Source organism: Prionailurus bengalensis, chromosome B1 (genome assembly GCF_016509475.1).
Source record: "Prionailurus bengalensis isolate Pbe53 chromosome B1, Fcat_Pben_1.1_paternal_pri, whole genome shotgun sequence".
Lineage (NCBI taxonomy): Eukaryota > Metazoa > Chordata > Mammalia > Carnivora > Felidae > Prionailurus > Prionailurus bengalensis.
This window is the reverse complement of record NC_057344.1, coordinates 118,635,469-118,707,557: the sequence shown is the minus strand read 5'-3', so window position 1 is coordinate 118,707,557 and position 72,089 is coordinate 118,635,469. Positions and strand designations below refer to the sequence as shown.

Sequence of the window (72,089 nt, the reverse complement as noted above, 5' to 3'; positions counted from 1 at the left end):
ATAAGCTGTTAAGAAATAGACTGAATGCTCACTAGAAAACCGTAAGAAAGGACTTGATAACAAACTAAATTTAAGAGGCTAAAATTAGGGAAAGATTTTAATCATACTCATCATCAAACACATGCCAATTAAAGTATCTGTAAGATACTGTTTTATCATAAAATTAGTGAAGAATAAAATAATAAAACCCAATATTGAGAAAAAGATGTATTAAACAGAGACATTAACTGTTAGGAGTTTAATTAGTACACACTGAAACCATTTTTGTAAAATTTACCAGAGCCTTCACTTTTTTATAATTTTGACTTAGTAAATTTACCTCTCCAGAAAGCTCATACAATTGGTATTCTTAGAACTCTCCTTTCCTAGGAGAAAATATAAAATAAAACATAGGGCAATCTTGCAAAGAAATTATGATATATGGGATTATATAGCTAAAATAATTTCTTGGCTAGCACCCTTTGAAAATGAGAGCTTTTTAAACAGACACTTAGCATGCCTTAGTCTCACTTTATGTGATAGGTTTACTATGTACAAATCAATTAGAATCTAACTGTGAGATGTTCACGCATTTATATGCATGAAACAAACTCACTTTGTTTAGCAGATAATCAAGAGAATACTGTTCAAATATGTACTTTTAGCTAGGTTACCAGATGTGTAGCAAAAGGAGAAAATGTCCCTTATGTCTACCCTCACACCTTTTTCCTGCAATATTCTCAGACAAACTTTTAACATCTAGAATATTTGCTGTTCTTTTAGTTGTTTTTCTTTCAATTTCTCATTCAGTGATTTAAAATTTTAAGACAATTATCTTTCTAATCTATCTAATTCCCTAGGGTAGTCCCATTCCAACAATTTTTTGAATCCATCACCAGTTCGATCTACTCAATTTTGACTACCCATAATCTATTCATGTTCCCTTTCCCCGCAATGAGCTTAGACTCTGTTACATAATTAAAATCATTCTATCACAGGGGTGCCTGGGTAGCTCAGTTGGTTAAGTGTCTGACTTTTGATTTTGGCTCAGGCCATGATCTCCCAGTTTTCGAGTTTCTTGCTCCATGCTGACAGGCAAAGCCTGCTTGGGATTCTCTCTTTCTACTTCTTTTTCTGCTCCTCCTGTGCTCATGAGCTCTCTCTCTCTCTCAAAATAAATAAATAAACTTAAAAAAATAAAATAAAATCACTATATTACATAAACTCCCTTGCTTCTTCTATCTCTTCACAGCTCTTTCTTGCTAAATCTATTTACATCAGATTACACACCTCTGGTGAACATGGATGGTGGAAAAGTCACAGCCACCTTGACAGGTTTTCCTTCTAACAATAACCACAGACTTCAAGAGAGCCTTCACCTGGCCTGATAAACTTGCCACATTCAGGCAGTCAATTTACATTCCTCTTCCCCTAAACCTCTACTCATCTGCATTTTCCCTTCCTTTCTCTTCCAATCATCAACACCTTCTCACTCCTTGAATTTCAGTTATGACTTTGTTCCCTATACTAAGAAAATAGAAGCAGTTGGAAAAGGGCTTCCTTACCCTCTTCCCTCCAAATCTGCATCCAATTTGATGATGGAAGCATTCTATTGGATTCATTTTTTTTCTCATCTGCAGAGTGAAGCAGGCCCACATGATGGGTCTACTTTTATTCAACCTGTTTTCTTAAAGGTAACTTTGAGTCTTCAGCAAAATACTCAGAGATTAGCATTGGGATATGGCATTAGTGTAAGGGTTTTTCTGATTCAATCTCTTCCTTTAGTAAATCATGAATCTATCCAGTGGTTTCTGTGAAAGTCAGCAATAAATTACTATATCATGGTATCATCTGTCTAATACGAATATTCTAGTTTATGGGTCATGTTGCATAATGCATAGCATTAACATTAACCTAAGGACTCTTATCTTTGCATTTTTCCTTCACAAAGCATTTCCAATTCATTGCCTTAGATTGTGAGTCAGGAAACTACTACAGAAATGTGAAGCAGGAACCTGGCACAAATGCCCTCTCTGTTTCCAAATTAGTTTCAAGATCTGTAATGCTGAAGTATAAGTGGAAGCTGTGGCAGTTCTGAAAGAATATGCCAGTCTTTAGAACCCCGGCTCTTTCAACTCAGCCACAACATGCTGTGTATGTGAGACAATCAAAGGATGGTGAGTCAAGGCTGCAATGGCAGTCAGGGTGAACAGAGAAAATATAAAGTAAGTTGAGGTTAAGAAAATAAAAGCATAAAAAGGTTAAATGAAATTGGAAACAGTTTCAAACATGTAAAATAAATAAGGTTGCATTCTTCAAAATAAAATGTTTTAAGTAAGGGTACCTTATAAAGTCCAGACAGACATTTCTATCACTAGAGCCATTTTTGATGGCTCCCAAGAGCTCTTTGTCTATTTTTTCCTGTTTTTTTTTTAATTCCTTGCCTTATGTTTATAAACATTGCTAAAATAAATCCGTAAGAAGGCCGTATGACATATTCGAAAAGATCTGAATTCTAGCTGCCTGTGCCCTGGTTTATGGTATTGTGACCTTAGCTTAACTCTCTAAAGCAGAGTTTCTTCATTTGTGAAATTAGGAAAATAAGATGTCTATAACCTAGCTATATGGAACACATCTAATAAGTTGTGTAAGAAATTGACTACGGATATGCTTGACATACTCTGAATGCTAACTACCTTTATTTTTCAAATCATTACATAAGCGTTGCTGGTTCTGTTATTAAGTGAAACACCCTTCCTGAACAATCCTAATCAGGTCTATAGCAGCAGCTCCCTTTATTTCGTGTTGACGCTTAAATCTATGGCATTGGTCCAGAGGTCTCCTCTGCACACTGCAGTTGCTACATGTGAGTGTCCCACAAAAAACAACCCCAAAGCTAACTCTTTCCTTAGTATTTTATCCCAAAACATACCCTTCCCTTGCACTGCAAGTCTCATGAAACAGTGATATCAACATCAAGCCAGAAGCCCGGGACCATCCTACGGTTCTCTTTTTCTTTCACCTCCATTTCCAATCCATGGGCCACTTTTAGTAGCTCTACCTCTCTAACATTTCTTTGTGTTACTAGTGCTTGAATTAGTCTCTGTCTTCTTCCCTGTTTCTTTTCCTCTCCATGTCTCCAGTTGTGTTCTCCTTCAGATGAGTTTCACTGTCATCGAAGAGCTCTATCTAAAGACAAAATTCATTTTTCCACTTTTTAGCATACAAACTTCCGTGGCTCCCCGTGACATACAGAATGGGGTCCAGATTCCTTAGTGTGATATATTGGCCCCTCTAAGGCCCTCAGACTCTTCCAGACTCTCATGCTCCTTCTCTCCTGTGAGCTCTGGTGATGAGGAATTTGCAGTTGTCTGCACACGATAATGTTCCAGGCTTTCCTGCTTCACTAGGTCTGTTCCCTCATCCGAGAATGGCCTTTCCGCCCCTGCTGCAGCCCAGCCCTTTCATCAACCCATTGATAACGAGCTCATCTTTCCAGGTACCACTCAAGCATTACTCCAAAAAGCCCTTTCTGATACCCTCTTCCCAGATAGTACCAATCACTTTCTCGTCTGTATCTTATATTGGCTTCTATCTGTCACATGTCCTATAATTCGCAATTCATAGGTTTGCACGGCTGGCTCCATTGCTACAGTTCAAGTTCCTTAAAGGCAACGATTAAATCTAATTCCTTATACTGTACTCGAAGTCCATGTCAGTTCAGAAGACAGATGCTACACTCAAAGTGTGTAATTTGAGGAATGCCCAATAATGAGCCTTATTTTAAGGACTGTGGCAGGAACTTGGGGGGACCAATAATGGATACCTCGGAACTTGGAAGCTAACATAGAGGAAATCCATATCGAAGGATGAGGTGGGGGGGGGGGTACCCAGATTGGGTGGAGAGGTTTTCCTGTGGCCCAAGAGCTGTGGCCTTTTCTGCAGGGATCCCACCAGCCGGAAGTAAACTCCATACGGAGAGAGCTAAGATAATCAATACATCCTCTTCAGTGTCCTTCCTACCTGCTAGTGTCTCCCATATTCTGAGCCTGATTCAGAAGCCAGGGGGAATTGCAGCCCATTGATGTAGTCCATATAGTTAGCTTTTGCAGGGGCTCGGAGCACAATAGAACAATAAAGAATAATATGCAGTGCAGGATTTAAAGAGGTTGACGAATCCTAATTGCTTAAAAAGTGTATGTTGAGGGGCGTCTGGGTGGCGCAGTCGGTTAAGCGTCCGACTTCAGCCAGGTCACGATCTCGCGGTCCGTGAGTTCGAGCCCCGCGTCGGGCTCTGGGCTGATGGCTCAGAGCCTGGAGCCTGTTTCCGATTCTGTGTCTCCCTCTCTCTCTGACCCTCCCCCGTTCATGCTCTGTCTCTCTCTGTCCCAAAAATAAATAAACGTTGAAAAAAAATTAAAAAAAAAAGTGTATGTTGAGTGCAAATTCATGTACCTTTGTACAACTGGTACAAAACGGACAGTAAAGAGTTAAACACGAATGCTCTGAAATAGCATTTCTGCCAGCTTTATACAGGATTATGTTGTGCAGCCACTTAGCTGCTTCAGCAGAGACATGCTTTAAAAGGAAAGAACAGGAAGCACTGGAGAGAAAGGTTTTGTCATATTTCCTGGGGGAGAAATGTATTCCTGGTGGTGTTACCCAGAAGGTGGTCCTTTCTGACAAAATGGTGATGTTTACGGAGGATAGATGCAAAAAATTAGGAAGGCCTGCATATAACCACAAATAAGCGAGCAGACATAACAAGAGTGATGTCTAAATGAGAATGCCAACAGCACAGGGATAAAGAGAAGTGAGTTTTGGTGATAGGTGAAAAAAAGCAGCAGCCGGGTGACTAGAAAGAAAGGAGAAAATGGAGAAATAAAGTGAGATGATAAGGATTTACGGCAAGGAAAGCAGGCAGTGGTATCAGCAGGAAAATGAGGTATCTGCCGAAGGAATCTGTAAATCTCCCACAAAACTCATAACAACTGTGAGAGTCTTGGAATAGCATGTCTGCCAGCTTGGAAAGATTGTCCAAGAAATGACAGCCTGCTCAGCCAGCAGGATCTGCAAGGACAATGTAGGCTCTCAAGAAAGACAAGGAAATAAGACCAAAAGGAGAAAAGACCTGGACCCAGGCCATCCAAATATAAACTGACGCATTTTCAAGAATGAGTTACAGCTAGTTTTCATTGATTGTATGTGTACAAATCAATTCTTTGTTTAACTGGCTATCATTTTGACATTCTGTGTATATGGAACTGGTTTCAAACAAATCAAACAGTTGATTAAGGTTCTAATCACATGATGTCAAAATTTCCTAACCAGGTATTGTCTATGAAAGAAATAAATGACTTGATGCACTCTATGAGGCATGTGACGCAATGCTTACAAATGTGGGCTTCACAGAAGGCAGATCTTGATGTCAGTTCTTCCTCTACCAACAAACAGTTACGTTAACTTGGTTTCTTCAGTCTTAGTTTCTTCTTCTGTACAAGGAGGATAGTAATAGATGCTCCCTCACAGGTTTCTTATGAAGATTAGAATAATTAAGGCATTTTGAACTATACATAGTTGATGCAAGGTAAAGTAATGCCTGGAACATATGATGTTGAAAGGAAACTTGTGAAAATTATTACATTGCGAAGACTGTAAAATATTACACAAGTTTAAGATATCATCATTATTACATTTGATTGTTTATAGTCTAGGGAAACTGCTCTAAAATAGATTTCAAAAGTAGCAATTCGTAGTACATCAAAATGCCACACCTATATTGCATTGTTAGATGCAACCTAGCATTATGGTTATAATGATAGATTAACACAAAATGTTATTTTATGAATTAACTATATGTTAATCATCACAATGTCGTAAAGTGTCCAATTTTTTAAATCATATTTTCCTTGATTCTCAGGGTTTTAACAAATAAAGTAGAGAAGCATACCATATTTGTGTCATCTAAGTCTTAGTTTCAAGAGTTATTCCACTTTACGGGGGTGCCTGGGTGGCTCTGTCGGTTGGGTGTCTGACTTCAGCTCAGGTCATGATCTCACTACTCCTGTGTCCTGGCCCTACATTGGACTTTGCATTGACAGTGCAGAGCCTGCTTCAGAGTCTCTCTGTCTCCGTCTCTCTCTGCCCCGACCCCACTCGCTGTCTCTCTGCCTGTCTCTCTGTCTCTGTCTCTGTCTCTCTCTCAAAAATAAATAAACATAAAAATTTTTTTTAAAGAGTTATTCTACTTTACAAATAAAGCAAATATGTGTGTTAACACATAGTGGGTGTTTCACATTGAAATTTTCTGATTAAATAGGTGAGCCTTGTTTTGATCAAAATTTTGGTATAAGTCAGGAATCAAACACATGAAATAAAATCTTAATGTTTAATCACTTTTAGCTAAGTGAAAGTCTTTATAAATATAATCAATGTATCCAGCTAAAAACTGAACAGGTTTTAATTAATGAGTTTGAGCCAAGGAAAACATTGTAGCACACTCCTTATTCCCACACCACCCTTCCCAGCTACTTCCTCCAGCAAATGAAAATCTCAGGGAAGCCAAAGCCCGTTCTTGCAAGTAATATTTATCATTGTGGAATTTCTTTGCCATAACTGAAAAATTACGATTTGGGGGTTAAAACATTGGATTTTTCCATTCATTTCTATTTTCTCTTGATCCATTGTAAGAAAACGTTAAGAAAATATAGTCTTTTTCATTGTAAAAATCCCAGAGGAATGGATTGATTATGGTGTCTTTACCGGAAGTCATCGAGACCATAGCGTACCCAGAACAAGTGTACCCCCTTGGCCTTTTCTGAGTCCTTGCAACACGACAAACTGGTAAAACAAGAAACCTGAGGTCAGGTATATCAGCTATTTTAATCTAGAACTAAACTACCCATTCTGTATCCAGAACATCTCTAAGGTTAAATTCAAAGTCTTTTTTTTTTCTGTCCCAACATCCCTGAATAAAATGTCACACTACACTTTCCGCCACTGATGGTGATTCACTAAAGCAGTAACAATACTTCTGAAATTGGGGGGAAGGAGGGAAGCCAAATGGACGTGTGATTTTATTTTTTTTAGTGTTTATTTATTGAGAGAGAGAGAGAGAGAGAGAGAGAGAATGAGTGGGGAAGGGGCAAAGAGAGGGGGAGAGAGAATACCAAGCAGGCTCTGTGCTGGCAGCAGAGAGAGGCTCCATCTTGTGAACCACCGTGAGATCATAACCTGAGCCAAAATCAAGAGTTTGACGCTTAACTGAGCCACCTAGGTGCCCCTGGATACGTGATTTTAAAAGATCCCCCAAATGATTGTGCTGAGTGTCCTAGGACAGTGGACCTTCTTCCTATTGTCTCTCTATCAATCTCTGGATGGAAGCAAGGATCTCAGTGATGTTCAGTGAGAACTAGTTCTTATGAAAAGTTGTAAAAAGAGAAAATGGCATTTAATCTTCGTTACCTAAAATTTGCTGAGCACTTACTGTGTTAGATATTTTTGAATGCTTTACATGTATGGCTTTATTTGAAGCTCATAGACATTTCTAACCTTATAGGGTGAAGTGCCTAGGCACAAAAAGGATGAAAACCTTGACCAGGATCATAATGCAAGTTAATAAGTGATACACCCGAGATTTACACCTGAGCTGTCTGGCTCCAGATTTCACACTCTAAATCATAATCCTATGTTGCACAGAAAACGTATTCCAGCTAAAATATAGATATTTTTTTTTATTTTTTATTAAACTGTATTTTCTTGTATTAAATTTTTAAAGTTTTATTTTTTTCAACCTAAAGTACATAATTCTGTTACTTTACATCACCATGTTCTTGCTTATGCTGCAAGTCTGCCCCTCCCTTTTCTTTCTTTGACTGCTGTTCATCCTCTGAGACTCAGCTTGGTCACAGCCTCCTTTAAGACTTCCTTGGGACAAACCAAAGGCCTCTGCTCTGTGCTCTCAAGTAAACCAAGCATAATGTTATCAGAATTCCTTATTCATTGCATCCCTAACAGTTTTCATGACTGCCTTGTGTCAGGCTCTGTTCTGGGTATGCGTTTCATTGAAATTGCTTGTTTTAAGAATATCTTTGAGGGGCGCCTGGGTGGCACAGTCGGTTGAGCGTCCTACATCAGCCAGGTCGCGGTCCGTGAGTTCGAGCCCCGCGTCGGGCTCTGGGCTGATGGCTCAGAGCCTGGAGCCTGTTTCCGATTCTGTGTCTCCCTCTCTCTCTGCCCCTCGCCCGTTCATGCTCTGTCTCTCTCTGTCCCAAAAATAAATAAACGTTGAAAAAAAAAATTAAAAAAAAAAAAAAGAATATCTTTGATGGCAAGCCTCATTCAGTTTTACATCTCACGAGTCTGGTGAAATGGATGGCACATAGAGTGCTTAATATTTTTTTATTATTTATTTGTTATTTAAAAATGTTTTTAAATCTTTATTTGAGAGAGAGAGAGAGAGAATGTGAGCAGGAGAGGGGCAGAGAGAGAGGGAGACACAGAATCTGAAGCAGGCTCTAGGCTCTGAACTGTCAGCACAAAGCCGACACAGGGCTCAAATTCACCAAGTACAAGATCATGACCTGAGCCGAAGTGGGACGCTTAACTGACTGAGCCACCCAGATGCCCCAATATATTTTTTTAACCAAAATCATGATTAATATGCTGTAGTTAGTTACATCAATATCAATGATCCATAACAACAGATAAGGCCTATTGAAGAGCAATAAATTATAAGGAGAGATTCAAACAAAATTGTAAAGCTTTGCCATAACCAGCTTCCTGTAGTTTGTTCAATTAATATGTTCAACATTTTTAAGTACTTCTATGCGTCAAGCCCTATGTTAGGGACCGAAGAGAATACACATACCAAAAATGAGTAAGGTTTCTTGCCAGTTCGTTCACAAGAAGCATGTGGTTAGTGGAAGAGAATAGAGTATGTACTAGGCCATTTGAAATGAATGTGGTAATGACTGCTTTAAAAAACTTAGAAGAAGAAAGCACTTTGGAGTGGAGTGATAGAGTGTTTCCAACAAGAGAAGGCATTCAAAGTGCAACTTGAATATATAGAATTCCAATTAGTAGCAAGAAGAGCCTAACCAGAAACATTGTAGAGAATAATATTGTGAGATATTAACTAAGATTTACCTCTTGTAATGTATTTCCTTTTACTCTTTGATCCCTCTGGCATTAGAGGAGAGATAGGATATCACAATATACAAAGAAATACCTTCTGATTAAAAAAAAAAAAACAAAAACAAAAACAAAACTTTTACGTCTCAAAAGGCAAGGCTTTTTGCAGTGAAAGAAACTAAGCCCTGAACATTTTAAGGCATAAAGTTTATGCCATAAACAAGGAATCAAGAACCAGGCCTCCTGCCTCAGACTACATGAAGATTCCACAGAGTGAGGAAAATGGAAGATAACCCAAGAGGAAAGTAGAGCTCAGATTTTGTTACCTTCCTGGAAAGGGCCCTGTACTCGGCCAGTCCCCACCCCCCACAACTTTGGAAGGTAAAATTAAACACTTAGGACTTAGATACCAAAAACAAGATTGGCCATAATCAAATCCAAGTATAGGAACAGTAACAGCCAGCCTTGATCAAGCACTTAAGAAGGCCAGGCATTACTCTTACCAAATTTTGAATCACAATCAGATTAAAAGAGATATGCCATTATAGTATCACCATTTTATAGATGGCACACCTAGGTCATAAAGAGTTTATGTTTTTTATCCAAGGTCACCTAATTAGAAATGGCAGAGTTAGTATTTGAATCTCAGGAGTATAATTCTAAATAGTGCTTATAATCATCGTGCTGTCTAGGAAGACACAGAATTACCCAAAATTTAGTATCTAACACCAGCTAGGATTAGGGATGGACATGAAAACAACAAGTTCAGTTATAGAAAAAGAAAGAAAGTTGCATTTTTTTTTGGAATGACTGAACTGTTAACATAATCGTCATAATAATGGCAACTTTTATGTGAACGATCTCTTGTAATCCCTCCCGTGGCTCATTGAGTGCAAGCATTATTACCAAGTTAAAGACGAACAAGTGGAAGATTATATATTTTAATTTGGCCACCTTACCATGGTGAGTAGGTGGCCCAGCAGAGTTTGAACTCAGGCTATCTGACTCCCAGATCCATGTTCCCAATCATGATTATGCCATCCATTTATTCAGGACGTGGCTACTGTGATGTCCATGAACATGCACTGCTTATATCTCCTGCTATAGGGTACATAGTTGACTGATGGCCCCTACTATGTCCCTCTAGGTCTACTTAATGTTACATCTGCTACTTGTTCTCACCCAATTACTGAGCATGGCAATGCAACATGTGGGACCCTCCACTGTGGACTTTGGCTCAAGGACTACCATCGGCCTAAGCAAATCTTTATTAGAACTGTGCTATGGGCTGAGATTCTTTCTACTTAATTCCCCTTCCTGCCTCTCTTCTACCACAGCTGTTAAACCTATATCATGATCTGAAGCTCGCCCTCACCTGCTGCTGCTCCTTTCCCCAATAAACCTCTTGCATCTTTAACCCTCTTTTGGCACCTGCTTCTCTGCAGATTCCAACTAATGCAAGTGGTGCTGAGAGTGGTCTGATAAAACAAGTGGTAAGATGAGGGCTTACTTAATGGTTCATCTTAACCCCTCAGTCTGATTGGAGGGTGGGTAACAGACAGTTCCTTGTACAAGGCCCAATTGCTAAAAATTTCAGTGGGTGATGATTTGTCTTTCAGGTATGATGGTTCCGAAATTCGAAAGAGGGTACAGTTGGTTGGTTACTGCTAAACTGTATTGACATTGACACCCTACAAGTGGTGACGCATTAAGGACAATTAATAAGTAGTTGATAAATGTGAAAGCCAGAGGGACTCTTGGTAACCTACAAAAAGCTCTTGTCTCCTGGAATGGAAGAACAGAACAGCTAAGCAGCAGATCAAGATCTGATGGAGTCACAGAGTTCCAGAGACCATAGAATGCTCAGAAAAAGCAGATCTGTTATGCCAAATTCAGGGTCCTAGTTGGGAAAACCAGGGATTTTGAAATACGGGATGAGAGCACACAGATGGATATTGTTGAGAATATTGGCTTTGCACTGACCCCTTGCCGAGTTTGCCTATAGCTTTCTCCCCATGTTAGAAGATGATGCAGAGGCCACTATTCTGCAAGATTAGCAGGTGTCTCCTAAAGACTTGTCATCACCACCTCTCCTGGCTTTTGGGACCATGACTAAAGTTAAATCCCAGAATTGCCCACCGGAGTCCTCCTGGGCTTGATAAGGGAGGGAAAAGACCACATTCAAATGTACTTGTAAGAATTAGCTGGCATGTACCAGGGAGAGCCTGGAAAGCAGCCCTGGGGGTGCATTTAGAAAGTGTTTAATCAAGAAGGTGAGAATGTAAGACTGGATAAGGAAGAATTCATTGACTTGGGGGAAGGGAGGCTTTCTTCATACTTAACTTTCTCCAGATTTAGCATTCCAACAAGGTCCCTTAGGGCATGGGCAAATCTGCTGCTTGTGTGGTTCAGCCTAAGCAGATCTTTCCTGGAACTGTGTTGCAGGCCAACACATTCCACCCAATTTTCAGTCCTATACTGTCTCACACAAACCTCACACCCCTCTGTGTTCTGAAGGTTGTCCCGCCCTCTCCTGCTCCTCCTCTTGATAAATATCTTGTACCTCTCTAATCCTGTTGTATTGTCTGCTCCTGGATAGATCTATGCTAATACAAAAAGGAAACGCACCCATAGATTTTATAGAATCAAACATAGAAAATAAAGTTGAAACTGAAATCTGGATCTGATCATGCACCTCAAAAGCCAGGCTGAGAAATTATGTCTTAATTCCCCAGTGAAGTGTCATAATGAGAAAACTGATGAAGATTTACAGTAAGCATTTAACATAAACAAATGTCAGTATGAGTATAATAATTTGGGAGTTAGGGTGAGAAAAGAAAAATTTGGGGGAAAAATCAAAGAAAATGTTTGATTAGAAATCAAACATTTGAAAATCATGTAATTTTTCTTTTTTTTTTTTAATTTGAGGTAATAATGTTTGTAAGCTTTGTGTGAATGGGTGAGGTAATTACATTAAAATGCTTAATTAAGAAACGGCAAATAATAGATCAATAGTTCCCCTGTTCACAATGCCTTGGAGTCATCCTAGAAACTCAAAGGCCTGGTTAGGAGGCCCTGTGGTATATCATTAGCAGACCTCTGGTAAAATAGAGACTAAGAGATGGACAAGGGTCCATTTAAGAAAGTGTTACCTTATTAAATATGAAAGGTAACTACATTTACAGATTAATGTATTTCATTTGCAAATGAATCACCACACACGTTGACATCTGACAACAAAAATTAAGTTATAATTAATCAGGGTTTGCCACCAGATGAAAGAGTGCTTCCGGGGTTACAGGTGGGGGAGGGGAGGAGACCTCAACAGAGTAGGCTTCTGTCAAAGTTGCTAAAGATTGTTTAGTTTTATTTTGTGTTGAGTACTTTCCACTTTTTGAAACATTTTCTTGCTTCAAAAATAAAAAGTAAGTTATAAGGATATCAACTATTCCTTTTAAAAAAGCAAAATGAACTAAAATAAATGTCGTGCTGATAATGCCAGCATCTAATATACATAAGACTTACTAAAATGTATGTTTGTTTGGAGTCTACTTTAGTTGTATACTTTTTGTCAGCTGGGAGCTTCTGAGAAATGTAACATTTCATGTAATTACATACGTTTGTGAGCTATTGGTGACATTCACGCTAAGGAGTTGCCTTTCTAGGAATGAATTGAGCACAGGATCCACTCAGTTGACTTTCTCACCCTAAAGAAGAGACATGCAAATAAGTGACTGAACATGAACATATGATAAATATTATACGACAATAAAAATAGCAGTAGTTACATTTGAACTATCCACTATCAAATGACATAAGAATCCTTTCTGACAACTAATCAGTTAGACTTTGAAATATGTGAATTTTTTAATTCTATCAATGTTGTAAACATAAGTGTCTTGCTTTTAGGATGAATGCCATCACTTTTTTTTTAAATCAGTGTTTATATATGAGTGTGTATTCTACTAATGACTCAAGAATAATAAATAATTTTTAAAATTCATAACTATGGATATAGACTCATTATTAAGCCTAACCATTTATTTTAAATAAGGTGCTCCAATTCGATTGAAAGCATTCATTGTCATAAATCAAAGAAAGCATAATTAAATTTCCTACAAGCATATTTAAATGTAATATTTCTTAGATTTTACAGCAGTATTCCTGGAGCAAACTTTTCATGTTGGTATCTGTAATAAAGATCTTTTTTTTTTTCAAAATAAATATCAATGTTTCAGTCCAAAAAATTGTCTCTTACTATTCAAATACAGAGAGAACCCTAATTCAGGATTTTACAAATTATTCTTTCTTAACATTACCTATTTTAGATGTTTTATATTCATACATGTATATTTTAACCCCTGTACATGTTTATATCAACATAAAAGTCCAAATTATCTAAAGTTTGCAATCCTTTTCTTCTATTCCAAGTTGGAGTGCAAGAAGAAAAACACATACGTACAAGAACTAAATATAAGCTGTATAAAGCAAATGTATTTACTTAATGGAAGATTTTTGTTCATGTTGGATGTTCATGTTTCCTTCCATGTTAACGAATGAGAACTGACTGACTTGTCTAACTAAAACCCAGCAATAGGCACAGCCGAATCTGTGTGTTTAGGAGGTCTTGTTAGATGTTTTTCTGTCTTACGTCTAGGCTTGAATCTGTTTAGCTTCTTTTCAAGGAGATTCCCACTCCTGGGAATGAGCAAGATGGTAACCAGGAGCTCCGGTCATACCGTATTGAATTTGGCAAGCTTAACAGAAAAAAATGTGTCACCTTTTGCAGTGGTTTCTGAATGGGGTTTGGAGAGAGAGAGAGAGAGGAAGAGGGAGAATATCCTGGTTTCGCTAGACATGTATGTTGTACCTATCGCTGAATCACCGCTCCATATATTTACTAATCAAGATGGGCTCATGTAATCCCTCCCTCACCGTCAAAGCTAGCAGTGTGAAATCAGTCTACCTGAACCACTGGGGCAGAGAGCAGAGGAGCCTCTCTCACATGTTGACAACAAAGAGAGTATGGATTTGAACACTTGGGAATACTGCCTGTTACTCTAACAAGATTACAGGCCCACTTTCTGTGTACTTCTTCCTTCTCTAGCTACGAGATTTAAGTGCAGGAAATGAGAGTTTCTATTTCTCCATGTAGTAGTTATTGCATTTGCCTGTCCTGCATTTACTCCCCCATCTTGTGGTTTTGACTCCACTTTTCCTCTGACACTGATCCTCCTCTTTCAGTAAAGTTTATTTTTTTTTAATTTTTTTTCTCAATATTTATTTTTGGGACAGAGAGAGACAGAGCATGAACGGGGGAGGGGCAGAGAGAGAGGGAGACACAGAATCGGAAACAGGCTCCAGGCTCCGAGCCATCAGCCCAGAGCCCGACGCGGGGCTCGAACTCACGGACCGCGAGATCGTGACCTGGCTGAAGTCGGACGCTTAACCGACTGCGCCACCCAGGCGCCCCGATCTTTCAGTAAAGTTTAAAGTGATACATTTCCTAGATCTCTATTTACCTAAGTGGGAACCAGAAGTCCTTTATGCAGGATTTACACTTTTCAACAAAGAACAAACACATTAAGCTGTCACTGCCACCCATGGTACAGCTTCTCTAAATGTGCCATCTTTGTTTTCATAGCAAAGTTGTTATAATCATTTAAGTGTTTATTATATATAGTTTTGTTATTCAATAAAATAATAGCATACAATGGGAAATATGACTTTGCTTTTCCTAGGAAAAACAAATATGAATTTTCTCATGAGCATAAAGTAATTGAGTCCGAGATGAAAAACATTAAGTGTGCTGAAACTAGTCAACCTTTGTCTTCAATCATACTCATTGGACCAAATCTGGTGAGATATACAGGTTTGCAGAAAATACAATTAAAGAATCTGTGTGAAATGCATGTCAGAGTTGGTGGCTAAAATCTGGTTTGTATTCTGAGATTTTGTGATCTTGTCTTACTTCTCTGAAACAAATCATCGCATATATAAACCTATAGCTAACTTCTACACAATCAATATTTGTACACATTTCTGTAAAGCAATGGGGTAACTCATGTGGACCCACAAACATAACGGTGTTGTGTGTGCCTGTGTGTTGTATGTGTGTGTTTATGCATATACATGACTAATTAATAAAAAAGGATCTTTCAAGTTAACCAAATAGAGTTATCACACAATTATGGAGAAATTAATTATCCTTTTAGGATTCCAGTGAAGATCTCAGTCTCTCTGCTTCCTCCTTCCTGCTGCTTCCTTGCCCATTAACCCTTCAATAAAACATAATGTAGTAGACCCTTATCATCATTTCCTCTTCTTTCCTCTCCTTTCTTCTCGCTTTCCCTTTCTTCTCTTTCCCCTTCTTCAGTCCTTCCTTGCTACTCTTCTTGCAGTTATTTTTTATTTGTATTTATTTATTTAATGTTTGTTTATTTTTGAGAGAGAGAGCATGAGTGGGGGAGGAGCAGAGAGAGAGGGAGACACAGACTCTGAAGCAGGCTCCAGGCTCCAAGCTGTCAGCACAGAGCCCAACGTGGGGCTTGAACTCATGTACCTGAGCCGAAATTGGATATGCAACTGACTGAGCCACCCAGGCATCCTGCATATTTTTTTTTCCCTTGTCCAATGTCAATTTTCCTTTTTGTTTATACAGTCATACTCTGATTTTCCCTGGAGACATACTATTCTTTTGTTCCCTGTAAATGTGGTTGGAATAGGCTTATCTCTTCCTAAGCATAGGTTAAACAAAACTTTCATATTGCGTTTGCATAAGATTAACCAAAACTTCTCTGTTAACAGTGACTGGCTAAGCATGGAGCACATGATCTAACTTAGGCCAACTGGACCTACCAAGAATTATTTCTGGGATTTTTGCTGGATTTGTCTGAAAAGAAAATTTTTCCCTGTACAAGAATTCTTAGCAATGGAAATATATGTTTAGAGGTGCTAGGGGGCAACTTAAACAGATGAGACCTCAGAATACAGCTGACTAGGAATACTATGGAGACAGAGAGAATAAGATAAAATAGTGTGATCCTGGCTTTAGTCTGTTCAGGATCTTTCAATTTTTCTCAGCTAATGTATTCTCTTTTTTCTTATTTAAGCCATTGCAAGTAGTTACACTTTCTACTTTCTTTAAGGAGTAAGTAACTATGAAATAAAAGATTATGAACAGTGCCATTCTCAGAAACTGGGACTTCATTTACTCTTCTAAAAAATGCGAAGACTAATTATATTGACTCTAATCCTCTGACATGGTGGTTCAAACTTGGCATCTCAAGAAAGGATGAGAGAGTTGGGAATAAGGTTATGAAGACATGAATACATTAGTTTTGTTATATTAGCTGTTATTTATTTTTCTATACTTTTCCTATGCTAAATTGTAACTTGACTGTGAGCATAAAGCAAGGACTGACACCATTTACTTCCTCTTAATGCTTTAGGACTTCTGGTGAAATGTCTTTTCAAACTATAACCCATAATTTAAAAACATATTAACTCATTATTACTCACCAGTCTCTGAGTAAACCAGTAAGTAGTTTAGAAATCACTTTTTACCTACATTTCTTTTTAAAAGTAGATAAGACAGTCATCTACTATGTAAGTGTCAAAACGATAAAAAAAAAAGGCTATTCAGTGATACTCCAATGGCACTGAATAGCTTCGCTGCCTTAAAGTTCACAAAGTAAGACATATTAACTTCATGTCATGAATAAAATGCAAATTTATCTTCCAATTACAATTGATATTCTAGAGTTTACTATTGGTGGCAGCTGTAGGGACAATTAAAGAATTCTAATTAAAGTTAGTTGAAGCGGATGAATCCTATACCAGATTCCTCCATCTGATGCAGTTTCTAACTTTTAAAAACAGAAAAGGATCGACAGTCACTTTAAATCTAAATCAGGAGCAGGTTTATTTACCTATTACACGCCACTTCCACTAATAACATAAGGAATGAATACATAGATTATGTAATGGAGGATATAAATGTACAACATTGGCAGCATGTGTGATGATTACCGACAAGAATTAATCAGCATTCCTCATGCCATACACAATGCAGTTAGAATAGAAACAGCAAATCTGTTCAAGTAATGCAAACAAGCTGCATAAAAGGCTAAACAAGTAAAAGTATATCATCAGCCATGACTCAAATTACATCTTTAAATTGTGTGCCAGCTTCCCTCAAATTGGCCATTGAAGAACCCGATCTCTGACAGACTTTACAAACTAGAAAGTACTACATTTTCTCAGGTCCACAGTTTTGTTATAGTGTGGGAATACATTTAATAATTCAGCGTGCAGATTAACCCTTACTTGATACAACAGCTAGGGTGCTGTGGATTTTTATGGGATGTTTTTCTCATTGATGAAATTGGTTGATAAACCTCAGAAGTTCTACATCCATGGTGACAATGTTGCCCAAGTTCCTGAAGCAAGTGTAGATTACAGTTGTATCGCTAAATTATTTTCAACTCACTTTTTTTTTTATTCTTGACACTTCATAAGATCCTCCACATTCTCCACCAAACTGTGAAATCAGGCTCTTCAGATTTTGTTGCAGTTATTGCTGGTTTCCTTTCTTGTTCTGGATATATTGAGGTTCGTCAGGACTTTAATGGACTGAAATAATTAGCATTCGGTTCTTTCGGATTTGGATCTACTCACTGTTTAGTCCTCAGAATGTGGTAAGGATACAGTGGTGAACTTCTCATATGTAGAAATTTCTGTCAAATGGTAGGTTTGAAACGGAAACTCTGGTCTGAGATTCTAGTACAAAATGCTTTCTCTTGCATACAAAATATAAAGAAACACTTCTCTCTTAACCACACTCTCTGTAATTCATTTAGGTTGTTAATGAAAATATGCATGACTAATTCTGTGAAGTATCAATGGTAAATAACAAAAACAATAAGTATTTGAAATTTCAACTCTAATATTGTTATACTAATGAGCTAACTTCTTCCCTTGTGAAGGAAAGTTTAGGCAAATTAAAATCTTATTCCTATCTCTTGACTAGGAGTCAAACAACTTAATTCCAATTCTCGATTTGTAGTTTTAACGTCTGTCCACTTTCTGTTCAAACATTTTGGTCCCTGAGATGTTAAATAAGAGATAATAATTTTATCTCCTTTAATGGAATTGCTAACAAAAATTTAAGAACAGAAAGATAAATTATGTGATATCAAGTACAGTAAAATTACGCTTATTTTTAATGGTACTAATCCTGGTCTTCATCAAACTCTGAACTTGATGTATTTCTATTTGTGGTAAGAGAAAAGTCATGTGCAATCAATGCATTAGAATGTGTGGATAAACATAAATAGTAAGTGCAAGCTTTTGTGTGCAATGGAAACAGGATAAGTTGAGGGGGATGGTCACCTGTGAATGAAGGGTAAGGATTGGGCTAACTAAAGGTTCAAAGAGTGGTGCCTGCGCAGTTCAGTTGGTCGAGCGTCTGACTCTTGATTTCAGCCCAGTTCATGATCCTGTGGTCCTGGGAGTGAGCTCCATGCACAGGATGGAGACTGCTTACGATTCTCTCCCTCTGTCTTCCTCTGCCCCTCCCCTGTGCACTCTCTCTCTCTCAAATACATTTTTTGAAAAATAACCTCTAAAACAAATAAAGGTTAAAAGAGTACAGGTTACTGGGATGGGGGAAATGGGAGAGTACACCTGCAGAATTGTCCTTGGGTTTCTATATCTTCTCTATCATGGTCAGTGTGGAAGACAGGCACTGATCCAATAATGATTACAATGAAAATGGAAGTATAACTGTGGTAGGTGAGTCCAAGATCTCTGTCCTTGTCCTTCCTCTCCCTTGTCTATCCACACTCACTCCTTTGATAAGCTCATCCAGGCTCATTATTTTTAAATACCATTATTTTTGATGTTTCAATGTTATTTTGATGTTATTCACATCAAAACCATGGGCATTGGGGCTCCTGGGTGGATCAGTTGGTTGAGCCTCCGACTTCGGCTCAGGTCATGATCTCACGGTCTGTGAGTTCGAGCCCCGCGTCGGGCTCTGTGCTGACAGTTCACAGCCTGGTGCCTGCTTCAGATTCTGTGTCTCCCTCTCTCTCTCTGCCCCTTCTCCGTTCATGCTCTGTCTCTGTCTCAAAAATAAATAAACATTAAAAAAATTAAAATAAACCCTGGCATTATTAATTTTTGTCTTACATATGTAAAGCCCTGCCTTGTCTACAAATGCTATTTCCTATATTTCAAACTATATGCTGAGTTCAACCTCTTTTTACAACCTCCACTGCTAACATTCTAGTTTCACCATCTTCTTTCACTTAGGTCATGGAAATGTCTGCACCACAAACTGGTCTCCCTTCCTCCGTTTATGGCCTATGGTCTACTCTCAACACAGTAGCCAAAGCTGTCCTTTTATAATATACGTTGGATCATGTATCCCTCCCATCAAACACTCCAAAGATTTCCTTTCTGCTTCTGAGTAAAAGCCAAAGTTCTTAACATGATTCCATACAATCTCGTCACTCTTACTTCTTGAACCATAGTTCCTACTATTCTCTCTCTTACCCATTGCATTCAAGACACAATAGGTTTCTTGCTGGCCCTTGAAAACTCCAGTCCCACTCTTGTTACAAGGTCTTTGTACTTCCCATTCTCTTTGCTGGGTTTGCTGTTTCTAAGATATCCATATGGGGTATTTATTTACTTGCCTCCTTCAAGTCTTACCTCAAGTGTTGCGTTTTCAGTTAGACTTTCTGTGACTATCCATTTAAAAGTCCAACTCTGGGGCGCCTGGGTGGCGCAGTCGGTTAAGCGGCCGACTTCAGCCAGGTCACGATCTCGCGGTCCGTGAGTTCGAGCCCCGCGTCAGGCTCTGGGCTGATGGCTCGGAGCCTGGAGCCTGTTTCCGATTCTGTGTCTCCCTCTCTCTCTGCCCCTCCCCCGTTCATGCTCTGTCTCTCTCTGTCCCAAAAATAAATAAACGTTGAAAAAAAAAATTAAAAAAAAAAATTCCAACTCGTCCTCTCACACATTCCTACTCTCATTCCCACTCCTTATTTGTACCCATGGTACATATTACCTTGTGACATTGATATTTGTTTACTTCTTTGTTTTGACCTCTTTCTTTGTGCTAGAATATAAGTAAGTTCTATAGAGGAGAGGGTTTTTTTGTCTTATTTGCTTATGCATATATTGTAGTTGCTTGAATGAGTGAAGGGCACATAGTAAATGTATAATATCTATTTATTGGATGAATTAATTCATAAATAATTCCTGTGAAGAGATACAGGGTATTTTAAGGGCCTATAACAGGTGAATTTGACAGAGTCACAAAAGTTAGAGAGAACTTCCTTTTAAAAAGTAAAGCTTTCGGGGCACCTGGGTGGCTCAGTCGGTTGAGCTTCTGACTTCGGCTCAGGTCATGATCTCACGGTTCGTGGGTTCAAGCCCCGCGTCGGGCTCTGTACTGACAGCTCAGAGCCTGGAGCCTGCTTCGGATTCTGTGTCTCCCTCTCTCTCTCTGCTCCTGCCCCACTCATGCTGTCTGTCTCTCTCGAAGATGAATAAACATTAAAAAAAATAAATAAAAATTTAAAGAAAAAAAGAGTAAAGCTTTCGTGAAGTTCTGAAGAATGAAGAGCCATTATCCAGAGGAAGAAAGTGGGAAGGAAGATTGAAAACATTAAAAACAATGTTAACAAAATGTCCTGAGGTGGGAAGAAAAGTGTAAGTGTAATCCCCGTAAGTGTAAGGATTAGAAAAAAGTTGAAGCAGCTGGAACAGAAAGAGAAAAAAGGACGACATGATACGTGATGAGATTGCAGAGCCAGATCACAAGATCCTCACAGATGATTTTTAGGTGTTTATTCTACGAGCAATGGGAAACCACTGACAATAAGCATGGAATCACACGAACTCCGTGTGTGTGTGTGTGTGTGTGTGTGCATACTCAGGCTACTGCATAGAAAATGTACTGAAGACAGACAAGAACGAATTGAAGGAGAATGTTGTGGTAGCTACTGAAGTACAGGCGTACCTCATTTTATTGCACTTGATTTACTGCGCTTGACCGATTTTTTTTTTTTTGAGGGGGGTTACTGTTGTTTTACAAATTGAAGTTTTATGGCAACACTGCATCAAAGCGAGACTCTTGGTGCCATTTTTCCAAAAGCATTTGCCCACTTCATGTTTCTGTGTCATATTTTGGTGATTCTCAGGATATTTCAAATTCATTATTATTAATTTGTTATGACGATCAGTGATCTTTGATGTTACTATTGTAATTGTTTTGGGTACCGCAAGCCACACCCATATAAGACAGTGAACTAAACAGATGCATGTTGAGTGTGTTTTGACTGCTCCATTTACCCATCTCTCTACCTCTCCTTGGGCTCCCCTATTCGCTGGGACACAACAATATTAAAATTACACCAATCAATAACCCTACTATGGCCTCTGAGTGTTCAACTGAAAGGAAGAGTCACACATCTCTCACTTTAAATACAAAAACTAAAAATGATTAAGCTTAGTGAGAAAGGCCTGCCCTAAAGCTGAGGTAGGCTGAAAGCTAGGACTCTTGCACCAAAGAGCCAAATAAATTAGTGAAGGAAAAGGAAATGTTCTTGAAGAAAATTAAAGATGCTATTACAGTGAACACATGAATGATAAGAAAGTGAATCAGGCTTATTGTTGATATGGAAAAAAGTTTGAGTGGTCTGGATAGAAGATCAAACTAGCTACAGCATTCTCTTAAGCCAAAACCTAACCCAGAGCAAAGGTCTCGCTCTCTTCAATTCTACAAAGGCTGAGAGAAGTGAGGTAGCTGCAGAAGAGAAGTCAGAAGCTAGCAGAGATTGGTTCATGAGGTCCAAGGAAAGAAGCCATCTCCATAACATCAAAATGCAAGGTGAAGCGGCAAGTGCTGATGTCGAAGCCACAGCAAGTTCTCCAGAAGATGTGGAGAACATTGTGAATGAAGGTGGTTACGCTACACAACAGATTTTCAAGGTAGATGAAACAGTCTTTTACTGGAAGAAGATACCATCTAGGACTTCAGTAGCTAGAGAGAAGTCAATACCTGGCTTCAAAGCTTCAAAGGACAGACTAACTCTCCTATTAGGGGCTAATGCAGCTGGTGACTACCCATTAAAGCCAGTGCTCATTTACCATCTCCCAAATCCTTGGCTCCTTAAAAATTATGCTAAATATACTCCATCTGTGCTCTATAAATGAAACAACAAAGCCTGGATGACAGTATATCTGTTTACAACATAAGGTATTTTTTTTTTTAATTTTTTTTTTCAACGTTTATTTATTTTTGGGACAGAGAGAGACAGAGCATGAACGGGGGAGGGGCAGAGAGAGAGGGAGACACAGAACTGGAAACAGGCTCCAGGCTCCGAGCCATTAGCCCAGAGCCCGACGCGGGGCTCGAACTCACGGACCGCGAGATCGTGACCTGGCTGAAGTCGGACGCTTAACCGACTGCGCCACCCAGGCACCCCATACAACATAAGGTATTTTAAGCCTACGGTTAGTCAGGGGGGAAAAAAAAAGTTTCCTTTCAAAATAGTACTGCTTATTGACAATGCACCTGGTCACCCAAGGACTCTGACAGAGATGTACAATGAGATTCATGTTGTTTTCATGCCTGTTAACACAACATTCACTCCACAGACAAGCTATCAAGGAGTAATTTCAACTTTCAAGTCTTTTTATTGAAGAAATACAGTTTATAAGGGCATAGCTGCCACAGATAGTGATTCCTTTGGTGGAACTGGGCAAAGGAAATTGAAAATCTCTGGAATGCCATTCTGCATGCCATTAAGAAAATCTGGGATTTATGGGAAGAAGTTAGATATTAATATGAATGGGAGTTTGGAAGAAGTTGATTCTAACCCCCATAGAAGACTTTGAGGGGTTCAAAACTTCAGCAGAGGAAATAACTGCAGATATGATAGAAATAGCAAGAGAATTGATATTAGAGGTAGAGTCTGAAGATGGGACTGAACTGCTGCAATCTCACAATACAAATGGATGAAGAGTTGCTTTTTATGGATGAGCAAAGAAAGTGGTTTCTTGAGATAAAATCCATTCCTGGTGAAAATGCTGTGAAGATTGTTGAAATGACAACAAAGGATTTAGAATATTACATAAACTTAGCTGATAAAGCAGCAAGTGGGTTTGAAAGAACTGTTTCCAATTTTGAAAGCGGTCTACTGTAGTTACGATGTTTCAAACATCATTGTTTGCTACGAGAAATCATTCATAAAAGGAGAATCAATCACTTGGCAAACTTCTTTGTTGTCTTAATTTAAGAAATTGCCACAGCCACCCCAACCCTTGGCAATCACCACCCTGATCAGTTAGCAGGCACCAACATCAAGGCAAGACGCTCCAGCCAGCAAAAAGATTACAACTCTCTGAAATCTCAGATGATGATTAACATATTTTAGCAATAAAGTATTTTTTAATTAAGGAATGCACATTTTTTTTTTAAAGAAGGAATGCTGTCACACACTTAATAGACCACAGTACAGTATAAACATCTTTTAAATGCACTGAGACACCAAATTAGTTTGGCTCGCTTTATTGCAATATTTGCTTTATGGTGGTCTGGAACTAAACCCACAATATCTTCAAGGTATTCCTGCAATCCCCATGAGAAATTATTGCAACTTAGACTAGGAAGGTAGTATCTCTCAGGTCTTTTGAACTTTGTCTTTTTCTTTCCTGCAATTCCCATCTCTTTGGCTCACTACTTTACTCTCAGGTTTGATATCCCAGGAGTGCTCAAGCCTTGCCCTCTTCTTTCAACCGTGAAGAATGTGAAATTCAAGAGCTTCACTCTATCTCTTCTTGCCACTCCTTCACATGATGCCTGCTCCATTCACAACACTTTCCACTGTTTTTATTTATTTGTGTATTTATTTCAACCATTTGATTGAGTTCCATGGTGATGGTAAATGTGTCAGGAATCATGTTTTATTCATCTTGATATTCCCAGTAGCTGGCACATTGAAGATACACAATAAAACTTGTTGAATAATGAGGAATTAAATCAATTGCTGGTTTGCCAACACACACACACACACACACACACACACACATACACACAATATTCACAACATTCTTCTTACTGCTGCTCTGTAGATATCATGAATTTGGGGGGGAATACAGGCTTTTTCCATATGGTCAAAATACATAAGCTATGGATTAAGTCATCTATTAGTGGTTGGATGTGCACTTGACACTCAAATATACATACAGATAAATAACCAAATAGTATATGAATATACCTAAAATGTAAAAATTATATAAAGGGAAGTAATGTATTTGGGGAACAAATTGTATACATAATTTTGAGTACAGTCCCTTAAATAACTGAAAGTAGGACATAGTGAACTGAAGTAAAAGCACTTAAGAAGACCAAAAGATTCCATGTAGGTCCCCCCAATTTCCTGATTCCCAGAGAACAGATTAAGTATTGTAAGATGCCGAGTCATCAAATTCGATTGCAATGGCACAACACTGACACTCTTAGCCATAAAACATGTTTAATGAGACCTACACTGATCCTTAACTACTTCAATTCTGCTGCCTGAAAAAACCACACACACATATGCACACACAGATTGATCTTTCTATATCCAGCCACACACACATATTAATTCAACATTAATAAATAAAATTACATATTATAAACATTTACCAATAAAAGTTATAAATAAAATCATAAGGCCATTCATGCAAACATGAGAAAAGTTCATGAGAAAAGGATACAATGAATATGAATTTTCAGCTACCTGTCTTATGATGGTACCAAAAGTAAAAACCGTATCATTTAACTGTGTTTTTTCTAACTTCCCTTCCAAATTGTGCAGGTTTCCTGAAGCCATATAATTTAGATAGAAGATCACTTTTCAGAAAAGTCATAAGCAGAAGGTCATAATTCAAACCAGGCAGTCAGATTCTCCTATACCATCTAAATACTGGACAAGTCATGTAATTCAGTCCCGTATTAAAAATGCTTTACATGCAGGATTTATACAGGATAAGAGTAGCTTTTAAAAGTACTGTTCTTGGAAAGAGATCTCTACACTGCTTCCAACTTGTGAAATGATAACACCTGGTACCAGAATGATTTTTGTCTTAAGTAACATATGATAAACAAAGCATCGACTTAGACTAAAGATAATTTGGTTGACATTTAATTTTATATAAGTACATTAAAAATATGAAATATTGCTTTAAAAATTGGCCAAAATATGTGAATTGCAAAGGACACAGAGACAGATCTTAAGCCAAGATACTAGAAGATTAGAAATAAAATTGCCAAATAAGAATAAATTTTTTTCATAACTACTCTACTTATGTAGGGCATGCAGATAAAACAAATTTGTGTTCAGCCCGTTTACCTCAAATAACAATTTTCACCATTAAAAAGAGACAGAATAAAGACAAGAGTAGAAATAAAATGGAGAATAGCTTCTGCATAAAACATGCAAATAAAGATAACTTTTACCAATAAACACTCTTAAAAAAAATACATGATTTTGCAGAAACCATATAAAACTGTTATCTGGCTCAACGTCTAAATAAGGTATAGAACTCCTCCCCTCTCCCTTCATGGTTAATTCAAACTATTTTGAAGCATTATTCTCTTATCACTACAAATAAACCTTACTTGAAGATTTCAAGTAAGGAAAGTATTCTCTATGAAAACCCAGTTTTATATTTTTGCCCTATTGTTGCTTACTCCAAAATGTAATAAACAAGCACAACAACTCACCTGAAAATATTGCTGAGTATCCAGAAACTCTCGTAATTCAAGTTACCTAATTCTTCCTTCGCACACTATGCGATCTAATTCTGTTGCCAGGGCCAAGGTATTTTACATTTGCGGTATTATACTAAAAGAACACACCCTGAAATTTATAAAATCGACAAACATCTTCTAATGTGGTATTATTTTCTGTGGACATGGACTCTTTCAATTGTTTGAAGTTCGGTGTTTGCCATCATATTAAGGATTTCCAAGATATAAAATTGTGTTCTACATTTCTTGTAGTTTATGAGGCATCGAAAAAATTAGAGCTTTGTTCTGAGAAACAGTGAGGTAAGTAGGGGTTAAGCACATTCACCACCAAAACAATAAGCAGCGTGGGCAGACCATCATATTCCATAAAAAATTTTTTAAAAAGTACGACAATAAAAATTTAATCTCAGAGTATTGCTGGGAATGGCTGAAGATAGAATTCCAGTGTTGCACATTTCTTCATGAACTTTAATGCTTTCAAGTATTATCACCAGGACTTTCCATTCATGGCACAAGGGATTCATGGGATGCTTTCTCCTGGCACACTTAGGATGGAGAAGGAAGGAGAAAAGTTTGGATACATTCATTTCTTCCTCTATTTAGGTGACCTTTTAAAGCTTTCAACAATAACAAAAAATATCCTCTAGAAATGTGAAAAGAACCATGTTCTTCTTTTTCCTTTTCTTTAACTCTCTGAGAAAGACAAAAATCTATGAGGAAAAACAAAATGAACAAAACTGCCGTATTTTATGAAAGATTTATATACAGTATTCATTCTGTTGACATAAGGGCAAGTGTAGAATTATACACTTTTGTTTTATCATAAACAAAATCAGATTATCAGGATCACATGTCCATTACTTAAATTCCCACAAATAAAAATTTGTTCATGGAAAAATAGAGATATTTTGAATACTAAAGTCCTTTATTCAACAACACAGAAATTTCACAAAAACAACTTTACTGGGCAAATCGAATGTGGTTTTTTTTTTGTAGCTTTTTTTTTTTTTTTTTACAGTTTTGTACATGCCCCATAAGTAATTTTCTTTAATAAATACACTGTTTTCCAAAACTGCTTTTTTTTATAATTGCACAAGCATACATACACCTTACACAAATATCTATTAGAAAATTTAATAGATGACTGCACAGTTCAGAAGAGGGGAACACTGAAAGGAGTACATTTTGTGGCCCACGTTCCTGAAATCTCAGACTTCCTTGCCATTGTGAAAATGGAATCCCTCCGAACATAGTAGCTGTCTTTTATTCACTAGGAATACAGATCTCAGTGTGAAACTGCCAAATTTAATAAAAACAAAATGTGAAACATTTAGCTGTTACATGAGAACCAACTGTTTGATATCACTGTGAATCTAACCATGATCAAAGACCCACCACGGCTTTTTGCTGAACATATTTGACCCTGAATAGTGTGTTCATTTAACTGCTTTCCCTTGTTCATTATTTGATTACAGATACTATCGGCCTAAAGACTTTGTAAGCTTTAGTATTAATTGTACAACTTACATGCCAGGGGTTCTAAATGAAAGGAAGGGGATATTCCTTTCTGTAGTGACTGCTTAATAGGAATTCATAGGAAGCCCACCATGTCTTGTTCCCTGTGAATGTGTATAGAAGGAAGTTGGCTACTGGGGATTAAGCAACCACGAGATGCTCTTAAATACTCTTACACTGGAGGAAGACTATCACTGTTTTCTCTCCTAAAGATGGGACACATTTCTGATTTGTAAATATGCCTCCACTTGGGAACAGACAGGCAAAATCCATCAGAAAGCCACTTTGGTCTGAAGGCCTGGAAAGAGGGAAGTTTGCATGATGATGCTCTTGGGATGTTTAGGGTGCCGAGTGACAGCTGACAAGGAAAACACTTCACTGTACTATGTACCAACATCCTACGTATTTTCCAGCTCTCCCCAAATGCTTACGGTATGTGCGTCTTCTTATCTCCTTACTTCGTAGGGAAGGTAAGACATCTGTGTATGTAGATCTCTCTTACAAACTTTTTAATTGGACTTATCCGATATGTAATTTTTAAGTTGTATAGTCCGCCATGATCTATATTCTGATTGCCATGTTCTGAATTTTCTTGGTACTGAATATGAAACATACAGCAAGGAATTTTCAAAAGTTACATGTCATTGGGTATTTTAGAATCATGAAAAATGTAAACCTTTAAATAATTCCCTTAGGGTTATAATGACATCCTTTACAAGTTCTCAGTATATGGACTTACAGGGAAGAGAACCAGAGGGAGGCTGGAAGAGTAACATCTTTCTTCGACATCACCAACGAGAACTTTATATGCACCCTACATTATATAAATAGAGTTTTACCAAAATCATTTAAAAAATGGGTGACGTAAAAGAACAATATCGAGAACAAAAACATGTAAGAGAATTAAAGAAAAGCTGCACTTTTCCATTTCCATAATCAACATTTTTTCATTAAAAAATTGAATTGACATGTAAAACACCACATTTTACAATATACAGATTCATTAGTTCTTTAAGAAAACAAACAAAAACACATCGAGACATGCAATACTAGCATGTATTTTAGACTCTCAGTACATTGCTGTGCGATCTTTATCCGTTATTGTATGCCTGATACAGCCCGAACGGACGTTTGCTTCAATCCTATAGTAATAATCGTCGTTTTCCAAATAGCAAGGCAAACTTACCATTCAAGTGTGGAAGTAAGTTTTCACTTACTTGTAATTAATTAGCAAACTGGTTTAAAAGTAAGTAAAATCAAATAAAAGTGGACAAGAAAGAACTCCTATAGTTCTCATTGGTCCCACAGCAGAAACAGAAATTCTAACTAGAAACCCTCAAAAGAATATACATCAAGCAGAAAGCTATCTCAAAATTAACATACATTTTAAGCACATTTTAGCTTGTGATTATTTAGTTTTCTTCTTTAAACATGGATAGGTGTAATATATAATAAAATTTCCTTAAAAAGGCCATTCAACCATAAGTGGAGACCTTGCGTTCATATTCTAGGCAGGTTTAGTCACTTGTTTTTCACATTGGCATTTGCAGGTGCCTTCTCCACCCCTCCCACCCATGCTCTGATGAGGAAGTGCTCCTTCTGCGTTTTTTAAAATCTCCTGTGATATTATTTCCCATTCACAACTACAACTAGCCTCTTAAAATTATTAATCTGCTAGTCTTTCTAAAACTTTACAGTCCTTTTCATCACCCTTTCTCTTCTCAGGTTATTTTCCTCTGTGTGATCCACCTGGCTAACATTTTTCAGCAGGCTAGTGGATGTTATAGGCTGAAGTAGCTGGCTAGTGGATAAAGAACAAAAGTTACAGTGACGGCAACTTCGATCCTCCATGTATTTTCACTAAATTCTATTTTATTCCTAAAGATGAGAATAGACTTTATAATCTGGCAAGAAACAGAAATGAAATAAACTCCCTAGGTATCATGTCATCACAAGTAACGTATCTGTCCTCCTGGAACAGACTTAGGAACCTTGACTGCCTTAAGAAAACCAAATCCTACGTGAAAAGGTAGCACAGATCCTATGAAACATTAGCTTCTTTGTGTTTGGGGCTGTTTGCATTTATGGAACTCCACAGAATGTAGCCCTGCCTTCTCAGGAATGAAAGCATCAAGTGACAAAAATGGGAATAGGAGCAATGGAACATTCCACTGAGGGCCTAGGGGAAGGCCAGTGGTCCAACTGGGAGGCTATGAGAAAAGGAGATAAAAAGAGATTTAAAAGCCTCACTTCTATAAATGTGTTTAATTTTTTTAACTTAATAATATACCTAGCCATGTCTCAATGCAGGAGGTCTTTACGTAGTCAAGTTTTAAAACAAACTACCCATTTCATTTCATACATGGAATTAAAACATTTGGATACATTTTATCAAAAGTTTCTTTTTCCTACCAAAAGAGAGAGAGAGAGAGAGAGAGAGAGAGAGAGCGCAAAATTTAAACAAAGAAAAAATACATATACCCCATGCTGGGCTGAGAAAAAAAAATCAATCATGAATTTCTCCCCTAAGATATGATACTTTTCTCTGTATCCTAGAAAACACTGATTTAAAAAAAAAGTTATACAACTGATGCTGCATGTTCCAACTACTGTGAGTACTCCGCCTTACAGTGCAACCCAAGACAAGTCAACTACACTAAGTATTTGGGAGGTATACCCTTCTGTACAGCTCGTTTGTAAGCAATGCAAGTGCATAACCACTACTCTAATATAGTGCTCAAAAGATTAATTGAAACTTTCATAACATCTTCCCCCTCTTATAACAATACAACTGAAGGTAATTGCTGGATGCATCATCATCTTTTAGTCTTGTAAAACTTGGCATCAAGTCTCTACGGAAAGATGCATGGCAAAACATGCCACTGCTGTTGCTGCTTCTAGAAACAACTGGCAAAAAATAGTTAAAGCTAAAATTTATTGCTCCAGATTTAACTCGCAGAACCATACTGTTGTGTACAAACTGTTAATCTCCATAGATGCTCAGACATGATTGTCTCCTTGTGTCTAAACACACAAAATACAAGCTGCTATCTGTACAGTTTACAGTACTGAAACACATATATTTGAAAATGAAGTATAGATATGTACTTTGCAAAGATACATGATTTTACAGCAGGGGTTTACCCAAACTTATTTTTTTACAGCCACTTCCAAAATAGACAACAACTTCACTAGTATAGCTAAATTACATCAAAGAAAGAATCAGTGTATTGAAAGTAAATAGACTGGCCAATTCCCCAAACTCCCAGATTATTTTTATATGTCTTTTTTTCTTTTCCTTTGTTTTGTTTTGTTTTGTTTTGAAGAAACCCCTATACATAAAATGAAAATAATATCTGGATATTTTCTTCAGTGGTGGACTAAGCAGTTTCTTAAAACAAGACATTAGTTTGCCCTTCACTTCCAAATGCCTTGAAAATAAGATATACTACTGCTTTAAAAGAACCATCGGAATGCTTCAGCGCTGGGAACAGGTGTTCTCTATAAAAAAAGAGCAAGAAAACAAGTTAAGCTTTTTTTCTATGCCAATATAAAATTAGATTTTTCTCCTTTACACTTCAGCAATATTTTTAGTCAGCAATACACAACATAATGACTTGTATATTTCAACATTTAATAAAAAAGAAATGCTCAATCTTAGAACATTACAAAAATTAGAATGTTGAAATTAATGATAATTTACTGAATATAATGATTAAAACACATTAGTCTAAAAAATACCAGAAACACAGCCTAGAACATGGATAACCATCAGAATAAATGGGAAGGTTGAAGCTATTAATCAGTAGTAGGAAGTCCAGCCAGAAAGTCTGTATCTGCTGTGTACCTATGCACCTCTATGTAAGGTTGCTGCTTAGAGAATTCAGTGAAGTAGTTTCTTTATTCTGGGGAATTTCTTTTATAACAGGACAACAAATATTACATCGATGTTACTTCTATCATTTAACAACTATGTACCACTATTTTAAAGTCTGCATTTTCAACAAATTAAGGTCATATGTATGAAACAAACTTACACTAGCCAATGATACTCAATGGAGCATAACTTTTATACCATAAAAATACTATCGTTTTTCAAAGGAGTAATAAGTTAGCAACAAAAGTATGAGCAATTCTTTTAACAAAAATGTTAAAGTCACTGTGGGACTTTTTTTTTGTCAGAAAAACGGTATAGGATTGAATTTTCTTCTGTATATTAACATTACAGTAATTCATTATACTATACTCTTCTTTAAAAAACAGAATCACATGAGAACATATTGAAAGTACATAAGAAACAATAAGCTAAGAGTAAATTTTCCTATAGGGGCTAATGAAAGAGAGCTGGTACTATTCCTTAGACCACTCCAACAAGCCTGTGTAGAATATAAGATGGCTGCTAGGATAATTAAGTATATAAATTGACATGTTGAATGTTACCAAATTATTGGGTAGGTACAGAACGCAAACACACACACACACACACACACACACACACACACGCACTTCTTGTAAACACATCTTAAGACAGTGCTAATAGCACTTGAACTTTATATTTCAGAATATACATGAAAAATTCTACTGTAAGTACTCCTTAATAATTGAAACTAGCTTTGATTTACTGTCTCACATTTGACTTATTTGGTTGACACAGTCCTATTGTGTTAATGTCATCTAAAAATAAGAGTGTATTAATTAAGATGTCCACTGAAATGTAAATGAAAAGAATAACCATTTTGGAAAGCAAAGCCACTGTTCACTATTTGTACTAGAAAGTTTTTAAAAACTTGTCCCTGCAGTCAACACAATAAATTTGAAGATGAATATGTAAGAACAAACTAACGATTCTTTAGTTATTATTTTTATTTTTTAAATGTTTATTTATTTTGAAAGAGAAAGAGAGAGAGAGTGAGCAGGGGAGGAGCAGAGAGAGAGGGAGACAGAAAATCCCGTGCAGGCTACGCGTTGTCAACACAGAGTCCAAAGTGGGGCTCGATCTCACCAACCAAGAGATCATGCCCTAAGTCAAAATCAAGAGTTAGAGGCTTAACCAACTAAGCCATCCAGGAGCCCTGATTATTTTTTAAAATAAACTCTACTCTCAATGTGAGGCTCAAACTCAGGACCCTGAGATTAAGAGTCCCATGCTCTACCAGACAGGTGCCCCAAACTGATTCTAATGCAAATTTGTACCCATGTATATACAAAAGTATTTAACTTGTGAAGTATTGTTTAAAAATGCAAATAAGGAAGTCTATTATTCCCACATAACTAGTACTTATTAATATTTTAATCCTTACTCCTCATGGTGTAATGTTTTCTTCTCTCCAGCTCACTATGCATACCGGAATCTCCATCATTTGATTTGGTTGATAAGAAAAACTCCTTTCCTACTTTCCAAAATTAACTTTTAAATGGTAAATATAATTATATATGCTCATTATATTTATTTAATCACTATTAAAGGAACTATATGAACTCATAAAAAACAACATATTCATTCTAATATTCATGCTTTACACACACACACACACACACACACACACACACACACAAGCAGTAAATGAAAACTTAGACGTTTATACCAGATGCTAAGCTTGCTGCCTGATGCCAACTAAGAATAAATTTTATATAAGTATGCATACTTATATAAATGTAGTCATTTTTAACAAGATAAGTTAGATCCAAACATATCCATGCAATTACAGATTCACATATGAAAAATAAACATGTGCATATATATTCATATATATTCACATTTACATGTATAGAATATGACATAGAGATGCCAATTTACTCTCAGATGCCAACTGGAAACAAGACTGTAAGTATATACTTAGATAATCTTGTATCTTGATAAACATATATGTTTATGAAGATAAACAGAAAAATGTATGGAGTACATTTTTTAAATGAGGTGAACTCCTTATGTCTTAGATATATTTTGAAATCTCTTTTCCAGCTCTTTGCTCTTCCTGTGCCCTTTTCCATTACTCAGTTTTATTTGCAATATTTAGAAAAAGCAAGCTTTATAAAATGCCACCTGAGATCAAAGGTCATTATTGTGAGGAGAAAGATAATCATTTCTCAATGCTTTTTACCACTAAAAATTAATTAGATAATGCAAATATGAGAAAAACAGAGAGCTGGTTTTCTTTACTAATGCATCTTGTCACAAAATAATAGCACTGGGATGTGTGTGTATTATTATGCATACATTGAGACCAGTACATATCTCCACACCCAAGGTACAGACCATCCACCGCTGTAGGTTAAAGGTGAAGATTAGCAGGGAGGCATCTTTTAAAAACGATTTCTCCCTTATATGAAGATTTATGAGGTCATGAAGCCTAAAAATGATTTGTTGGGAAATCACCTAAAATGTGTGAGAAAACAGGAAAACCAATGGTGCGTTAATTAGAACAAATTATCAAGGCATTCACCAGAAGCTTGAAGTGAGGTTCCTCTAAATGTTATTTCAGGATTAAAAAAGTAATAAAACTCCTTAGTGTCCCCCATAGGTCACACAAAGCAGAAAATGCATGCCCAATCTCCTGTCTGATTTGCATTGGTTCAGTGGAAATTTACTTTATATCTGGACTGAGTTCTTTTCTGCCAAGATGGGTAAGGCAACACTGTTTGTTTTCATACATAAAATATTGTTTAAATTATATATTTTTGATTAAGTCTGTACTAATTTGGGGACATGTCTTCTCTAATCCTGTCAATGAATGAGGTCATCTTTGTAAGAGGACTTTTATTTCAAATGTTGTGTGGATTCAACACACCAATGAGGGACTAAGCACCCAGCCTAGCTACCTTCGGGGTTATATAAATTCAAGAGTCCCAGCTGGGGAATCACACTCTTGATGAGATTACAGTGACTTTCTGGATCTCAGTGATGCTTGCAGGAAATCATTATCCTGAGTGACAGGAAAGCCAGATTCCCCAGGAAGAGAAGGGGGTGGAGAGGTAAAGAATAGAATTGAGTTGATCAGCATTGTTTAAGACAGCCTTCGCTGCTCCTGCAGGTGCAAACACTGACAAAAAACAGCCTGCTCCCAGGAGGACTGTGGAGAAACCTGCAGCCCTCAGTTCTCCTTCCGGTATTGCTGTAAAGCATGGTGTTCCAGAGAATTCATCCCTATGAAAGCCAGAGCCACATACTGAAGAACTTAAACTAATGAGCTTAAAGGGCTGGCTTCTGTTTCCCTCCTAAATAACTTTAAAAAGCAATGATACTTTCTTGAATAAAAGAATGATATAACCCAAACCCAAGTACAGTTTACACTGACATTAAAAAATGAATACAAAAAATTATCAATCTGTCTCCGGCAATGGTATTATTTAAGTTCTGTTAAATCAGCAATGAAGACATAAATTAAACAACCTAAAATACACAAAACTACCAAAAGCTGCCACCTTAGAATTTGAGTATTTTTTTCTTTTTTTGTGCCTGTTGAGCAGTCACAGATGTGAACTGTGACATCTTCAGGTTGAGCCTGCATCTACACACTTTTGTTTAAAATATGGCAAGTCCAGAGGTGGCTGGGTGGCTCAGTCGGTTGAGCATATGACTTGATTTCAGCTCAAGTTATGATCCAAGGGCTGTGATTCCAGGGTCATGGGATTGAGCCCCACTGCAGGACCCCCTCTGAGCACAGAGCCTGCTTAAGATTCTCTCTCTCTTTCTCTCTCTCTCTCTCTCTCTCTCTCCCTCCCTCCCCCTCTCTGCCCCTCTCCATTTGCTCTCCCTCTCTCTCTCTCTAAAAGTTTAAAATGAAAAAAATAAAATAAAATATGGCAAGTCTAAAAAAATTCACCTCCTGAAAGCTGAAAATGGGATATCTATACCTTTTTTACAATATATAAAGTACAGCACTAAACAATACTCATCATTTTAATAAAGCTAGACATGAACTTTCAAAGGGCAAATTAAAGGCAACTTGATGTTGAAATTTACTTCAGAATGCATAAGGCTATAAATTGAGATAATAATTATGACATTTGAAAATTCTGTAACTAAAGTTAAATATATCTTTCTAATATTTATTCATATACTTTTGAATCCAAAAATCTCAGTGATTCACCTGGGTCTTCGGAATTCTGTGAAGCAACAGGATGGTTCTAATACAATGATTTCCAACCTGGAGTGTTTTGGGCGACTGTTATTCTTCTACTAATCAGAAAATTATTTCTAGTTTTCCCATTTATTATTAATTAAAGAAATGGAAATCATCCGATCATTTTTCGATTCTCATATAATGATGTGAAGTATACTTTTTCCAACCAAAAGCAAAGCAATTTAGAACTGCAGTTAGCCAATACAGCCTCTTTTCAACTCTGCTGAAATAGTTTTCCTGTGAGGAATACCCTATGTTTCTTAGACTCCAAGCATCTAAGACCTTGGAACTGGGAACACCTCACAGCATTTGGCTCACCTTGTCACATAAGAACTTGACACCTTAATGAATCACTGAAATTTTGCAATAGAAAGTATGCAAGTATGACAAAAGATAATAGTAGGTACCAATGTTTGCCTTTAGATATTTGATTATATTTTGTTTCGGCTTCATATGAAACTTCAAAACTTTAGAGTATTTTGCGTTAAGAAAAGGAAAAGGATTCCTGATGGTGAAGAAAACTACATTTTTTTTTTTCTGATTTGGTTCACAAAGAATGCTAAAACATCAAGTTACATAGGTTCTCAATTTCTTTGACTGACAAAATTTCAAAACCTACTTGGAGAAGGAAAAATTTTATTCTATATACAATATTGTGGATGGGAATACACACAGTACATCGATAAAATTAATAATTATGATCTAAAATGATACTTAGAAAATGTTAGAGACATACCAAAAATTTTTTAGCAGAAATATTTTTCTATATCCTATTTATAATTAATATATTGTAGAAATCATAGACCAGTAACCCACTACTTTGCTAGAACTTTTAGCAAGCACAAGTATAGCATAGGTCAGTAAATCTGAGAGAACAATTATTTTGTGATATATGATAATCTCACAGTCTAACAACTTACTGTTATTACAATCATAAACAACTTTATTTGTTAACAATACCTCAATTAAAATATATAAATTAATATAAGTATAGCTTCTACTTTTTAGATTACACCTTTCTTTTTCTGTTCTATTGTAATATATATGCCTTATATACTATGTGATATATATCATATGTGTGATATGATATATGTACGATATCTATTTGTGATATATGCATGATATATATATATATCACATATGTGATATGCATCAGACTAACTTTCCTCATAATTCAGATTCATTTATCATATAACTGTATAATATATATATTATACTCACATTTTTGTATACTCACATTTTGTTTTGGCCATTATCCAGATGTCAACTAAAAATACTTATCAGTATTACCACTAACTGGAATATTAGGCCCCTTTCTAAATGAAAGAAAGAACCAAATGAGTAACTGGATATGTTTTATGACCCACTTTTTTGGAGGCCTTAAATATGATTATAAGGAGAACTCAACTTTTTTGGTTTTCAAATTGACGTTTATGGCCAGGATTTCTCTGATTAATGGTGGAGAACTCGCAATGGTTTTTTCATTAGCATCCATTCTCTGCAGGCCATTGCTCCTACCACTCCTTCTGCTTTGCCAATATTGACAGTTCTTCCTCTTCCGCCTCCTCCTACACGAACACCACCACCCTCACCATCACCACTGTGATGGTTTTAGACTACGACAGCATGACGTTTCACAAGACAAACCTAGCTAACCTTTGTAGATGGAAAGCTGAGTTGTTGTAGTATGTAATACAGATGCTAAAGTCACATCAATGTGGTGGTAGAGCCCGTTAGGAAAATAACTGCCTAAAGGAGAATGTGTGTCTAAAGAATAGGAGTGGGTTGGTAGGAAGGAAAGTAACAGCTGGATGCCATGACTTGGACATGGGTCCCAAAGTGACAAAAAAGGCGCCCACTTTTGGTCCTAGTATTTAATGCAACTACTGTATTTAAGCAAGTCTCTTGATAATGCTATGTAGGATTATATTTCAACTGATTTTGGTAAAAACACTTCAAGTCACATCTTTCTAATAAATAAGTAAGTTTATTGTGTTATAGATGAGTTGTTTAGTGATGAAAATGTTCTTGGACATATAAAAATAAACTGTAAGGGGATGGTACGCAGAAAGAAGAAAAAATTTCAACAGTCCACAAATTAAAAAGGTGTTTCTGAAAAACAATTATATACAGTATTTTTAACCCTATGTTAAAAGTTCTTAGAGGGAGTGTGAAAGGAAATTAAATGTAAAACAGATTAAAAAGCAAAAATTAGATTAATAACATCAATACTATAAAAATGATTAGAATTAATTCTACTTATATGTTCCATATGCTTAGATTTCACTTATGAATATATATACAAATACATGTGGTTATATGATAAATGAATCTTAATCTATCTACCTACCTACCTACCTACCTACCTATCTGACAGAGACAAAAGTTAGATAATTCTATGTCCCCTCAGAGTCACTCTACTAATCCTGTTTCATGCAATGATACCTTTAGGTAAGATCATTGCTGATCAGCTATTGAAAAACGACCATCATTCTTTTCTTGATCAAGTTGTTGGACCATTTTGAAGATGTTGATTGATTTTAAAGTAGACAGTGAACTGTGGAAATATTCTTGTAAAATGGGAGAAAATGGGAAGCCACATTAAAAATATGAAGAGGTGACTTTTTAAAACTATCAAAGCTATGATTTGGATAGTCTCTAACATGTATTCAAATGAAACACAATAGTTACACCAAACCTCTATAATTACAGTGCTTATCTTTGAATTATTATAGATCTGAGAATTTGAGAAATATTTTTTTTCTGTATTATATAAAAAGTGAAAATAACTTTAATAAAATTTTTTCTCACTAGGCTAAGTTCCTTAGCATCTTGGATGTGGTCACTGGACTGCATCTGGTTTGGAATCCTCTATGACAAAATTCCAACCACTTCTATAGACCCAGCCCAAAAACAGAGAATGTTTTAGGTCCATGAATTACTTAGAGGAATTTAGAGTCAGTTCCAAATGTTTTGGTCATAAAGATGTTATCATCAAAATAATGTACTTGGTTAAAACCATATTTCTGAGAATAACATGCAGTTTTTGGTCTCTCTCCTTTTTTCTTTTTAAATAACAAAATTAAACGCCATATAGTCAGTAACTATTATAATTTAACTTTATCAAGTTATTACGTGTTTATCTAGCTCTTTAGAAATATATTTTGGTTAATGTCCCTCATTAAGAGGATATATACTCTTAAGCATTCTACACTACCATAATATCAGCAAATCTTGTGCTAGAGCAAGTCCTCAAATGTTTAGATTGAAATTTCTCCTCAGAGAGTTTCCATATATTACTTCTTTTTCTATGAATATCTTTTGCCCCATCTTTGTGCAAACATAGCCACCTTCACAAAGCTAACTAACCAGCAGAGTATATTAATAAGCGAACTTTTTTTTCAAGCATAGAATTTATAAGATGTGGTGATTAATATTCTTTCTGCCACTTTTCTGGAGTCTTTTTTGCATGTACATTCTGTATTTTCCAGGAAGTCCTCTGTATAGCCACAAAAAACTACAGTTATTTTTGAAAAATGAGTTGTTTATAGATAGAGGATGGCCTCTGTCTCCCGAAACACTATTTTTCATTTTGAGCATTAGTTTTCTCACCTTGGCTTTGCTACATTTCTAACTGTAGACCTGAGTTAATTAATCTTAAAGAGAAATTAAAAGGAAAAAAAAACCACAACACTAAACAAAACCTAGTTTCTGTGAAACTATTTTTTTCATTATGGTAAATGAAAAGAAACAATGCTGAGGGGTTCTAGAGGGTCTAAGCTCAGACTTACAGCATCTTTCCAGAAATTTTGAGACATTAACTATTTCTACCAATCTCTTCTTTAAACCAGACTCAAGAAGATGACCTTGAGCATGACAATCCTTTCTACCAATATGCTTCTTTCTGATTTCCCTTTAATCTGTAACACTACACTCTCCCTGCCCTTCCCTCCCTCCCTCCTTTTCTTCCTTTACTTCTTTTTTATTCAGGTCAAACAAGAGTTTCCAGTACTCTGTAAAATACACTTGAAATAACAAGTCATACTGTAGATTCTCAGTATGTTCAAATGTTCAAGGCAAGTATTCTTTTTGTTTTCTTATTCCTTGACAAATTCTAGAACACTAAAGAAAACTTAATACTTCATCACATAATCACGTGAGGTAACCAAGCAGAGATCATAAACAGCAATTTGCATTTCTTATTTAAATCTGGGGAAGAACTAAGCCAAGGATGAATCAAGGAATCCCAAGGCTTATACATAGGTACGAGATTGCTTCCAGAGCGATTATATCATTTTAATTCAATTATATCATTTTAAATGTGTCCATTTCTTGGATTGAGAGTTGAGACTGAAGTAGGAAATTAAGTATATTAGATGGAGGGCTGACTAAGATGTAGAGTTAGGGATTTCGATGGGTATGTAAAAGGTAGAAATAAAGAAAATTCAAGGTCCTTAAGCAACTGTGTGTGTGTGTGTGTGTGTATGGACATATATGTATGTATACATCCACAGCACTTACCACAAACCTTAGAAAATAAGAGTTCCTACCTGAAGATTTGTTAAATTGAATTGAATTTATCAGGCGTTTTCTATGTGCTCAGTAACATACCATGTATTCAGGATTATACAGCATAGGTACAGACCTGCCTAGGAGAAGTAAAGACACACTATTTAAGAAGGACATTTAAATTTTACTCTTTATCTTGTTAACATTGTTCCATTTACAAATATAATTTCTTTCCTCACTACAGACTTGTTCAATAGTGTTGTTGCTGCCACTAAACTAGTGTTTTTCAAATTTTTTTGACTGCAACCAACACTTAGAGATACATTTTACATAGCAGCCTAGTACATGCATACACATACATTTATGTATACATACAAACTGAAACAGAAGTTTAACAATATGTACTCTTACTATATGTGCTGCACTCATATATTTTATGTTCCACTCTGTTCTGTTCTACTTTCTAAAAATCCTTGTGGTAAGCCAACACATGGACCACTAATGTTCTGTCACCTGCAGTTTGAAAAACACAGCTCTACGCCACACAAATAACATATTCATGTGAAGAGAATCACATGAGGAAAATCCAAAAACCACTCCACTTCATAAAGAATTTAATTCTCTACAGCAGACTTACACAAAAGATCTATATTTCTTTGGGCACAGAAAAGGCCAGTGTTCTCTACTTTGTTTTTCATGGATGAAAATTAGAGCACACGAAATATTTAATGCTTACTAGAAGATTCCACATCTTTTCAATTTTCATCCATCTATATACAACTGAGAATTTTAGCTCTTTCCCTTTTTTTTGACTCCACCAAAACCATCACTGGTCTCATCTTACCTACACACAAGAACATTTCCCATAGACAAATCTTTCACCAGCACAGTTATTTTTCTACCACCAATTCACCAACACTCGCAATCATCCTTTCTGCACAATTAAATGTATTAAATGTACATAGTCTATCTTTCTTTTAAAATGTATTCCGCTTTTTTTCACTCCGTAAGGTTTTGAAGAAAATACACCTTCTCTGGAATCTGCCAGAATTGCTGAAATATACAGAAATGCCATAAGTCTTGGTGATGTATAAACATATACCCTTTTCCCCTCTCATCCTCTTAGATCATTATCCTTTTGATTCTATCAGTCATCCAGGTGTGTGTGTGTGTGTGTATGTGTGTGTGTGTGTGTGTGTGTGTGCGTGTGTGTTTAATTTCTGACCAGGAAACTGCATTTTCAGCAGAGTTTTCACCAATTTGACACTTCTTCACGTTCTCAAGAATGTCCTCTAAAGTATGAATTTAGATGCAGAGGAGATCCAAATGGGACACCATTTTCCACCCATCTTGGAAGCATTCTCTTTTAGCTACACTTTGGAATTATTCTACCAAATGTTTCAAAGACATAAGTAAAAATAATAACATCAGCTATAACACAATCTGTTTTCCTTGTCTCTGATTCAGCTGCCACTCCACTGAACTTGAGCTTTAGCTCTGACTCCCAAACCAAATGTATTGAGTGAAGTCATAAAAATATTATATTCCCTCATTTTATAGTTTCCATTCTTTGCAAAACTTCTGTAACTGCTGAAGCAAAGCAGACATCCATATCCTGCCTTGACAAAGTTCCTTCTAGATACTGCATTGCATCCTGACTTGAATATTCCTTTCTACTTGGTTTTTAGCGCTTTCTGGGTTAGTATCTCACCTGTCTTAGGGTTTATCACTATTTTCTCCCAGAAAACCATCAGCCTTCTCTATTATCGCTCACTAACTTTCTTTACCTCACAAATATTCTCTCCTTATTAAGAAAAAGGAAAGTTCTTCATAGTTACTTTACTTTTTATCTCAGAATGTATATCTACCTGTTTTACGCTCCCCCCCCACACTTATCTTTCAAAACAAAAGTAAACCTTTCCAATATTTATTAAATATGTTCTCCAACTAGAATTCACAAGCATTTAACCATTTCTTTTCACAATGATTTTCTTAAACTAATTCACATTTAGAATAACTCCCCATGTCTGTCAAATAAAGAGTAACCAAACGAAGGTATTGAGTTAAAGGGAAACACACATACACTCTCCCCCACCCTCCGCCCCCATTAAAAGTTAGAGAAATTAATGGCAATGGTGTGCCTTTGGTGAGGAAGGAGGAAGCACACTAATGTGTTTAATTTGGCTCATCACATTGACTGACTTGACTGGGTGAGTTGTGCAGTTTTCCTGGGCATTTGACAATACAAGAACAAGGAAAACTTGTTTATCAGGTTTATCTCTTTCCAAGTGAAATCAAGCCACTTATTTGGAGAACTGGATGATTAAAGCAAAAATCCAGAAAACACAAGCTACAACAGAGTTTATCTGGGCTTTAATTTCTGAAAACTATAAGCAGCCTGCCTGTGTACTGAATTATCTGTAAACATAACTGTCTTATTCTCTACTTTTCATTGACGACTTTAAAATAGGAATGAGAAATTGCATAGCATCTTTCAGTATGCAGAGTATACAGACCTACATATAATATCAAAAAGTTGTAAGCTAGTGGGTATTATTATCCCCATTCTATAGATGAGGAAATAAAGTTCAGATAAGTTATGCTGATGTACCTGACATTTCAACTGTAAGGTACCCAATACTATGGGCTCTTCCCATAACACATCATCTAAATGTGGCCACATGGCCCGAATATAATTTTTAATTATAAAAGAAATGAAAAGCCAAGAAACTAGTAGTATACTTTCCTAATATAATCTGTATTTGGTTTTATATCAAAGAAATACATCTTGAATATTACTTCCTTAAAAAAGTAATTTTTGCTTTGCCATTTGCTTTAGAGTCAGTAATGTAATGTGAAATAAATGCATTAAATATTAAGAAAAGGAAAAACAGGACAAATTTAACAGGCTCGCTCTCATACCTGGCTTCAGATTCTTAGGCTGTTAAAACAAATTAAGGGAAAGCTCCGAAGTTTCACAGAGGAAAAAAAAAATTCTCATAATGTTTTAGAGTAGAAGTTAACAAGCCTGCTGGGATCCTTTTAGCCCCTGCAGAGCTAAGTCTTCAACATTATTAAATGGCTGTCGCATCTGAAGTATGGTGCAACATAACTCAATAAACAACAGAAAACATATGATGCTGAATGGAGGGAGGCTTGTCGATTAACGTGCAGAATAATTCAATTTTAGGACAGGTGTTTGTATGTGATGGAACGAGATACGACTGAAAGATAGACCACCCTTGTGCCGCTCCCCCAAATATTTTGAAACTCATAAGGACAAGAGCATAATGCCAGATGAAAAACTATGTCAAGAATGAACAGAAGCACCACAAAGCAAGTGAAGGAATAAAATTACACATGTGCAAAATCTTCAAAATTTACACTGATTACAATAAAAAGTATTCTTGAAAACAAATGTTTGTAAAAGATGGTATTTTCTCAAGTGTTCCACGTTCCCAACCAAGATCATCTACATTCTAATCAGTGACTGAAAATCCCACATAAAAATGGAAGAGTTTACCATTATTTTGGGTGCATTTTTGCCTTTTAATGACTAATCTAAAAATAAAGGAAAACTAAAAGAGATGTGAGTCCTTTATCCAATGTAGATATATACTTGGGCCATTCACTAACTCTTGAATTTAAGCTACTAATTTGATTAGATATTTTTACATAATGAATGTATTAGTTTAATGTTTTGCATAATATAAGAAAACATGTAAAAATGGAAGCATTTACACTCTTGTGAAATTTATTGGACAGTAGGACATTTTGTTATGCTTTCTCAAAGCAAGATTAAAAGGTGAATTGTTTTCGGGTAAAAACGAACTATGCATTCAGACAATCTAACCAACTGAGTCTGAACAGTTTGAACAGTTCTAAGTACCAACTATTTCAAAAGAGTTTTTAAAAACACATTTCGACCTACGCAAGTAGTTTATATTACTTGTGAATCCAGAAGGGATATCCTACAGGGTTTCCAGGGTCACTCCCATATAGATCATCAGTCTCCAACCTGGCAAACTAGAGCAAATATGGATGAAATGCCCACCTGTTTGCACTCCTTTCCATTTTTAGTGGACAGACGATTTTTTTTTTAATTTACTCTGTTAATATCATTCTGTAAGTCTGACTATACAAAACTCCTAACTATTCACCCAGGAAAACAGCTGACTAAGGCTAACCAAAATATACAGCACTGTTTCTGTAATCAGCTCATCAAAAAGTTTAGGAATCAAGTAACTTTTGTTTATTTTCCTAATCAATAGATACACTCTTCATTCTTATTTAAAATGTCCAATATTTTTATCTGGTTAGCCTAAAATTTGTTGTCGTTTTTACGGATTTGTTCTGATTGGCTTTCTGGTTGCTTATTGGTTTGTATTTTGTTTGAGGACAGTCGGATTTCACCCAAACATTCCTACAGGATACCTTAAATATGAATTTTAATTATTTTTATTTTACTATTCCTAATTGCCATGCCAAAGATTGCTTAGAAGTTTCATGATATTTGGATGGGTGGGGGTATTATTTGCATTTAGGAATTATTGAAAATGTATGGTCCTTTTAAAAACAACTTTGGACCACCTTGCACTAAATCTAGTGATAGAAGGAAAATCGCACAGGGCTTGTATGACAGTACGATGCCTTGACCACAAATCTAGTTGACTTTAGTCAAAGTTAAACTTTTCTGAACTTTTTTCTTATCACTTATGAAATTCAGGATCGTTTTCGTACATTATTTCTATATTACCCACCTGTTAATATCCTATCATTTTGTTTAAGTTGATTGAAAACTTTCCTCTTTCCCTTGATAGTTATATATTCGCATTTTGAGAGTAAAACAAAAATTTACGCTTTTATAAACTGGCATGTTTTTGATTTTTGAAACTAAAAATTGAGAACTCATTTTTAAATTATGATATAAAATGACAAACTGGTGGATGTTTCACTTTAAGATAGGAAACATCCGTATTTACCTATAAATTTTTTATGTAAAAGTCACCAAACTTCAAAAACTTATTAACATGGTCAATTATTTAACTAGACAGATGCTGAGTGTGAAGGACACCCTATTTTATACATGGTCTACAAATGAACTTCTTTGGGAAACAGGAACCATCTCCCTTGCAGACAATGCTTTGTCCAGAATTCTACAATTGTCATTTGGGTGGCTGGGGCTCTCAGAACTTAATAGCATATATAAAGAAACGCGTCCCTCCTCCCCTAAAACACTCCTCAAAAAAATCAAGTTATCAAGTTTGGGGCAATATTTGGATGTTTTCCACCAAACTCCTGAGAAGCACAACCAAAACTGTTGGCCTGTATATTCAGCAGATAAATTTTTTAATGAGAGAAAAGAGAGGAAATTGATTGAAATTGTTCTTTTTCTTGAGTTTCTAGTTTCTCAGTCTCTTCCCTCTAAGGTACCCTTTTCAAGTCCCTTCTCCAGCTTGTGATGCCAGTGTGTAACTTAGAGCTGAGAGCCAAGGGTGGGGGCAGGGAAATCTCCTGAGGTGCTGCTTACTAATGTAATTCCATAAATCAGCTAATGGGAGAGAAACCAGATCTGTGTGGTCTCTAATGCTGTCCCACAGAGATCAATCATGTCACCTGAACAATGTTCAGGGACTAAGAGGCTGGGGTTGCCCAAGGGATGATTCTATCCCTTGAGTCATATGAGGCTGAGATATTTTAAAAAGTTAGATCTTCATATCAGAAATGTAACTACTGTGAATCTGAAAACTGAAGGATTGATTACCTTTCCATGAGACAAAGTGCTATTATGTAACTTATTATCATAATGCATAATCACATGTTTATTAAAACCTCTCAATTTAATATTGATCACTTAGGATGCAAGTTTTTAAGGTAAGTTTTGTTGCAAAAAGGGCACATAGTATTTGTAATAACTGCTTTGAATAATTAGTGACAAGTTTTTAATACAGTAATTGACTAAATGAACAGTGTTCTATGCAAATACACAGTATCACAGAAAAACTAAATTTGTTTTATGTGCATTGTTATCTTATGGAATATTATCAAGAGGGTGATTTTATAAACATATTTCCAAGGCATTAAGATGCTCTTAACATGAGATGAAGCAGGAAAATGTGAAAATAAGTTAGGTTGTTCTAAAAGGAATGCCAGAGAGGAGGCTTTAAAAAATGTGGGCAAGAATCCCAAAACATCCATGTGAATCTGTCTTAATTTCAGTTTACTCACCCTGAAAATCTGATTAAGCCTCCAGTCTTTGGGAGGAGAATAAGTCAATGGAAAGAAGGACTCATGAGGTTTGAAATGATAAGTAAGAATAAAACTAATGATTATGATGCAATTATTAATTGGTGTCCATAACTTAAAGCCAACCAATATTAGCTACTGAACTTAAACCTGAAGTCCACAGGTAATACCCATAATGAAACCCCAAATCATTATCCTCAGCCAGGGAGTCTATCCAATCTCTAAAACATCTCCACAGATGATGATAACTTACAGGAACCAAATTAGAGAGGGAAGCAGGTCAGCAGGGGACTTTTCACCCACCAGCAAACACTGCTCCAGCTTTGGTTCAGTCATGTAAACCCTGTCACTCTGACATGCATCCAGCTGGTTTCCTACAACCATAACTGTGTGGTTACACATGTGCTTAAGGCTGCCATTGCCTTTTTAAAATAAGCTAGATAGAGTCTTAGCCAATTAAAAAACAAAACAAAACCCCTCCCCCAAACTTTTTCTTTCTGCCAAATAGCATTCCACTAACAATCTTAGCCTTGAACCATGACCTTCTTGTAGGAAGGAGTATGTAGTTAGGAAAACATCTTCAGAGAGCTCTATGAAGACTGAAATTTGTTTCCCTTCTCACCCACACCCCATTTTCTGAAGATCAACAGAACTTTTGTGCACGTGGATTTAAAAGAAAAGGTAGTACTATGGGATCATCTGTGATCAAACTGTCTAAGGAATTTAAACATCACAACAAGTCTGTGGGAAAACTACCCAAATGAGAAAAAAATGGACATTTATGAAATTTGTCTAGACTGATAAATCAGCATAGAAACTTGTGCAGAAAACCTATTGATAGCCACATTAAGCTCCTTCAGAGCGGTTATTTACTAAGTAAATCAGAATTATTCAGTGGTCCTACCCACTGCATACTCTAAATCGGGATGCAGGCTGGGCCATGGGTCTAGCTGAAGGTGTAGCCTACTTGCAACAGGAAATCTATTATGCTACATACTATATAGTTAAAGAGGAAAAATAAAGCCATCTAGTCCTTATCAACTGGGCATTAACAGGAAATTTTACCATGAACTGAATTTTAATTCCCATAGGCCTTAGAGACCTAGAGGTAATTTGCAATAAATTAATCCAGAAACACACAATTCAAAAACTAAAAACTAGTTTTTGCCACCTAAGAAAATAGATAGACCTGCATTTTGATAATTGCTATTATCTTTGTTTAAGCAGCGTTGCCAAAGGAAATGTAGTAAACCACTCTGAAGTAAAGTCAAACTCTTGACAAAGAGATGGATTCTCTTATTAAGGAGGAGTAAGTGCAATGTTTTGATGGACCTGATCACAATCAATAATGATAGCAATACATCACTGTGGTTTTTTTTGGAATCCCAAAGTGCCATTTGCTTTGTATATTAATAAAACTTAAAAAAAAATCTGTATCTTATTTGTGTTCAAACCTGCAACAGAATTCTTTAACTTTCCTCTTTTAACCTTTTAAAGAGGTTCTCCTTCATGGAGAAAACTCCTTGAAACAGTGCTCGCAATTTTTAAAAAGAATGTGCAAGTGCCCTCTGATAACAACTTGTGAGAGCCAGTCTCACTGTATAACCTGACCCATAGAACATTCCCAAATGCTAAATCCACTATCTACATTCTCAAGGATATATGAACATCCTGCCATCTACTCTGCAAATTTTATCAAGGGACTAAATACGATTACTTTTCCATATTTCTTTGTTAAACATTCCACTAAAACCATTTACCTATGATTGTACATTTTTTCCCTTTTTGTTTTGATCAAGTTACCATATGAAATTTCCACCAGACACATCACTCCTTGTATTTAACATAATTAAAAGCCTAATTTAACAATTACTTTAGTGGTAATCAGTACATGCCTGTTGTAAGGTCATATAGGAAAAAGAAACTATTATTGACCATCTTGGGTATCAGTCGAAACTGTGCTTGGTGTATAGAACAATTTTGTGACCACAAAAATGGTTACTTTGTCAGATGCAGAGCCCAAAGGAAATATACTTTGGTAACCAAATTTTTTTGGAATCATTTGTTTCTGAAACTACCTGAAACAATTCTTAAATAGAATTACCATCACCTGCCCGAACTGAACTAATTTCGTCCCTTTATTCTTAGACACATCCTTCTTAAAAATTGCAGGTGGTGTTCAGCTTTCCATATTATTTCTGCTTTCTCAAAAAAAAACACCAGATATGCAGAAAATGGAAAATAGAAACGTTTTTTATCACGGTAGAGAGAAAAAAAAAAACTATTCTAGAAGGGGGTAGAACACCCTTTTGAAAGCATGTATTTCAGCTTCAATGATCACTCCGATTGTGTTTTAATGGAACTATAGGCTTTTGTGCCACAAACTGTGCCCTCACTGTTATAACTGGGCCACTAAGAAGTCTCCCTTAGCCTATAAAAGTATATAAAACGCGAAGTGTCCAATCCTTTGGGCAGAGGTGCTTTTAAAACTAATACTAAGAGGGAGGGGGGCATTTTTGACCATACTGAATGTGAAACTTCTGATTTTTTTAAACCAATTACATTAGTTTACCACCACAGATAAAAAGGAGGGGCGCACCCCCCCCCCCCATCTGGAGGCCAGTTCCACGCGAAGTGCAGCTGGGGAGGGTGGTGGAGAGGCCGTGCCCTCGCAACCACCTGCGACTGTATCTTACAACCTGAAGGAAGCTTCAGGAAAGGGGTACTGCATCTTCAAGCCAGACAAGAAGCCCTGAAGGGGAGAAGAGAGGGGAGTGAGGAGGGAAGGGGGGAGACTGGGAAACAAGAAATCATCTCCTCTGACCTCTAGTGAAGTGCCAGGTTTTTTCTTTAGCTCTTCACATTTTCTAAATTTGCAGATCTGGTGTCCCGTTTTGCGGTTCCTGCAACTGCTGCAGACGCCACAGTTGATGAGCCTCTTGCAGGGCACGCAGACCCCACACCTTTTCCTCTTCTTCTTGGCCGGGTTGGCTCCGCTAGCTCCCCCTGAGGAGGACGAGGAGGAGGAGGAATGATTCTGCGGGCAGTCTGCCAGATTGGCAATTTGAAACGCACTGTCTGTGACGGCTGCTGAGGCTGCTGCGGGGGAGTGAAGGGCTGTCATGACGATGACCCCTGGAGGTAATGAGATGCCCCCTAAAGCCGGGATAGCGGAAAAAGTCCCCACGCGCTCGGGGAGATTCATTATCTCTGCTTCAGCAGCGCCGCATTTGAGCTTGTTCATGCATTCCCCCGCCAAAGGTCTGCAGTGTTCAGGGGATAAGGTGGAGAGGAAATTAGTATTTGCCATTTGCAACGACGGCTCTGGCGGGCAGCCAGCTTTCCCCAGCCTCTGGGAGTCGTTTCGGTGGTGCATGCTGGTCCTGCTGCCGCCGCCGCCGCCGCCGCCACCGCCGCCGCCGCCGCCGCCGCCACCGCCGGCGGGGAGGATTGCCGAGGAGGAGGCGGAGGAGGAGGCGGCGGCGGAGGAGGATTTCCTGCCGCCCCCGCCGCCCCCGCCACCGCCCCCGCCGCCCCCGCCGCCGCCGCCGCCCCCGCCGCCGCCCCCGCCCCCGCCGCTGCCCCAGAGCATGGCGGTGGCGGCGGCGGCGGTGGCCGCGTTGTCGCAGTTCCAGGGGGACATGCCGATGCGCGCGGCGGCCGCGGCGGCGGCGGCGCTGCTGGGGAAGATGGGGGTGGTGATGCGCGCGATCTTGGCCGCCTGCGGGAAGGCGCCCCCGTTGGTCTTGTAGAAGGAGGTGGCAAAGGAGCGGTAGCGCTCCATCTCCGAGTTGTAATCCACAAGGCTGTTCAGGGCCCCCTCGGGCAGGTGGCTTTCCTTGGGCAAGCCCGGGGCCTCCGGGCTCGGCCCGGGCTCCACGCAGACATTGGTGTTCATGGTGCAGGGGGGGAAGAAGGGGTGCAGGGTGGAAGTGGGGACCGCCTGGTCCGACACCTGGGTGGGAAAGGGGGGGAGGTGGGGGGGAGGGAAGGGGGTGATGGTGGTGTCGGGGTGGGGGCCGAGGCGGGAGGGGAAAGTGGGTCCGGATGGGGAGAGCAAGGTGAGGACTGCTTTATTCCTCTCTGGGGCGCATTTCCACAGACGGTGAATTCCCAGGCAGCGTCTTCCTTAGCATTATCCTCCAACTGTTACAACTAAAATAAAGAAAGTCATTCCAACGAGCTGCACGAGGAAAAAGATTAAAAATAAATAAACAGCCTCCCTCACCACCCCACCGCAGACACTGAGAGCTCCCGCATTCTTCGTCAGGTCGTTTGCATGACAATCATCAAGACGTGACCCCCCGATTCCCGCCCACCCCCCCACACACGCTCCCAACCCACTCCCTCCCACCCCACAGCACACCGCAGCTCCTCCCCCCTATTCTCATAACCCTCCAGAGAAAATGTATTAATAGCCAGGATACCCAGGGAAAGAGGAAAGACGGGGGTGACAAATGCCGAGGGAAAAGGGCAATTGGAGTGCTAAAGACATGCAAATCAGGGGTGGGAGGGCGATACTACCTATAAGCAGAGGGCATTTAAACATTATGAAATGTGTGAACAAGTGCTGCCTGGGCATGCAAATGCTGTAAAGTAGAAAACAGCAATGGCCCTATGAGGAAAATGAACAGGAAATTAGCAAATGAAGTACTGAGAAAGTCTACAATACATCCGAGTATAAACTGTAAGCAAACACAATACAACTGAGAGCTGAGAGACTGCCCACATACAATCCGAACTAAAGAGGCAGGGAAAAAAGAACTACCAGCTGCCACAGTGTCCTTCTGTGTCTGCGGTCATTAGTTTGAATCCCAGCACAGCTGGCTCTGTTAGGGTCTTAATTCAATGGACCAAGGACAGGTCTCAATTGTACAAGCCATTTGGTGGTGGGGCTTGGTGGGGGTAAGAGGGTGGTGTTCTACTTGTTTAAAAGAAAGAAAGAACGAAAGAAAGAAAAGAAAGATGGACTAGATACAAATTTTTAAAAATAATACAAACAATGTCACAGGTTTTAAACCAAGTGCCTGCAGCCTCTGTAAGAATATTCCCAATAATTCCAAATGGAGACTCCTGTCTCTTCCCAAGACAAGAGGAAAGCATGGGACTTTTTTTTTTTTTTTTTTTTTTTTAAGAATCTCTCATACTCACTGCTTTTTACATTGAGTAAAAGATGGGGGGGGGGGAGGAAGGGAGATCTCTTAAGGTGGTGTTTACCTGAAGAAATAACCTTTAAAAAGATTTTTTTCTTTTGCTCTTTTTAAAAGGAAAGTTTAATGTTAACTGGGTATTTGCATTCATCTCTTTGCTTATAGGCCATTATTATGCTTTAGGAAGAGATATTTTAGTTGTTTATCACAGAGGAAGAGGTACATCTCAGCCCTTTAAGAAGTAATGCAAAGACATAAAGTGTATATTAACCTAAAAAACCCAGTTTCTTTGTTTCCAGATTTTGGGGGGGGGGAGCAGAATATCTTTTGGTGACATCTTCTGAAGCCCACATATTGGCCTGGAATGTGGAGTTCAGGGCATTCTAAATGGGGGCCCAGTAGTCTCAAATATTCAGTTCAAAATGGATATCAATTATAGTAATTATGGTTATAATTAGATTAATGAACCATTTATGCCCAAACTCCAAGTGCAAAAACTTCAAGACCTGCTGATGAGGTGCCCTAAAAAGAGGGGTTTACGTAAACAAATCCCTATTAGGCAAAGTAAATCAAGATAAGGAACCTCACCCCAGGCTGGATTAGAAGCTAGCAGGCATCTTTCAATCACAGCAAAAGCCCCTAATCACTCAGGAACCACCTCTGTGGTTTCGCATTAGGGAAAACTGCTCCCTTCAGAGGTCTGATGGCAATACAAAGGGTGCCCCCCAAATGCTCCTGGCTAAATATTCTTGATGCTTGGAAGGGGGTAGGGGAAGACACAGCAAGATGATGCATATAGCTTCAGTTTCTGCGAATCACATTGTAACTGCAAGACCATAATAACTGCTACTCAGTAAAAACTAGTTATGCCAACCATGCATTAGCTATCACATTGAGTGGAGGGAAAAAATTCAGTATTTTAGTCTTTTGACCTTGTTCCAAATAAAGAAATAATTTAATGTCCCTTTTCCAGAGTATTAGAGGGCTGTTTCCAAACACAAGCTTTCCTTGCTTTTCCTATTGCCATCACCTCCCCCTCCCTCCCTCAAGGTTTAATGCCACCAGAAACTGTAGAAAATGATTGTGCCCAGTATCCAGGTCATTATTGTTTAATCAATGCATCTCTGGAGCATGAAAAAGGTACCTAAGCCACAGCTATTGTTTGGATTTTCTTTAAAAAACAAAATAAAACACACACAAATAACTATAGTCCTATTCCAAAGCTAAATTAGACAACCGTACTTCATGATCCTGTTTTGCCTTTAAACAATGTGACTGTCCATGCCTAATATTGTATGTCTGGTCTACCAGAGACATAGAGATCAAAGGTCATATTTAACATTCAGGAGGAGGGGCGGGTGCAGATTAATTAATAAATTAATACAGCGACGCCTTTTATTGCTGGACTCCAGCATTAATAATCTACTTTTACAATCCCAACGGACAGCAAACATTTAAGAGAAAAAAAGCCAGAGAAAGAGAAAGAACAATCACTTACCAGTCTCTTTTTATTTGGGGAGCCTTAGAATTTGCAGACGCTGCTAGTCTGCCTTTAATTAGTTGCACATCACCCCCTAACACAAAGAAACACAAATCCAGATGTGTCTTGGCAGCTCCCAATTACAACTTTAATACTTGTAAACAAACTGTTGGGGGGGGGGGGGGATAAATAAATATGCGGATCAAAAAAAAATACCTGTAAATGGCTTTTTTTTTTTCTTGTTGCAGAGAGAAGGAGGAGGAGATGGTGTTAGTGGTGGGGGTGGAAGGAGGAGGAGGTGGGGGGAGAGGAAAGAGCCGAGTGTGAGTGTATGTGTGAGAGCGCGGGGCTGTTCTCGGTGGTCTCTCCTCTCCCAGCGCGTTGCTCTCCGTCCGTCTCCAGTCGCTGTGTGCGAGGGAGGGAGGGAGCCGGGGAGCCTCTCTCTCTCCCCTCTCTCTCTCTCCCCTCTCTCTCACCCTCCCCCCTTCCCTCTCTGTTTGTGTGTGTGCGTGTGTGTGGTTGCTGGGGGAGGGGAGCGCGAGAGAAAGGCGAGGGAGGAGGTGTGGAGGCTGGGGGCGGGGGCGGGGGCGGGGGGGTGATTGGCGCCGAGGTGAGGAGGACGCAGGGACGTGGACACCTACTGATGATTGGCTGCAAATTACACGGGGAACAAGAGGCGCACGCGGGCCGGCGCTCCCCTTCACAAATCCTCTCCTCGGCGGAGGAGCCACGTTTCCCTGCTCGCCTGCCGTTCGCCCTCCCTCCCGGCGCCCGGCTCTCCGGCTCAGACGCCCAGCACCGAGGGCCGTTGATTATTTTCTTTTGCTCTCGGAGATAATTGCTTGGAAGGGATGGAAAGAGGGCGTTTCCGCCGCTCTCTCTCGGCGTGTGCGTGTGTGTGTGTGTGTGTGTGTGTGCGCGGGGGGGGGGCGGGGAGCGTGTGCGGGTGTGTGTGTGTAAATAAACTTGTCTGGGTTTTCTGGATGGGTTGAGGAGAGGAGTACAAGAAACAGAAAAGGTCGCGTTTGTTTGAAGAATGCTCTTAGTTCGCACCCTGCCGCATGGCTTTTAAATAATTCTCCTGCTGTACCTAGAAAGACTTTTTCAAAGATCTTATCACTTGGGGCTTTAAAGTAAGGGAAAACGGATCAGGTTTCTTGTTGTCCACATCTTTTAAATATTTGTATACCAGAATGTAAAAAATTGGTGATGTGACGCCTGACCGATCTCCAAATCAATCTCAGTCCTTCTCTCCCTCTCTTCTTTCTCCCCTCCCCTCCTCGCCTCTCCTCTCCCCTTTCCTCCTCTCACTCTCCCTCTCTCCTCCAATCCCCTTCTTTTCTGTTCCATCTGGTGGTTCCAAGTATTAACTCAGATTTTTAACTTACTGCCCTATTTTTAATTTCAAACTTTACTCAAACAAAACTACTTTTATATCTGCATTAATTGATTTTATACTACTATGACTTCTTGACACTCAGAGAAAGAGCTTAATAATGGACAGATAAATCTTTTACCACAGGTCATGTATAAATAAAACTCACTCATAAATGCAGCTATGAAGTAACTTTTTCACTGCTGCCTTCAACAAAATGAGATATTCCTGGATTCATGCTATCCTACTATTGAAGTATGCTCTAGTGGAAATGGTTATGAAATAATATATAAAAGCATGGATCTTTTTTGATAATAATTTCCTAAGACCGGCTAACATTAAGCTACAAAAGTAAAAAAAAAAAATAGACTTGTTTAACGTGGTGTTCTAAAGTTTTGTATTAAAATTCAAACAATATTCTGAAATAAGGCCATAGTGTATCTTCAGCAAAGGAAGGAAAGTATCATAATGAGTTGTTTCTTTTATAATAACAAAATACTGAAAAGATATTTTAAACCATTTTATATTGGAATTTTCAAAAGATTGACCTTGACCATATCAAGATTCTGCCAACTATACAGGATTGATTATTGATAAGATGTTAAGAACTGTGGTGTGTATAAATGAAGTTGATGTCCCAAGAGTGGGTAACTACTGAAATGAGGCGAAGATTCTTTCATGACTCATTGACTAATATGAATGTTTTGCTGTTTTTTAAACATAAAATAAGTTGGTTATAAAATTAAACAAACTGGCTATCTGGCATTTACAGACAAAATAACTGGATGGATAATAATTACTTAAATTCACTGATAAGATTTTTTATACTTTTGTTAATTCCTTGTAAAAGCAAGGAAGGCCATTTTCTTTCTTTCTTTCTTTCTTTCTTTCTTTCTTTCTTTTTTTTTTTTTTTTTTTTTTTTTTTTTTTTACTTTTTTGAGCCTAGCATCGTAGAAAATTGATCAGCAATATAGGCACTTTTTAATGAATGAAAACATAATGCAAAGCTGATAGATTCTTAACCATCTTTTCAAGATATTTATAATATCAGTCCAATAATAAAAGTTTTGAAGTTCGTAAATAAACAGTTTTTGAAAATCAAAACACTATGCTTTCTCATGCCATATTTGCTTTCATTTTCAGAATACACCAAGCTCACTTCCAAAATGAAACTCTAAACAAATGAGAGAAAATAGGCTCCAGATTCCAAAGAATTTTATTTTCTAGCTTATAAAGTAAAAACTCCAGACCATTTAGTCTTAATTGGTAAGAGAGATGCTATTAATGACCCATCCGTATCAGATCTGTGCTAAGTGGTTTGCAGATACTTTCTTTTAATATATATTTATGCACTAACCATATGAGGTAATTATTTCCATTCTTACAAATAAGTAAATTGAGGCCCATAAAAATTAGATAACCAAGATTGAGTCTTAAATTTTAATGTGTAACAAGGCAAAATCTGCACCCAATCCTGTCTCCAAAGCCTTACACTTCTAATCTTTATCCTAGTCTATCAATAATGAATTAATTAATCAATAAACCCTCTCTGCATACTAGAACCTTAGTTTTAATTATGATCATAGGCCTCTAATTAATATGACATTAATTGAATATATAGAACAGATGATAAAATATACCTCATGGCTCTGATATTACATCATCGTCTTTCGATTAGGGAATTGATTACATCCTTGGCCAAATGGGATAAAGAGAAATATCTCTTTTCTGGCCTACCTCTTATCCTTTATTATTATTTGTTATACTAGTTTTGCCACTTGCATATCTGTCATGGTTCACACCAGTCCTTGTCCTATGTTGTGATGTGTCAGTGTTTTGTAACAATTGCTGAGAACACTTAGTCCTCTGTTAACTCTTCTTAGGAATCCACAGTTCTACAAGTACGAAAAGTTAAGGTTTGTTCCCTCTGCAAAACGCCTGCTACAGCTTCTGATTACCTGAAAGTGGGCCTTTCCTCTGCTTTATGTGTTTTGTGATCTGAAGCAGGAATACAGGGGCTTCATTGATATCTTCATGGGAAAATGCAAAATTACAACTTGAGTATCACCTGAAAAAGTATCTTCTCTGAAAACATTTTGTAATGTGCTATGAAATATCATTAAAGCATTGCTGCCTTTCATCATGATCAGTATCACCATTATCCCGGAATCTCTAAAAAGGTAGCATATCTGTCCTAACAAAAAGACTCCGAAATGTATCAGCACAAAAACCATAGGAGTATATTTTTTGCTTCTGAAACAGCCCAGGGTGGGAATTTCAGATCAGAGAACCATTCTCCTCTATGAGTGATTCATGGTTCCAGTTTCCTTCTATCTCAGCACTTTGCTGTCCCCAAAGGACTGCTCACCAACTACAAGGAGCAAGCAGAAGGGCATGGAGAAGGCATCATCCCTTCTTAAAGACCTTGGTCTTGAAGTGATCCACAGTGCTGCAGCTCACATGCAATTGTCAAGAATTGTGACGTGCCACGACTAGCTGCAAAGTTTGCTGCACAGTCACTTCCTAGATGTAACTCTATTACTGTGGAGTAGAGAAACGATTTTGGTGGACAGCTGGCAGTTTCCCACACAGAATAACACTAAAAGGCTGGAGGGGTTAAACAGTCCACACAGCCCAGAAGTGACCTTAAGATTCCTCCTTCCCTACGAGCATTTTTGCTGATTATCACCCTGAGAGACTACCATTAAGAGCAATCTCAATGACTTTGGGGGAAAGTTTGGCAACCAGGAACAAATTACGTTTCTTAAATACGTGTAGGACATCCAAACTATGGTTAGAATATTCAAACAAGAATTTACTAAAGAACAAAGAAAGCATAAGTAACCAAAGCGGAGGAAATACCACAAACATAAAATAAACTTAAAGATAAATTGTAGTCATTAGCAGCTTACTCACTGGTGTTCTCAAAACCCAGAGGTACCATTTAACCCTCCAACCAGTAAGGTGCTCCCTATTAATCGCTAAAACTAGCCACCATCCAGGTTAGGAAAGGTGAGCAGAGCTCTCTCACCTAACATTGTAGAAGCCACCTTCCCAATTTGTGTTTACAGTCTCTGAGAACTGCCTCTTTCCATCGTAATCCACACTGTGAATAATAATAACTGTATCCTTCACAGAAGGAATACACCTATAAAATGGATAGGGAATAATTTTTTTAACTCTTCTTTGGAGCTACCTGGGATTTTTATTTCTCTGTCTTCTTTACCAAATTTGAGATCCTTGGTATCAGGAATTGTGTCTTACTCAGTTTTGTGTCCCAGCTCATAGAAGCTTGGCACATGGTAAGATCCTAACCTTCTGTGCCATGCACGTTGAAGGAAAGTAGCACACACAAAACATGGAAATAAGCTCTCCGTTGCCTGTAGGATAAAAATGCAAAATTCATAAGATGGCATTCAAAGCTCTTCTCTGATTGGCCCTATCTTTTGAATCTCATCTCTTATTATACCTTACAAGAACTCTCTACCCCAGCACATCCGTTTCTTCCAGACAACATTCCTCACTTTACCATGACCTTATAAAAAAACAAAGACGAAAACAACAACAACAACAACAACAAAACCCTTTACTTACAGAATCATAAACTAAGAGGAAGTACTGCTATTTATATAAAAGAGACTTTTTTGCTTGTGGCAAATTATTCTATTATAATGAAATAATATTTTTAAATCCCTTAAGTGAACATATTTTAGAAAATTTTTAGAGATTTTCTTGGTGACTCAAGAAGTGGAATTTGATCAAATTAGTTCTTAAAAATCAATATTCTGCACACCTGTTATTTTCTTTCGCTTTTAATTAAATATCGATACATCATTATCACAATGCTGACCTTCATATTCAAAGCTGGTACTCTTAACCTGCCAACAGTAGGTCATGTGCTTTGAGCTGTTTTCCAGCAATAATAAATTTGTCTTAAGCTATCTACACTCTCTGGCCTTGTCTTTCTAATGACTAACAGGAAGAATTTATGAAATGGCTGGCCACCGTTAAGGATAAAATCTGTGACTATTGAGGGTAATGAAAATAATGGGTTCACAGGGTTAAACCCATTACCTTGGCCTCATTAGCACCATATTCAAATCAACCATCCTCATAAAGTACACACATTCACCTATTTTTACATACAGTCTGGGCACTAGACAGAAATGTACCAAATGCTCTTCTGGGCATTGATTTTTAGTATCGTTCTTCACAAGGTCTAATTTGGTCTAGGCCCACTCTTATTTCTTTGTGGCACTCCTTGTTATATAAATTCTCATTTCTATAAAATTACATCTTTGAGACTCCACTTTGAGACTCAGCTGTGTAACAGTTGTCCACAAACACAGAATCCCATACAAATGAAATAAAAACAGGCCAGAAAGGGAAGTCTCCAGAAGAACACTTCTTCCATAGGCTTCCTAACCGGCTTGATTTTGACGAGATACGGGCTTCCTTGTACTTTACCATAACTACTTGGTATGTTTTGGTTTTGGAGTATTAGAAAGCACAAGCAATAACCTTACAGATTTTTTCAAAGTATTCACTCATAAAGGAAATAATGGTCAATTTTGGTACAAAACACCAAGTCATGGTAAGTATCTCCCAGACACCAGCAAATCTAAGCATAGTTTTGCAGTTTGAACCCCAAGTTTCTCTTTAGGGTCTCTCTTTTTCTCTGCTTGGCAGTATCCAGGCACCCTTCACTGGCCCTTCTCCCAGGAAAATTTGCTTCAGGCATGGAGCTGGGTGCTTTCCTGAAAGTGTATTTCTTAAGATAGATAAGTAATGATAAAATCATATAAAGTTTGGAAATCTTGTGAAGTTTGCAAGTGTGAGCTGACCAGAAAACACTTCATGCACCTCTGTCAGCAAGCACTCAGTGTCACAGTGGCCCGTGCTTCCTGACGACAGTCCAGAATGTGGCAGCCTCTGTTCCTTCTGTTTTCAGCCATTCTCTTCTGCACACAAGTCTTACCTGACAGGATTTACAGAACACTGGCACACAAGTAACAGAGTCCCCTCTCTCACTCCCTCTCTTTATTCTCACTCAAAGCCTCAAACCCAAATGTTCTCCTTTGCTCAAAGACAAGAGGCAGGCTTTTGTTTAAAATGAATTTATATGCAGAAACTGGACATTTTGTAAATAGGCTTGTGATCCTTCAAATCACCAGACAGGACTTGCCCAGTTAGTCAAAGCAAACAAAAAAACCTCCAAGAATTTTAATAATGAGGTTATTTCTAAAATTTGCTTTTGTAAAGACATAAAATTAGGTTTACGGCCATCATACTTTTTAAGCTCTATAAAATTTTGAAATTAAATTTATTTTAAACCGTTTTCTATTAAGCAATGTTCACTGAAATCACCATTTTTGAATTTGACATTTTTAAAATACAATAAAGACATTTTTTATAATATGTTTGTGATTTTTTTTTCTACTAAGCTTGAGATTTTGACGTCCAGTGTAACCTGGATATCCCCATTTGCAATTACATTTCGAATCAAAACCTTTTTTTTATGCTTGCTTTTTAAAAATGTATGTTTCCACCATTTAGTTTATCTTTAATTAACCCTTTTCAGAATAAAAGATTATTATCTTTCTTTGTTAAGATGAAGAATTCAGGATAATATCCCTGAGTTGTTAATGTTCAGTCCAGGAAGGGTTTTTTTGTTTTGTTTTTTTGTTTTTTCCAGTGCTGACCTTTGTTATGCCGTAGTTATAGCAACAAGAAGAGTTCCTTCTGTCTGTCTGTTGTGTTCTCTTTCCAAACTAATGACAGTCTTTTCTATGCTGCTGTGTAATATGGCGAATGCTTTATGTGCATCAGTTTCTTGATTTATTGATGTATTTAGTGAAACCAGCAATTTAAATGGAAATATTTTAAATAAATGAAATTAATTGAAATGGAATTTGCATATTATGTGTGTTTGTGGAATATGGCTCATTCATTTAGGTATTTTTCCATATTGTCTTTAAGCTTCCCTAATCAACTTGCAGTTTAACTTCTCAAAGATCTAATTTATTTATCCTATCATTATATCCTTAATCTAAACACGAAGAGAGAGAGAGAAAGAGAGATTGAAAGAGAGAGCTAGGGAAGCCCTCCTTGGGGGAGTGATGTGTTGTGAGAACATATAGGTTGTCTGCCAAACTGGGCCACACAATCTTCCTATGACCTTGGGCATTCTAAGCCTCATTTTACTGATCTGGAATATCAGTTTAATTATAGTAATTACCTATCTCACAGGGTTTGTGAGGTTTAATTAATGTTAGCAAAGTGCTGGAGCTATTTAGTAGAACAGTACTATAAAAGGCAAACTACCTGAAAATCACAACTGCTTCCTCCCCGCATAGTACTTAATTTTCTACACTACTTTTCAGCCTTAATATCACATTTATTGCTTTTTCCCTCCCCTTCAGATCACTATCCGTGGTCCTTCCTACTTGAGACTTGCCGTGGATGAAGCACATGGCCTCTGCCCCACTTCTCTCAGGTGTACCATTTCCCCCGGGAGTTGAAACATTCTGGAACCCAATAGGAACAGGAGAAATGTAGTATCTGAGTGGCGGTGCCCTTCTCTTAAGTCAGAGTCTACAGTCTGAATTTGGGTCTCAAACACCTTCTGCTTGGGTGTTATTGGAGTTAGATTTCCAGTCTTTTTCAAAGATTGAGAGATCTGAAAGCCCTGTGTCTACATTCCCTTCTGGAAACAGTAGCTGGAGCTGTGATTAGAGATGGGGTCTCTAGTTTGCCGGCGTCCTTAGCACTCCCTATTATCTAACACTTGTCCACCTAAACATTGGAATTTGCAACTCAGGGCCTCTGAGAACATTAGTGCTAGCTGTTCACTGCACAACAATGCCTGGCCAAATGGACAAGTAAGGGCTGGAATCCAGCCCATTGCTCTGCTTGCCAAGCCATGTTCTGGTGGGTCTAATTTGCACAAAGGCATTCTAGGGACCAGAAGTGGCCTTGTCAGTATCCCAGCTATAAGTCAATTAAATAGAACAGTGACTGCCACAGTGACCTTAATTAGTATTAAAAAAATTAGCATCCCGTCTTTGAAATTATACACCACAAGACTATATCAAACTTAAAATCGTATTCCATTTTGTATTTACCCTCTCATCTTATGGACCCATTTGTACCTAAAACGCATTCCAACATGAGCTACTTTTCAAATACGATGTAAATAGCATGAAAATTTTAGTTGTGTTAACTCACTGCGGCTGAAACAGAATTATATTTAATTAAAAATTAATAAAATGACCAAAAGCATAATGTGTATTGGATCGTTGTAATAATGTTATATTTCTTTCTTTGGGGACAACTACCTTTTGAAATAGGGGACACTATTTATACCCTATTCTCTGTTAACTGCTAACATTTTACAAGGGTAGCACTGCTTGAAAGACCAGTTGTTCTTACCTATTAGGAACTTGGCTTTTTTTTTTTTAAGTTTATTTATTTATTTTGAGAGAGACAGCCTGAATAGGGGAGGGGCAGAGAGACTATATCAAGCAGTCTCCGTGCCCAACGTACAGCCTGACGACTACGTGGGGCTCAAACTCACAAACCACGAGCTCATGACCTGAGCCTAAACCAAGAGTCAGATGCTTAACCGACTGACCCACCCAGGCTCCCCAGGAACTTGGTGCTTTTAAAATGATGATGATTTGATGGCTTTTCCTTTTGAATGTCTCTATTTTTAGAACTATTCTTTTCCTGTCATTTTGGCTATGCTATATAAGCAAAAAAAGAAAGTGAAAAGTGAAAAAGAAAGTTACCCAACGGCAACATTCATTGATTTACACTTCTTTCCCAAATTTCACGAGTCCAAAATTTGAACAAGGTCCAATGAAAGCTAACCTCTAGATATTTTACTGATCACTAATCTATTTGCAAGAGAACCCAGATACTATATCTTTCCCTTATACAAAACATAATGTAACTTTTACTCTTCCACTATAGTGGGAAGGAAAGTTGTCAGATTTCTACTCACTACATGTAAGAGAAAATTACTCAAACTGGCTTAAATGATGAGGTCCCAGATAGGCAGGCTTCAGGCATAGAACAATGTGTAGTTTCAGTGTGTCATGTATGGTACACGTTCTCCCCATCTCTTTCCTCAATCATCCCCATCACCTTGGTCTTCCCTCAGGCAGATTTCCCTCACAGTTACTGCTGCAGCGATTCCAATCATCATTTCCAGGCATCTCAAGGAAAGAAAAGGGCTGCCTTGTTTCGTGTCTATGTCTTTAGAGCAATAAAATCTAGAAGCACTAAGGCTGATTTCCGCTAAGATCTCATTAGCCAAAATGAGGTCACATGTCCACACCCACACCAACCACTCTCAAAGAGAATGAGGTTGACTTAGTCTTCTTTTTTTTATTTATTTTTTTTACATTTATGTATTTTTTGAGAGACATAGAGAGACAGAGCACAAGTTGGGGAGGGGCAGAGAGAGAAGGAGACACAGAATCCGAGGCAGGCTCCAGGCTCTGAGCTGTCAGCACAGAGCCCGACACAGGGCTCGAACTCACAAACCGCGAGATCATGACCTGAGCCAAAGTCAGATGCTTCACCGACTGAGCCACCCAGGCGCCCCTGAGATTGACTTAGTCTTATGAGTATCTACTATCCCAGGAGCTAGCAATGAGATCATCCTGAAGCATATGACGGTCTGGAGGATAAGAAATATCTAAACATAGAGCACCTGGCTGCTTCAGTCAGTTAAGTGTCTGACTCTTGTTTTTGGCTCGGGTCATGATCTCCCAGTTTCATGGGTTCAAGCCCTGTGTCAGGCTCCGGGATGGCAGTGTGAAGCCTGCCTGGGATCCTCTCTCTTCTCTCTCTGCCCCTCCCCCACTTGCATTATCTCTCTCTCTCTTTTTCAAAATAAATAAATAAACTTAAAAAAAAAAAAGAAATATCTGGGGTGCCTCAGTGGCTCAGTTGGTTAAGTGTCCTACTTTGGCCTAGGTTGTGATCTCACTGTTCCCTGAGTTGGAGCCCCATGACAGGCTCTATGCTGACAGCTCAGAGCCTGGAGCCTGCTTCAGATTCTGTGTGCGTGTGTGTGTGTCTCTCTCTGACCCTTCCCCACTCATGCATGTCTCTCTCTCTCTCTCAAAAATAAACATTTAAAAAAAAAAAGAAAGAAAGAAATATCTGAACATTAATCATCATTCAATTGAGAAAGAGGAAGAAGGAGGTGGGGGACTGGATGGCTGTTAGTGAGACAAGTATCAGTGTCTGTTGTTGCCTTGCATAATTCCATTACTTTGTTTTTTCCCTCTTGAAAAGGTAAGCAGTCCTAAATCTCATGAATCATGCCAGATTATATATAAGGAGAAGTCAGTTTATGGATACTAACATTGTATCGTGAGTAAAAATTAAAATTCCAGTTTTGACTCTCTGTAAGTAAGAGCTCATTTTTAGCCACATGGCTTTCTGAGCAAAGCTTTACCAACTTATTACTACTGAATCCTCTTATATTTGTCTCAGAACTTGTATGCTCTTCTACACAAGTCAAAGAGTATCTGAGCTCCAGAATAAGGGATAGGGTTAAAAACTCTGGATGTTAGGAGAAAGCAGAGAGAATGAGGAAATTAAATTAAGAGAAGTGGTGAAATTTTCATGGTATAGCACATCTATTTCCATAATTAAGTCTATCATAAATAATTTCCTCTTATACCTTCTGCTGGCCCTTACAACCATTACTTTAACATATTTGCAAGGTATGAGAAGCAAAATAAATAGCCAGTCTTTAAAATTTCAAGTTGATCCCCAAACTGACTCAAATTTGCAAAAATCTGGCATAATTTAAAAGTAAATAAATAGAAGCAACACTTAGCAGAAGGTTCCTAACATAAACAAAGCTGTGCACGTTTTGTTTATTTATGGGATCCATGCAAAGTGTCATATTCATTTAAAAATATTCAGCACAAGAGTGATTGATTTAAAAAATTGAATAGAATTAAGGACTATAAGCATTCTTTAAACCTGAAAGTTTGGAAAAGGGAGATTGACTAGTTTTTGTAATATTATACTTGGGAAAACATTTTTCTCCTTTATGTCTGTTCAGATTTTTTTTAAAGGATGATTGTGAGAAAGATAGTCACCATTTCTCAAAAGGGCATATAAATTGGGATGTGACAAACTCCACCCTTCATACAACACCTGAATGTTGCTCAAGGTTAAGTACTGAAACATAAGTATGAAGTCTCCTATATTAGTCTTTTTCATTCAAGGAATTTTTATGATGCTCCTAAAAGACAAAACAGTTTGAAATCCTTATCCCTGTGGGACTCACCTCTACTGCCATTTCTTTATTCAGCTGATGGCTATTCACTCTTCCTTTCCAGCCTGAATTATTCCCTATCATATTTTAATTGAATAAACATTCCTTAAACACCAGATATGTGCACAGCATAGTGTGTGAAGTACTGAGGGAAGGAAAAACTGCCCTGGAGAAACTAATAATCTGACAGAAAGTACTCAGATGAGGAGAAAATACATACACATGTACACACGCAGAGATCTAATGACAATTATCCCATTAAAAAAATTATCCCATAAAAAAAATTTTTAATGTTTATTTCCGAGAGACAGAGACAGAGAGCAAGCAGGGGAGGGGCGATAAAGACAGGGAGACACAGAATCTGAAGCAGGCTCCAGGTTCTGAGCTGTCACCACAGAGCCCTACGTGGGGCTTGAACTCACAAACTGCGAGACTGTGACCTGAGCCGAAGTTGGCGCTTAACCGACTGAGCACCCCCAGGCACCACTATCCCAGTTATTTTTTAACAAGAAGAATTTAAGTGAACAAGTAAAGGGTAACATGAAGTGGACTCTGAAAACTTATATATATCAGAAGGGTAAATAGAGGGTAAAGATAGCAAACAGGAATGATTGGATAATTTGAGGGTTAGGATGCTCTTCAGAAAGACCTCACAAAAGAAATCTTCTTTGAATTGGAATGACTAACAAATGGAGAAGAGGAGAAAGAATATTTGGTGTAAAGGAAATAGTGTAAGCAAAAGCTGAGGGAACACAGAGTACATTAGAGCCCACAAATGGTGTGTTGTTGAACGTGACTATTGTAACGGGTCTCCCAAGAAGAGAAAAAGTGATGGGTAATGAAACCCTGGAAGAAGAACAGAGTCAAATTGCATAAAACCTTTAATGTTATCCTGAGGAAAAAAGCCTTGTTTGGTAGTAAAAAGGAGCCATTGAATGTTTTGAGTACAGGGCATTTACTATCAGCACTTTTGTTTGTTTTTAAGGTCCCTCTGACTTCCATTGGAGAAGATGATTTGGAGGGAGGAGAGACATCATGTTCCTGGAGGGCATTTTAGATTCAGATTCCTGCTACAGAATAGAACAGGCAGGAGACCAAGCTGGAAATTTTTGGAATGCCTACATTTTAATTAAGGGACCAATAAGTTTCAGAAGACAAGGAAGGTGACTCAGAAAGAGTCATCAGGAAAGGAGATAGTGACAGAAAATCCCAAAAGGAAGGGTATTCCTAAATTGCTAAGTGGTCCACAGAAATAATGATGCTGAGAAATCCAAAAAAGGCTTGAAAGAAGCTGCCAGGGGCAATCCTAGGGTCGTATTCAGAGCAGTTTTATTTTTACCACTAATTGGTTTGGGAAGAGATGGCAGATTCCCATTACTATTACTGGTCTTAGTGCAACCCCACAATTGGTATCTGCTCACTCATGTGCCAAAATCATGGTTATTTTATAATTAATTTTATGGGAAACTATTATTTATTTTATATGGTAAAACAGAAACTAGACGTTCCTGCTGTACATTTGAGCTTCCCCATAAAGAAGCCAACACATTTGGCCATAAGAACTTTTTGCAATTGAGAGAGGGTTTCAAAGGTTTTGTGGTTACGTGATAACTATGTAGTAAAGACCATCTTTTTCCAGTCTCTATACCTCTATCAAGACGATGAAGAGAGGTTCACAGATTCCAACTTTTGTGTATTTCCCAATACTCACCTCATCAGAACTCATCAGGAATGTCAAGACTCATCTCTCTCTCTAACTCTTTGGGTTTTTTTTTCTAATGTTTATTTATTTTTGAGAGAGAGAGAGAGAGAAAGGGGGGGGGCGTAGGGGGAAAGAGAGAAGGAGAGAGAGGATCTAAAGCAGGCTCTAAGATATCAGCACAGACCCCAACACAGGGTTTGAATCCATGAACCACAAGATCATGACCTGCCGAAGTCAGTCCCTTAATTGACTGAGCCACCCAGGCGCCCAGGACTCACTCATCTCCTGATGCACTTTGTCACTATTTTGTTCAGTCACCATGAGAAACCCTGATTCCCAAGACAGAGTTCATTTTCCACATTCTCATTTCCATATAGCTCTGCACATCCACCTTTCAGTACCCATCTCCCTGTCTCCTGAGACTGATGGTCTATTAGTAAAATCCTTCATGTCCTCAGCAACCTCTCTGGAGGCTCCTTTCATCTGGCTCTTGCTCAAATGTGGTTCCTTTAGCAGCACTGCCTGCCCTTTAGCTCTCACAATTGGCAAACTGGGAAGGGTTCATCCCTGCTCTTCGATGCCACTTACAGACTTCCCCATGCTCTCCAACCACCTCCCCTTCCCTGCTTTAAAATTAATGTCATCACACTGTACCATCTACTTCTGGTTCTTTTGAAAAATCATCTAAAGGACTTGGAGGTTTGTCTGAATCTTCCACGAATTTCTCTTTAGCTCCTGGCTCACTCTGCCACAAGTCTTTCCTTGATTTTGAGAGATTGCAGTATTATTTGGGTATGTAACTCTCCCAGGACCCTTTCCTCCTTGACATCCCCCTTCCATGATGATTTCTTCCACCTTACCTCAATTACTGACCTCTGTGGTCACACACTCACTCTAGACCCACTGTCTACTTGTCACGTCCTAACTTTCTAGATCCTCAGATCCTTGATTCTCAAATATCCTTCAACCCTCACCCACCAGACCACCAATCTACTACCACCTTTTCACTCATCCATCATGGCCTTCGCTTCCCTACATCCTCAGCTTAGTCAACATTATAGGCCCTCCCTTGCAAACTTTCTCAATTTTCTGTGATCAATCATTTTGAATATTCTTTCATATACCTTAATCTGCTGGCTTTCTCTTCACTAAACTTGCTAAGCAAACCCTTACCCTCGTTAAACACAGCTCTGTAACTCCTTCATTTGTGTATCCGAATAGCTGAATGTGGCTGTTTGGTATTGTGATTTACAAGAAATTTGTATTTCTCATCTGAATGACCAAAATATATTCTCATGGGTATTTGGTCTTTGGCTACAGTTCCTGGCTCACAGTTTCCAAAATCCTTGGAATGTCCTAAGTACTGAGAGTGATAAATGTGTCTTTTGTTATATAAATGAAGGTGACATTTGGACCCCATCCAAGGGTGGGGGCTGGTTGCCAGGAGGACCAACCACATGCTTAGAAGTTTGGAACTTTTAGTTCCACACTGTTCCCCCCACAACATGGACCTCTGGGCAGGCGAGAGGGGCTGGAGGTTGAATAATCAGCCAATAGCCAGTGACTTAGGCAATCATGACTATGCAATGAAGTTTCCATAAAAACCTAAAAGTGGGTTCAGAAAGCTTCTGGGTTGGTAAACACATGGAGATTGGGAGAGTGGTGTGCCTGCAGGGGGCATGAAGGCTCTGAACCCTTTCTCCTCCATACCTCACTCTATGTATCTCATCATCTGGTTGCTGTTTGTATTCTTTATCATATTCTTTAATAAACTGGTAAACACAAATGTTTCCCTGAATTCTGTGAGCCACTCTAGCAAATTAAAAGAACCTAAGGAGGAGGTCACTGGAACCTCCAGTCTGTGGCCAGGTGTTCAGAAGCACTGGTAAGAGCCTGGGGCTTGCAACTGGCATGTGAAGCGGTGGCAAGAGGAAGGGACACAGATTTTTATGACTGGACCCTTAACCTATGGAATCTGATGTTATCTTCAAGCAGATAGTGTCAGTATTGAGTGGAATTCAATTCTCAAACACCGTGGTGATGTCTGGGAATTGCTGTGTGTTCGTGTTGGGGGGGAGGTGGGGGGGGGCTGGTGCGGAGAAGACCTCAACATTGGAACTGAAATTGGGAAAAGTTGGTGTCAGTAGAGACCAGAAAAAAAAAATGCACAAATCTCTGTCTCATTTTAACTTCATAGGAATTACTTAACGTGGGCATTTTATGTTGTAGAGCAATTATGTTACTTTCACTCTTCCTCTCTGTTTCATATTCTTCTCAAATCCCTAACACTTCGTCCCTATTGTTTATTCTAGTTCTCTGCTTTCACTGAGTTTATAGAAACTATGAGAATAAAAATTCTGTGAGCTCCCACCAACACATCTACTCATCTTCTAGAAACAGTACACAGACATTTTTTTTTCCTTTCCTTTTAGTGGAATAAACTCCAAGTGTTCTTATTCAAAGTCAAACCTTCCACATTTTCTCTAGATTCCATTTGCTCTGGCCCTACCTAAAAGCTTCACTCTTGAATTTTTTGTCTCTCCTTCATCAAATTATTTCTTTCAATTGTACTATTAACATTAGTAAACAAATATATATAATTATATATATATACACACATATCCATTTTAACCCCATTCCTTGCTTTACCTAGCTCATCCATCCTTTGACAGCAAAATGTCTTGAAAGAACCATATATATATATATATATATATATATATACACACACACACACACAATGTCGCAACTTCCCTCTTTCTTTTACCTGTTGAACTGACTCCAGTCAAGCTTTTGTCAAAATTTCCAATGACTTCCACTTTGTTAAATCCAAAATCATTTTCATTGTTCCTCTTGTTTGACTCATCAACATCATTTGGTATTGTCTTCACATGGCTTTTAGGAAACCACTCTCCTGTTTTACCTTCTGTCTTGCTAACCTCTTAACACTTAAGTGACCCAAGATTTACTCTTTAGAATGCTTTTTCTTATCTGTCTACACTCATTCTCTTGTTGATCCTATCCAATTTCTTGGCTTTAAATTTTATCTATATCCCAAAGACTCAAATATGTAAATCTCCAATATGGACTTTTATATCTAACTATTTGAAAAGTCCACCTAAATTTTCTAAAATTGAGTAGCTCTCTTTCTAATGCCACCAAAACTGACCCTCAGTTAATGGCGACTACATTACTCCAGTTGTTCAGATCAGAAATTTTGGTGTCATTCTTGACTCTTCTTTATGTGTCATGTTTCTCTACTATCAAAATATATTAAAAAAAAAAAAAACAGGGGCACCCGGGTGGCTTAGCCATTTAAGCACCTAACTTTGGTGCAGGTCATGATGTCATGGTTTGTGAGTTTGAGCTCCACATGGGGTGAGCTCAAGCCCCGCTTCAAATGAGCCCCAATTCTCTCTCTCTCTCTCTCTCTCTCTCTCTCTCTCTCTTCCCCCCTCTCTCCCCCTCTGTCGCTCATGGGATTCTCTTTCTCCTTCTCTCTCTGCCCCTCGCTTACTTGCGCCCTCTATCTCTCAAACAAACAAACAAACAAACAAACACCATACCACTTCTTACCACCTCAACTGCAAACACTCTCGTTCATACCACTAGCATCTCTTAGTCAGAGACCCTCATGACTGGTATCTTCTTTCCCCATTCTCTTCTACAGTCTATTGTCAACACTGCAGCTACAGTGGTTATATTAAAACAAAAATCAGATTTTTCATACCACTGTGTGAAAATCTCACAGGCTTCCTACTTCCCTCAGAGTAAAGCCAAAGTCCCTATACTGGCTAAAAACGGCTATAATCCGGCTTCCTTTTACCTTTTTAACTCATTTCCTCCATGTTCAACTACTGCAGTCTCCTTGCTATTCCTGGATCAGCTGAGATTTGCCCTGCCTAGCGACTAGGCAGTGTTGTTCCTTTTGCTTCATTTGCTCTTCTTCACCATCCATATTGATTGTTCATGGCCTTTCCTCCTGCTTTTATTCAGATGAGTCCTTCTCAGTGAAGACTTTACCTATCCATGCTTTTAAAAATGTCATCCTGCATCCTAGCACCTCCTATTTCCCTTTCCTACTTGTGATGGTTAATTTTATGTGTCAACCTGACAGGGCCACAGTTTTATGGTATATGCCCAGATACATGGCTAAATGTCATTTTTGGGTGTGTCTATGAGAGTGTTTCCGGATGAGATTAGCATTTGACTATGCTGAGGAAAGCATATTGCCCTAACCAGTATGAGTGGGGCCCATTCAATCCACTGAGGTTCTGTATAGTACAAGAAATCAGAGAATAGAAAATTGGCCCTCTGCTGGATTGTTTTCAAGCAGGGACATCAGCCTCCGGCTCAGACTGGAACTTACATCATCAGTTTTTCTGGTTCACAGATCTTCAGACCTGGGCTGAAACTATACCACCTGCTGTCCTGGCTTGCAGATGGCAGATGGTGGGACTTCTCAACCTCCATAATAGTGTGAGCCAGTTTCTTATTATATCTATATTATGTATGTCTACCTGTCCATTTCTCTGGAGAATTCTGACTAATATAATATTTAATCTCCCCTGATAGTATTTATCACCCCTTAACAGTTTAGAAACAACATATATTCAAAAATTGTCTCTCTTCACAGAAGGTAAGCTACATGGGAACAGGGAAATTGTTTTGTTCAAAGCTGTGAATAATGCAGGGCATGCAACAGTAACTGAATTTTTAAAAATATGAATAGATGAGAGTAATATAACATATACAAAAGAGAGAATAATTATAAAGTTAGCAATGGAAATTTAAGAATTGGATCAAGAGCCCAAATGCTGGAACCAGCCTTGGGAATAAGTAGAAACAATCTTCTTCTTAAAAATAAGAGCAAAGAGAGAAGAAGAATAAAAGGAATGAGGGACTATAAAAGCAAATTCTAAGGTAGGATAGTGCGGATTAAAGAGATTTCAATTCTGACTACCCCTATTTTTCCATTAAGGCAGTAACCATCTATTAAAAATGAGGGAGTGAAGACAGATGCAGTGCATACAATCAGTGGTAAATATTTGAAACATTAACTCAGTGAGTATGCGTTGACTTCAATTAAGTAAGCTAGAGAAGAGTAAATTGTTAATAGCAATATTGATACTTGAGCCTAAAATGAGTGATTTGCAGTGGATTTTTAGCTGCTCAGGAGCAGAATAGAGGGAATGTGTGTTTAGATTGATACAGAAAGGATGATTAGCATAGTGAGCATGGCCAAACTTGGTGAAGATGATGGAATTAAGAATCCTGCAAAAAAATGTACTTGAAACTCCTTTGCATTTTAACAAATATTTAGAAATAAGCATATAATTGTTCACAGTGTTTCTTTATTATCCTTTTAATGTCCATAGGATCTGTGGTAATGCTCCCTCTTTCATTTCTGATATTAGTTTTGTGTCCTTTCTTTTTCTCCCAGCCTAACTGGAGGCATATCAATTTTACTTATCTTTAAAAAAAAAAACAGATTTTGGTTTTATTGATTTTCTCTATTGATCTCCTGTTTTCAATTTTGTTGACTTTTGCATTAATTCTTATTACCGGCATACATTGGAAATATAGAGGGTCGTTCCAGACCACCACAATAAAGTCAATATTGCTTTATTAAATATAGCTCCCTAGTTACATTTTAACATAGAATTATATTAAAATATAGCAAGTCAAATGAATTTTTTGTTTCCCACTGAATATGAAGATTATGTTTACACTATATTATAGGCTATTAAGAGTGTAATAG

At 37.9% G+C, this 72,089-nt stretch overlaps 1 protein-coding gene across 3 annotated transcripts; it reads right to left on the bottom strand.

Moving 5' to 3' along the window:
* Nucleotides 1-23,679: 23,679 nt before the first annotated feature.
* CXXC4 (CXXC finger protein 4) lies at nt 23,680-53,458 on the bottom strand. Of its 3 annotated transcripts, XR_006295774.1 has the most exons (5): nt 53,164-53,458; nt 52,966-53,041; nt 49,142-50,472; nt 25,898-30,940; nt 23,680-24,115 (listed from the first exon to the last, which is right to left on the bottom strand). XR_006295774.1 is itself a non-coding variant. In XM_043571306.1 (4 exons), exons 3-4 carry the CDS (start codon nt 50,213-50,215, stop codon nt 30,896-30,898), a joined length of 1,119 nt encoding a protein of 372 aa, XP_043427241.1. In that variant the 5' UTR covers nt 50,216-50,472; nt 52,966-53,041; nt 53,164-53,458; the 3' UTR covers nt 23,680-30,895. The 3 variants fall into 3 exon arrangements, 2 of the variants coding, with proteins under 2 accessions (XP_043427241.1, XP_043427255.1); XM_043571306.1 differs by having other exon boundaries at nt 23,680-30,940; XM_043571320.1 differs by lacking the exon at nt 52,966-53,041 and having other exon boundaries at nt 23,680-30,940.
* Between the last annotated feature and the right edge of the window lie 18,631 nt (nt 53,459-72,089).

Excerpts from the sequence above, each read along its gene's own strand:
- CXXC4 (XM_043571306.1), bottom strand. The coding sequence starts at position 50,215 with ATGAACACCAATGTCTGCGTGGAGCCCGGGCCGAGCCCGGAGGCCCCG. Across the intron at positions 30,941-49,141 it reads AACCTGGCACTTCACTAGAG|AGAACACCTGTTCCCAGCGC; the intron begins GTCAGAGGAGAT and ends CTTTTTTTATAG.